The 65684-nt window shown below is 57.0% G+C and overlaps 5 protein-coding genes and 1 pseudogene across 5 annotated transcripts in view; all 6 read left to right on the top strand.

Moving 5' to 3' along the window:
* Positions 1 to 5155: 5155 nt before the first annotated feature.
* LOC141929203 (protocadherin alpha-2-like) lies at positions 5156 to 8776 on the top strand. Its single transcript, XM_074838384.1, has 2 exons — positions 5156 to 5198; positions 5469 to 8776. Exons 1-2 carry the CDS (start codon positions 5156 to 5158, stop codon positions 8774 to 8776), a joined length of 3351 nt encoding a protein of 1116 aa, XP_074694485.1.
* Positions 8777 to 17216: 8440 nt separating this feature from the next.
* Positions 17217 to 20786, top strand: LOC141929202 (protocadherin alpha-5 pseudogene; annotated as a pseudogene).
* Positions 20787 to 30284: 9498 nt separating this feature from the next.
* On the top strand, positions 30285 to 33306 carry LOC141929201 (protocadherin alpha-2-like). The gene is made up of 2 exons (XM_074838383.1): positions 30285 to 32936; positions 33119 to 33306. Exons 1-2 carry the CDS (start codon positions 30302 to 30304, stop codon positions 33304 to 33306), a joined length of 2823 nt encoding a protein of 940 aa, XP_074694484.1. The 5' UTR covers positions 30285 to 30301.
* Positions 33307 to 42351: 9045 nt separating this feature from the next.
* Positions 42352 to 45743, top strand: LOC141929200 (protocadherin alpha-3-like). Its single transcript, XM_074838382.1, has 4 exons — positions 42352 to 45005; positions 45179 to 45260; positions 45390 to 45518; positions 45631 to 45743. Exons 1-4 carry the CDS (start codon positions 42369 to 42371, stop codon positions 45741 to 45743), a joined length of 2961 nt encoding a protein of 986 aa, XP_074694483.1. The 5' UTR covers positions 42352 to 42368.
* A 7595-nt stretch (positions 45744 to 53338) lies between these two features.
* LOC141929199 (protocadherin alpha-2-like) lies at positions 53339 to 58352 on the top strand. Its single transcript, XM_074838381.1, has 5 exons — positions 53339 to 56183; positions 56362 to 56633; positions 56963 to 57126; positions 57742 to 57914; positions 58018 to 58352. The coding sequence occupies exons 1-5, from the start codon at positions 53339 to 53341 to the stop codon at positions 58350 to 58352; spliced, it is 3789 nt and encodes a 1262-aa protein (XP_074694482.1).
* A 6441-nt stretch (positions 58353 to 64793) lies between these two features.
* Positions 64794 to 65684, top strand: part of LOC141929198 (protocadherin alpha-3-like) — a 3288-nt gene continuing 2397 nt past the window's right edge. The window contains exons 1-2 of the mRNA XM_074838379.1: positions 64794 to 64836; positions 65107 to 65684. The exon at positions 65107 to 65684 is cut by the window's right edge and continues 2397 nt beyond it. Of these exons, the coding sequence (XP_074694480.1) occupies positions 64794 to 64836; positions 65107 to 65684 (621 nt within the window). The remainder of the gene's footprint in view (positions 64837 to 65106) is intronic.

The following is a 65684-nucleotide window of genomic DNA, read 5'->3' as shown; positions in this document are numbered from 1 at the left end:
TTCACCCATATCCCCAGGTCCTTCTTGCCCAGGCTGCTCTCAATCCCTTCATCCCCCAGCCTGTGTTGATACAGGGGGCTGCCCAGACCCAGGTACAGGACCTTGCACTTGGCCTTGTTGAACCTCTTGAATTTTGCATGGGCCCACTTCTTGAGCTTGTCCAGGTCGCTCTGAATGGCATCCCATCCTTCAGGCACGTCAACCGCACCACTCAGCTTTGTGTCGTTGGGAAACTTGCTGGGGGTGAACTCGATCCCACTGTCTATGTCTCTGATGAAGATGTTAAACAGTGCTGGTCCCCATACGGACCCCTGAGGGACACCACTTGTCACTGATCTTCACCTGGACGTTATTGACCACTACCCTCTGGCTGTGACCATCCAGCCAATTCCTCATCCACTGAACAGTCCATCCATGAAATCCATATCTCTCCAAATTGGAGTGAAGGATGTTGTGGGGATTGTGTCAAAGGCCTTACAGAAGCCCAGATAGGTGACACCCAAAGCTCTTCCCTTGTCCCCTGATGCAGTCACTCCATCACAGAAGGCCACCACATTGCTGAGGCAAGACTTGCCCTTGGGGAAGCTGTGCTGGCTGTCTCCAATCACCTCCCTGTCCTCCAGGTGCCTGAGCGTAGCTTCTAGGAGGATCCGTTCCATGAGCTTCAAGGCACAGAGGTGATGCTGACAGGCTGGTAGTTCCCAGGGTCCTCCAGGATACCTTTTTTGAAAATGGCCACAATGCTTCCCTTCTTCCAGACATGGGGGACTTCCCTGGACTGCTGTGTCTTTTCCAGAATCCTGGAGGGTGACTTGGTACTACATCAGCCAATGCCCTCAGGACCCTGAGAATGTTCTTAGTGAAAATGCCGTAGTGTTACTTTCATGGCTTTTGTTTGTATGGGTGCTGGGTGGCTCATGCTAATGAAGGAGAGGTGCTCTGTGGGGATTAATGCCCCTGGGTACGTGGGTTCTTGCCATGTTGCTCTGGCAGTACATGTCTTGCTGAAAGGAAAAGCAAGGGCTTGCCATTCATCATGCAGGTGGAAAGTGAGGCAGGAGGAATAGATCTTCATCGCGGTGTATGAAAACTCAGAAATCTTCTGTTGGATTAAAAGACCCTAACAAACCAAACAAACCAACCAAACCAAACCACAAACCAACTTGTCCTACACAGTAGATATCATCCATTACAGTGCTGTGCTCATCAAAATTTGGGTTGTTATTTCACAGAAGGAAACCAGTGCCATTGCCATTTAGAGCTGTCCCGACATCACCTTTAGAAGGATTATTGCTCCCCAGTGCATGACATTTCCACCTGAGACAGCTGAAGCATTGCCAAACGTGAAGGGTTTACTGCGGAGAGTCTGGAGGACACTGTGATATCATCTCAATGTCTTTCTGTGGTGCTCTGATCTATGGGAAGGGTCTACAAGAGCTGGAGTGAGCCCTGAGGTGCGAGAGGAAACTGTGACATGTCACGGAGGTGAATGTGGCAGTGGCACTGAGTAGGGCTGAGCCATGTGCTGATGTGAAGGGTGACAATGAGCTGTGGGAAGACTTGTCTGTGGGAACTGGAAATCCTTGGGAAGACCATGGGCCATGTCATAAGAAGAGAAGAATGGGAGATGCTGTGCTTGTCTTAAGAAAGCATGTCACAGAGTGGGAAACAAAGGATGCCTGGAGGAAAGCATGAGGCAAGATGGACACAGAGTCTTCTTGCCCAGGATTGACTCCCAGGCTCTCAGGGTCTGGAGCTGGAGGCCGCCTAAATCTTGAGATATTGAAATGCCCACAGAGTTTTTGAGGTCATGAAGAGCTCCCACCAGAGGCAGTCCCTTGTGCTGGTGCCTGCCTGACGTAGGCAATGTGTTGGTAACAAGGGGTGAGGTGCCCACTGCTCGATGTCATCTGATGAACCGCTTGTTTTGGGAAAGGGGTTGTGGGAGGGCAGCGCTTCAGCCCGCTGTCCTTGTGCAGTGGTGGGCATCCATAGCAGCTTCCACATGCGTTGATGTTGCCAGGGTGATTCCTTGCTCCTCCTCAGGCAGGATTTGTGAGGACACGCGGTGAGGTGGGTGTAATCTTTGTACTCTCGACTTCCCCTACTTGTGCACTTGCACAGGTGGCCTTGGTAGAGATGGTGTGTCCTGTTGTCACACATGGCTCCTTCTGACATGTGCACGTACACGCCAAACCCTGCACAGCAGCCCAGCTCTGTTGTCCTCTGGTACAAATTCTCCCACCCAGTTGACATTGTGAGTGCGCTTGTGCTTCAGCATTTGGTGTGGTTCTCTCGAAGAACAAAATCCGTGTGGTCTGGGATCAGAGCTGTCACAACCCTCATCACAGAATCCTTAAGAACTCTAACGTGCAGCTCTGTGGTGTTTCCATGTGAGATTGCTGAAAAGGCAAAAAGCATTTGCTGGAGAATTTTATGCAGCTGGGAAGAGCCTGCCGAATGCTGTGTGGCTTTGCATCCCTCCTTATGTTCTCTGTGCCGACTGGGGGGAAGGTGAGGATGTGCAAAGGCCTGGCTCAGACGCAGAGCGGGGTTTAGAGCTGGGCATGTTGTTGGGGCTGAGCAGTGTCTGAGTATTTTGGCAGTGATCGTGCGAGTGGCTCCAGGTAGGGCCTGGGCATGTGTCACGGGGAGGGTGACTTGGAGTGCGGCAGAGTCTTGCCTGAGGGCAACGGAGCTGCTGGGTAGAACACAGTCTGTGTCGCTGGGGGAGGGCTGGGGAATGTCTGCTTAGCTGTGGAGATGCCATTTCCCATGGCGCAGTATAGAGGATGCCAGGAGAAAACCTTGAGAAAAGCCCCAGCGCACGGGGTTCCCCGTATCCTCGCACCCTGTTGTTCTCTGAGGTATTACTGCTTTTGAAGATGACTGCCGTACGCATTTTTAATGCCTTGGTTTTGACAGGGAATGCTGTTGGTCAAAGAGAAGCTCTTTGAAATTTGAATCCCTCTGGCAGCCTTCTCTGAACGTCTCCTCAGCCATCTCTCTGGTCGTAGTCTTGCTAGGGAGGGGAAGAAGTGGTCTCTGTGTTCCAGATGTTGGCAGACCTGGCGTTTCAGTGCAGTGGAAGGGGTTCCTTTGGTTTTCTTCTCTGGTGTTAGTGAGAGCCCCCACCGGTTTGTTTTTTCTTCTCCCACACTGGCGATGTGCTGGATGAGATGCAGAGGGTGGAATTCTGGCAGCTGTCAGGTTGCAGATGTTTGGGCAGTTTTCCAACTGTGTGTGGGAAGATCTTTCCCCTCTGCTGAGCTGAGGTTGATGTTGAGAGAACGTGCTGAGCTTTGAGGAGTCCCTCCTGCTTCCCCTGTGACAGAAGTGCATGAGGGAGCAGTGCACACTGTCCAGGGTTTTCAAAGCTTTTGAAGAACATGAGTAATATTTTTCTGTCCAGCGTCCCCCGAAATTGCTGATAAACTTAAGGGAGCATGTCCCTTGAAACCAATTCCCCTCCCCTGAAAGTGTTTCATTTCTGAAGAAGCACCCAGTGATGCTCCAGGTAAGTCGCTCACACCTACAGTGGATGTGTTTGAGAGACAGATGTGCTTTTGTTCCTGCTCAGCTGCGGCATTTTCCTGTTGGATCGAGCGAAGGTTGCCTGGGTTGTAATGCCTGTAGGGTTGGAGCAGCAAAGCACCACTGCCTGCTCTCGTTCCTCTGCTGCTGCTTCCAGGCACGGTGGGAGCAGGCGGCAGCCGGGACAGGTGGAGGAGGGACCTTAATGCGTTTCTGGGAGTGGATGTGTTGGGCATCCAGAAGATGTTCTCAGTGAAAATGCCGCGGTGTTTCCTGGGTGGTTTTTGTTTGGCTGTGTGATGAGTGGATCATGCTAATGCTGAGAGATATTCCGTGGGGACCAATGCCCCTGGGTACGGAGGTTCTTGCTGTGTTGTTCTGGCAGAGCCTGCCTGCCTGAAAGGGGAAGCGAGAGCTGGACAGTCATTGCACAGGTGGGAAATGAGTGAGGAAGAAGAGTTCTTCCCCAAGGTACATGAAGAGTGCTGGGGAGCTGTGGTTGCCCCGTGCTTTGTGAGCCTTCCTGGAGGGTTGTCGTGGTGGGCTGTGATGGGTTTGAGTTCCCGACTGAGAGACTCCCCTGGGCTGTTTGGCTCCTGTTTTATTAGATGTTGAAGTACCTGGGGCTTGGGCTTGTGTTTCAGAGGGTGGTGGATTGTGTTCGGATGTCACGGAGCTGTTCTTTGCCATGTGATTGCCTTGCTGTGTTATCTGCCGGGTCCCGGAGAGGACTGGAGGCTGAGGAGTGTGGCCTTCCTCCCGAGGGGAGGGGAAGTTGCAGGTGCATGGACCGTAGGAAGGTGCTAGGGAAGAGGAACGAGAGCTCTTGCCAAAGGGCGTGTCCCTCCTTCATGGCGAGCCTGGTGCAGCTATTTTTAAAAACATTTTGGTAAAGGAAGAAATGAAGAGACAAGGATGGAAGCAGAAGACAAGGAGAGACAAAGAAATGTCAGAGCGGGGCAAAAAGAAAAAGGCAGAGAGAAAGGAAGAGAGGAAAGAAGAGAGAAGAGAAAGGAGGAAAGAAGGAGTAAAAAACAAAGAAAGGAAGGAATCCTTGCAAGCAATCAAGCAAGAAGAGATGATTGAGGAAGATTCCCAGCATGCACTGATGTTATCTCGAGATGCTGAATGGAGTTGAGGAACTCGGCATCCTCGGTACTGCGGGGCACTCTGCAAGGCTTGGTGAAGGGTGGTGAGGAAGAGGAAGGAGAGCTCTTTCCACGGGACATGTCCATGCTTCATTGCGAGCATGGTGTAGACATTTGGGAAAGATTTTGATAAATAAGAAGAACAGAGGAGACAAGGATGGAAACAGAAGAGGAGGGTAGGCAAAACTGAAACAGGGGAAAGAAGGAAAGAGAGAACAAGGGCGAGAAAAATAAAATGTCAGAAGGAAATGCACATGGAAAGGAAAAAGAACGGAAGGACCGACACTATGCAAGTAAAAAGCAAGCCAGGAAGGAAGGAAGGACGATGACACGGAGGAGTGAGAATGGAACCGTAAAGGCGATGAGCGGCACGCACCGACCTGAGCTCTCGGCGCTGAACAGAGCTGGTCCCTGAGAGCCTCGGCCTTGGCTCGATCCCGCGCTCCGGCGCTGCTGCCCCGTCATTAGCGCCGATGGGTGCGACTCTGCTGGTCTCGGCCGCGGAGGCGGCGGCTGGTGAGCTGCGATCGGGGGGAAAGAAGAGAGAAGGGTGGAAAGAGAAGGGCAAGGGGCGGAGAGAGCGGGGGGCGGCAGGGCAAGCCCGAGCAGGAGAAGGAAGAGAAGAGGAAGACGGGAGAGAAGAAAGAGCGAAGAGAAGGAGGAGAGGGACGGTCGTGGAAAGAGACGAACCGAGTCGGAAGAGAAAGGAAGAAACGGTCAGGAAAAGGGAGCGGGAGGCGGCAAGAGGAAAGCGGGCGAGGGCGAGCGAGGGCTGTGTGCAAGCAGAGAGCGCTGCAGGAGGAGAAAGCAAGAGCGAAGGAGCGGGCAGAAGGGCGGTCAGGGCCGGGAGAGGGGCTGAGCAGGTCGGGGCCGGCGGCGCGGGCGCTCGTGGGCAGCGCGTGAGGCGGCGGAGCAGCACACGGTGTCGCTGCAGGCTCAGAAACGGCGGCTCGGCTCGGGCGGCTCCGCCCCGGTGCGGCGGAGAGCCCGGCTGTGAGCGCGGGGGGGCGGCGCGGGGCGGGCAGGAGAGCCGGGGCGTGCGGGCGGCGGCGGGGAGCCGTGCGGGGCCCGGGCGGGTTCCGGTGCCGGCGGCGGCCATGGGCGTGTGCGGGGGCCCCGCGGTGCGGGTGCTGGTGCTGGCGGCGGCCTGGGCGCTGGGCGGCGGGCAGGTGCGCTACTCGGTGCCGGAGGAAGCCAAGGCCGGGACGGTGGTGGGCCGGCTGGCGCAGGACCTGGGCCTGGAGGCGGGCGAGGCGGAGGCGCGGCGGCTGCGGCTGGTGGCGCAGGGCCGGCGGGCGAGCGTGGAGGTGAGCGGGGCGAGCGGGGCGCTGGTGGTGAGCTCGCGGCTGGACCGGGAGGAGCTGTGCGGGAAGAGCGCGCCGTGCGCCCTGCGCCTGGAGGTGCTGGTGGAGCGGCCGCTGCGCGTCTTCCACGTGGAGCTGGAGGTCACCGACATCAACGACAACGCCCCGCTCTTCCCCGCCGCCCGCAAAAACCTCAGCATCGCGGAATTCACCACGCTGCCGGGCTCTCGGTTCCCGCTGGAGGGCGCGTCGGATGCGGATATCGGGGCCAACGCGCAGCTCTCCTACACCCTCAGCCCCAGCGAGCACTTTACGCTCGATGTTAAAACCGCTGATGAAAATCGGAAAACCCTGTTTCTGGTGCTCGCGAAAGCGCTGGACCGCGAGACGGTGCCCGTGCACCGGCTGGTGTTGACGGCGAGTGACGGGGGCCGGCCGTCGCTGACGGGGACGATGGAGCTGGTGGTGTCGGTGCTGGACGTGAACGACAACGCGCCCCTGTTCAACCAGTCGGTGTATAAAGTGCAGCTGCCGGAGAGCGCTGCAGAGGGGACGCTGGTGGCGCGGGTGAACGCGACGGACACGGATTTGGGAATATATGGAGAAGTGATTTACGAAATTGATACCTTTGTTCCTCCCTCGGCCTCAGACGTATTTAGCATCGATGCGAAAAGCGGGGAGATCCGTCTGACGGGCGCGCTGGATTTTGAGACGGTGAATTTCTACGAACTGCACGTTAAGGCGAAAGACAGAGGCTCCCCTCCCTTATCGGGGCACTGCAGCGTGGAGCTGGAGGTGCTGGACGTGAACGACAACGCGCCCGAGGTGTGGGTGACGTCGCTGTCGGTGCCGGTGGCGGAGGACGCGCCGGTGGGGACGGTGGTGGCGCTGCTGAGCGTGTCGGACCGGGACTCGGGGGCGAACGGGCGGGTGCGCTGCGCGGTGTGGCCGGCGGCGCCGTTCGGGCTGGTGGCGACGTTCGCGGGCTCGTACTCGCTGGTGCTGCGGGAGGCGCTGGACCGGGAGCGGGTGTCGGAGTACGAGGTGGAGGTGCGGGCGGAGGACGGCGGGGCGCCGCCGCTGCGCGCCAGGCGCGGGGTGCGGGTGCCGGTGTCGGACGTGAACGACAACGCGCCGGCGTTCGCGCAGGCCGTGTACACGGTGCTGGCGCGGGAGAACAACGCGGCGGGCGCGGAGCTGGCGCGGCTGTGGGCGCGGGACCCGGACGAGGCGGGCAACGGGCGCGTGAGCTACTCGGTGTGGGAGGGCGGCGGCGGGGGCGCGGCGGCGGGCGGCGGGTGGCGGGCGGCGTCGAGCTACGTGTCGGTGGACGCGGAGAGCGGGCGGCTGTGGGCGCTGCAGCCGCTGGACTACGAGGAGGTGCAGGTGCTGCAGTTCGAGGTGCGGGCGGTGGACGCGGGGGAGCCGCCGCTGTGCGGCAACGCCACGGTGCAGCTCTTCGTGGTGGACGAGAACGACAACGCGCCGGCGCTGCTGCCGGCAGCCGGCGGCGGGCCGGGGCCCGGGGCCGCGGGCTCGGCGGCGTCGGGGCCGGGCTCGGGGGCGTGGTGGGCGTGGGCGGCGTGGGGGGCGCCGGCGGGGCAGGTGGTGGCGAAGATCCGCGCGGTGGACGCGGACTCGGGCTACAACGCGTGGCTGCGCTACGAGCTGTGGGAGCCGCGGGGGAAGGGCCCGTTCCGCGTGGGGCTGTACAGCGGCGAGGTGAGCACGGCGCGGGCGCTGGAGGAGGCGGACGGCCCGCGGCAGAGGCTGGTGATCGTGGTGCGGGACCACGGGGAGCCGGCGCGCTCGGCCACGGCCACGCTGAGCGTGTCGCTGGTGGAGGGCGCCGAGGCGGCGCTGGCGGCCGCGGGCTCGTCCTCGTCGTCCTCGTCGGGGTCGGGGCTGCGGGCGGCGGAGGGCGGCCCGGCGGCGGCGGCGGCGGCGGCGGCGGCGACGAACGTGTGGCTGGTGGTGGCCATCTGCGCGGTGTCGAGCCTGTTCCTGCTGGCCGTGGTGCTGTACGGGGCGTCGCGGTGGGCGCCGCGGGCGGCCGTGCTGTCGGGGCCCGGGCCGGCGACGCTGGTGTGCGCCAGCGAAGTGGGGAGCTGGTCGTACTCGCAGCGGCAGAGCCGGAGCCTGTGCGTGGCGGACGGCGCGGGCAAGAGCGACCTGATGGTTTTCAGCCCCAACTTCCCGCCGCCGCCCGGCCCCGCGGCGAAGGAGACGCAGCCGGAGCCGCCCGCTCTGCTGGACACGGTCAGTGGCCCTCCCTCCTTCCCTCCCTCCCTCTCTCCCTCCCTCTCTCCGTCCCTCTGTCGCCTGCCGGCCCTTCCCCCGACGCCCCTTGCCCGCTGCCGCCCTTCTGGCGCGTCCCGTGGGCAGGCGCTGGTGGGAGCCGGGCTCATCCCGCGGGGCCTGCGGGCGGTGGGTGCGTGGCGGGGGCTGAAGGGTGGTTGTGGCACCTTTGCCTCTGCCCTCACGTCCTCCCCGCAGCCCCGGGGCTCTTGCTGGGGCTGCGGTGGTGGGGGGGAAGTGAAGGTGTTGCTGCCGCCAGCAGCAGCAGTTCCCGTCCTCCGCTGGGCTTTGCTGTTGTGGGTGGCAGTTGTCGTCCCGTTCAGTCAAGTCACTGCCGCTTGCGGGGAGAGGTGCCACGACGTGGGCTTTGGGGCCGCTCTTGCTTGCTGGTGTGTGGCATTTGCACCCGAGCTTGCTGAAGGAGTGCAGGACACGCCGGCTGTGGTGGTGATGGTCCCCAGGCACTCTGTACTGTCTTCTTACCGGTGCTGAGTGGGCTGGTATCAGTTTTGGTTTCCTGTTGTTCCCTCTCCTCATCTCTCATCTCATTCTTTGATTCCCTCTGCATATCAGAAGAAGACAAGAATGGGAGATGATGTGTTTGTTTTGAGAACGTATGTCCCTGAGTGGTGAATGGAGGATACCCAGAGGAGAGCATGAGGCAGGAAGGGCACAGAATGTTCCTGCCCAGGATCCTTTCCCAGGCTCCAAGGTTCTGCAGTTGGAGGCCTTCTTGATCTTGGTATAGTGTGTGGTACTGAAATGCCCACACAGTCTCTTGAGGTTATGAAGATCTTGCAGCAGAGGCAGTGCCTTGTGCTGCTGCCTGCCTGACGTAGGAATGTGTTGGTAAGGGGGGTGATGTTCAGACTTCTGAATCCTGTCTGATTGACCTTTTCCTTCTTGTCTTGAGAAAGGGGTTGTGGGAGGGTAGCGCTTCAGCCTGCTGTCCTTGTGTAGTGGTGGGCATCCATAGCAGCTTCTACAGCCATTGATGGTTCGTTGCTTCTCCTCAGGTGGGATTTGTAAGTGGATGGGTTGAGGGGGCCGGTGTAATCTGTGTGTGTTTGATCACGCACTTCATACCTTGTCCTCGTGTCCAGTGTTTCACCACTGTGGCCATGAAGTGTGAGCCGTTGTCACTTTGACTTCATTCAAGGATGATTGTCCTTTGAAGAGACGTGGTGCAAGATGACAATTGGGACTTCGGGGATTTTTCTCCTGTTGGTGCATTTCCTCCATTTCACTTGTCTCACCAGAGTCTTTAAGAAAGTAGGGAGGCGATATGGACTTTTTTTTCCCCAAGCATGTGTCAGCTGCACTTAGTCATATCAGTTATTCAGGCAGAGGAGTCTCCTCCAAGGTAGGTGTTGGAAATGGAATTTTTCTGTTCTTGCTCCCCTCGTCTCCCAGGCTGTGGACTTGCGTTCCTGGCCAGAGAAGTGGAGTGATGTACGCTGCCCTGTTATGTTGTTCTTTCAAAATTTGCATCAGCAGCCACACCTTTACAATAGAAGTCCTGGAAATCTTTTTGGAAAAACAAGCAAAAGTCAACCAAACCAACCCACCAAAACAAAACCTACACAGAATTCTCTACACAAGTCAATAGCATCCATTACAGAGGGGTGATCATCAACACTTGGGTTGTTCTCTCACAGATGATTTCAATGCCATTGCCGTTCAGAACTGTCTCCACATCTGCTTTAGAAAGAGTATTGCTGTCAGGTCTGCAACATTTCCATCTGAGATAGTTGAAGCGTGGCCAGACATGACAGTTCAGGAGCAGAGAGTCTGCTGGCACCGTGTATGTGATAGCTCTGTGTGGTTTTTTATCGTGCTCTCACGGATGGGAGGTCGACTTGAGCCTTGAGGTGTGAAAGGAGACTGTGACACGTCACAGAGGTGAATGTGGCACTGAGCAGGGCCTGGCCGTTGCCTGATGTGAAGGGTGACCTTGAGGAGTGGGAGGACTTGTCTGCAGGGAGGACTTGTCTGCAGGAACTGGAAATCCTTGGGAAGACCATGGGCCATGTCATAAGAAGGCGGTTATGGGAGCTGATGTGCTTGTCTTGAGAACACGTGTCCCAGAGTGGGGAGTGGAGGATGCCCAGAGGAAAGCTTGAGGCAGGTTGGGCACAGAGTGTTCCTGCCCGGGATCGACTCCCAGGCTCCAAGGGTCTGGACTATGAGGCCTGTTAGATCTGGAGTTAGTGTGTGGGACTGAAATGCCCACAGTGTCTTTTGAGGTTATGAGTATCTCGCGCCGCTGACAGTCCCTTGTGCTGGTGCTGCCTGCTGTAGGCAATGTGAGGGTAAGGGGGGGTGACATGCAGCCTGCTGAATACTGTCTGATGAACATCTTCACTGCGGTTTTGGGAAAGGCGTTGTGGGAGGGTAGTGCTTCCATCTGCTGTCCTTGTGTTGTGGTGGGCATCTAGAGGAGCTTGCACAGCCGTTGGTGTTGCCATGATGGCAACCTCATCAGGCAGGATTTGTAAGGACACATGAGGAGGTGGGTGAAATCCAGGTGGCTGCAGTGGAGCTGTTGTGTTGTCTTGCCATTATTAACTCATTCAGAGATGTGCACGTACACACCAAGCCCAGCACAGCATCAAGCTCTAGTTTTCTATCATAGAAATTCTCTCACCCCGTTGACATCATGAGACCACTTGGATTTGGCATTATATGTGTTCTTCTGCAAGAACAAAATCCATGTGGCCTGGGATCAGACTGTCACAGCTCTAAGCACAGACCCTTTAAGAACTGTGATGTGCAGCTCTGTGGTGTTTCCATCTGAGATTGCTGAAAAGGCACAAAGCATTAGTGAACGGTGAAGTTGAAGCATCTGGGAAGAGCCTGCCAGATGCTGTGTGGCTTTGCATCCCTCCATCTGTTCTTTGTGCCGGTCATGGTGGTAAGTGAGGATGTGCAAAGCCTGGGTCATGCTCTGAGCAGGCTTGAGAGCTGGGCATGCTGTTGGTGTTGAGCAAGGTCTGAGTATTGTGGCAGTTGCTCTGGAGTTGGAGGCCTTCTGGATCTTGAGATAGTGTGTGGTATTGAAATGCTCATGATGTTGTGTGCAGATCTGCCACCAGAGACAGTCCCTTGCATTGCTGCCTGCCTGATGTAGGCCTTGTGTTGGTGTGAGGGGTGAGACGAAGACTGCTGAAAACTGAGTGACCTTTTTGCTCCCATTTTGGGAGGGTGTTGTGGGAGCATTGTGCTTCAGTCTGCTGTTCTTGTGTAGTGATGGGCATCTATAGCAGCTTTCCCAGCTGTTGAAGCTGCCATGATCACAGAATCATGGAATGGATTGAGTTGGAGGGGTCTTAAAAATGATCTAGTTCCAGCCCCCTCTGCAGTGAGTGGGCACATCTTCCAGTAGACCAGGCTGCTCAAAGCTTCCTCCAGTCTGGCCTTGAACACTTCCACGGACGGTCCATGCATATCTTCTCTGGGCAACATGTTGCAGATCCTCAGCACCCTCACAGCAGAGAATTTCTTCCTTGCATCTAATCTGAAACTTCTCTCTTTCAGTTTAGAACCGTTAGCCCTCGTCCTATCCCTACATTCCATGATAAAGAGTCTCTCCCCATCTTTCCTGTAGGTCCCATTTAAGTACTGACCGGCCACTCTGAGGTCTCCTCTGAGCCTTTCCTTCTCCCGGCTGAGCAACCCCAACTCTCTCAGCCTGTCCTCATAGGGGAGGTGCTCCAGCCCCCTGATCATCTTTGTGTCCCTCCTCTGACCCGTCCATGCCTTTGTTGTGCTGTGTGCCCCAGAGCAAAACCCATCAATCCAGGTGGGGTGTCATGAGAGCCATGTAAAGGGCAAAAATTCCCTCCCTCAACCTGCTAGCCACAATTCTTTTGATGCAGCCCAGGCCATGATTTGCTTTCTGGGCTGGGAGTGCACATTACCAGCTCATATTCAGTTTTTCATCTGCCAGTAGCACAGAGTCCATCTCTGCAGGGCTGCTCTCAATGCACTCATTGCCAGGCCTGTGTCCATGTTTGGGATTGCCCCAACCCATGTGCAGGCCCTTGCACTTGGCCTTGTTGAACTCTGTGAGGCCTGCACGGGCCCACCTCTCAGTCCTGTCCAGGTTCCTCTGGATGGCACATCCCTTCCCGCTAGAGTATCGACCACACCACTCAGCTTGGTGTCGTGGGCAAACTTGCTGAGGGGGCACTCAATCCTGCTGTCCACATCCCCAACAAAGGTGTTAAATAATAGTGGTCCCGATAGGGCCCCTTGAGGGACACGACTCGTCACTGATCTGCACCCAGACATGGAGCTGTTGATCACAACACTTTGAGTGTGACCATCCAGCCAATTCCTTATCCACCAAAGAGTCCACCCGTCAAATCCATGTCTCTCCATTTTAGAGACAAGGATGTTGTGCAAGACAGTATCAAATGCATTGCACAAGTCCAGGTAGCTGATGTCAGTCATCTTCCCTTCTCCACCAATGCTGTAACCTTGTCATAGAAGCCACCAAATCTGTGAAGTGTGATTGCCGTTAGTGAAGCCACATTGGCTGTCACCAATCACCTCTGTTTTCCGTGTGCCTTGGCATAGTTTCCAGGAGGATCTGCTCCGTGATATTGCTGGGCACAGAGGTGAGATTGTAGTTCCCCAGGTCTTCCTTTTTTCCCTTTTTAAAAATGGGGTTATGTTTCCCCTTTTGCAGTCACTGGGAACTTCATCAGTCTGCCAGGACTTTTTAAATATGAGGGGTAGGGACTTAGCAGCTTCATCTGCCAGTTCTTTCAGGACCCTCTGATGCCTTCTGGATCTTGAGATAGTGTGTGGTATTGAAATGCTCATGATGTTTTGTGCAGATCTGCCACCAGAGACAGTCCCTCGTGCTGCTACGTGGTTGCCGTAGGGAATGTGCTGGTAAGAGGAGATGAGATGCAGAGTGATGGACATTGTCTGATGAACCATTTCCCGCTGGTTTTGAGAAGAGTGTTGTGGGCGGGCAGCGCTTCAGCCCGCTGTCCTTGTGTAGTGGTGGGCATCCATAGCAGCTTCCACATGTGTTGATGTTGCCGTGATGGTTCCTTGCTCCTCCTTGGGCAGGATTTGTAAGCGGGTGTGAGGAGGAGGTGGGTGTAATCTGTGTGTGCTTGATTTCCCCTCCTTCTGCACTTGCACAGTCGGCCTCGGCAGAGATGGTGTGTCCCCTTGTCATGCTTAACTCCGATATGTGCACGTTGGTGCCAAATCCTTCACAGCAGCCCAGCTCTGGTTTTCTGTGGTACAAATTCCCCCACCCAGTTGACATCGTGGGTGCGCTGGTGCTTCAGCGTTTGGTGTGGTTGTCCTGAAGTATGAAATCCGTGGGGACTGGGATCAGAGCTGTGTCATGATTTGAGCCCAGAGGAAAACTGAGAACCAGGCAGCTGTTCACTCAGCCCTTCCCCCTCAGGAATGGGAAGGAGGAAATAAAGTGAAAGGCTCAGGAATTGGGATAAAGACAGAGAGGGCTGACTCACCCATTATGGTTACAGGCAAAAGGCAGAGTCGTTAGGGGAAGAAAAACCATCACTTGAATTCAAACACTAACAATGACAACACTTAACAAGAGAGAGTGGGACAGTGAAAAGCATTAACACATCTTAAAAAACACCTTCTGCACCCCTCCCTTCTTCTTGGGCTCAGTTTTGTTCCTCACCTCTCTACCTTCTCCCCGCCAGTGGCACAGGGGGCAGGGAATGGGGGGGTTACAGCCAGTCCGCCGCTCCTCCCTCCTCAGAGGGCAGAAACCTCACATTCCCCTGCTCGTGCGTGGTGTTTCTCTCACAGGAGACAGTGTTCTGTGAGGTTTCTCTGACATGAGTCCTTCCCAGGCCACAGGCAGATCTCTTTTCCACCATGGACCTCCATGGGTGGCGGGGGGGGGGCTCCGGAATCTCACCTCAGGATACAGGGAGGGTGTCTCTGCATTGGCACACCTCCCCCCTTCCCCCTGCTTTCTTCCTCTGACCTCGGTGTTCACACAGGTGTCCTTCTCACAACTCTTCCTCACACATTCCCTTCCTTACATATGTTATCAGAGAGGCACAGCCACCATCGCTAATTGGCTCAGCCAGAGTTGGTCAACATGGAGCCAGGGGAGCTTCGAGAAGCTTCACACAGGGGCCACCACTGTTGCAGCCTCTGCCGCTACCAAAAACCCGGCACACACACAAACCCAGCACAAGCTGTCCCAACTCCCATCACAGAATCGTTAAGACCTCTGCTGTGCAGCTCTGTGGTGTTTCGATCTGAGATTGCTGAAGAGGCACAAGGCATTCGTGGTGGAGTTCCAGCAGCTGGGAAGAGCCTGCCAGTCACTGTGTGGCTTTGCATCCCTCCATATGTTCTTTGTGCCAGTCGTGAGGGAAGGTGAGGACGTGCGAAGGCCTGGGTCATGCTCAGTGTGGGCTTTAGTGCTGGGGCTTGGTGTTGTGGTGGAGAAATGTGTGGGTACTGTGGCCGCGATCCTCCGAGTGGCACGGAGTAGGGCTTGGGGCAATCAGGGGGAGGGTGACTTTGAGTGGGGAAGAGTCTTTCCTGAGGAAATGGAGATGCTGTGTAGAACATGGAGTGTGTCACTGGGGAAGAACTGGAGGATGTGTGCTCAGCTGTGGAGATGCCGTTTCCCAGGGCTTGGGATAGAGGATTGCAGTAGAAAGCCTTGGGAAGACGCCCGGCGCACCGTGCTGCTTGCCTGGGATCCTCTCAGGACCTCCAGAAGCGCTGCATGTCCTCGTGCCTTGGTGTTCTCTGTACGGTTCCTGTCAGATGAGCAGACATCTGCCATACTCAGCTTGGAGCCCTCCCCTTGGATGGGGAATGGTGTTGGTCAAACTGGAGCTTTTCCAAATTTCAATCACATTTGGCCAGCCTTCTCTGAGCCTCTCCTTGGTTACCTGTCTGCTCTTAGTCCTGCTACGGAGAGGAACAAGTGTTGTCTGTATCGAACATATTATCAAAACTTGTGTTTCAATAGAGCAAGAATGGGATCCTTTGCTTTTCTTCTCTCCTCTCACAAAAAACTTCCATCCATTTTTTTTTTCCTTCTCTCACATTGGTAACGTGGATGAAATGCAGACTGCTGAATTTTGGCAGCTGTTGGGTGGCAGAGTTTCAGGCAGTTGTCCATCAGTGTGGGGAATGGCTTTTTGAGTCTCCTGAGCTGAGGTTGACGTTGAGAGAACGTCCTTAGCTTTGAGGTGTCCCTCCTGCTTCCCCTGTGACAGAAGTGCATGAGGGGCACTGGGCATTGTCCACTTTTTGCAGAACATGAGCCATTTTCTCCTGTCCAGCTTCCCCAGAAACGCTGATAATGTTAAGGGAAAATATCCTTAAAAAACAATTTTCCATCCCCTGAAAATGTTTATTTGCTGAAGAAGGTAAGTCACTCACACCTCACTCCATGGGGACCAATGCCCCTGGGTACGGAGGTTCTTGCCGTGTTGTTCTGGCAGTACCTGAGTTCCTGAAAGGGGAAGCAAGAGCTGGACAGTCATTGCACAGGTGGGAAATGAGTGAGGAAGAAGAGTTCTTCCCCAAGGTACATGAAGAGTGCTGGGGAGCTGTGGTTGCCCCGTGCTTTGTGAGCCTTCCTGGAGGGTTGTCGTGGTGGGCTGTGATGGGTTTGAGTTCCCAACTGAGAGACTCCCCTGCGCTGTTTTACTCTGGTTTTATTGGATGTTGATGTACCTGGGGCTTGGGCTTGTGTTTCAGAGGGTGGTGGATTGTGTTCGGATGTCACGGAGCTGTTCTTTGCCATGTGATTGCCTTGCTGTGTTATCTGCCGGGTCCCGGAGAGGACTGGAGGCTGAGGAGTGTGGCCTTCATGCCGAGGGGAGGGGAAGTTGCAGGTGCATGGACCGTAGGAAGGTGCTAGGGAAGAGGAACGAGAGCTCTTGCCAAAGGGCGTGTCCCTCCTTCATGGCGAGCGTGGTGCAGCTATTTTTAAAAACGTTTTGTTAAAGAAGAAATGAAGAGACAAGGATGGAAGCAGAAGAGAAGGAGAGACAAAGATATGTCAGAGCGGAGCAAAACGAAAAAGGCAGAGAGAAAGGAAGAGAGGAAAGAAGAGAGAAGAGAAAGGAGGAAAGAAACATAAAGGAGCAAATAAAAAGGAAGGAAAGGAAGGACTCCTTGCAATCAATCAAGCAAGAAGAGATGATTGAGGAAGATTCCCAGCATGCACTGATGTTATCTCGAGATGCTGAATGGAGTTGAGGAACTCGGCATCCTCGGTACTGCGGGGCACTCTGCAAGGCTTGGTGAAGGGTGGTGAGGAAGAGGAAGGAGAGCTCTTTCCACGGGACATGTCCATGCTTCATTGCGAGCATGGTGTAGACATTTGGGAAAGATTTTAGTAAAGAGAAGAACAGAAGGGACAAGGATGGAAACAGAAGAGGAGGGTAGGCAAAACTGAAACAGGGGAAAGAAGGAAAGAGAAGGGGAAGAGAGAACAAGGGCAAGAAAAATAAAATGTCAGAAGGAAATGCACATGGAAAGGAAAAAGAACGGAAGGACCGACACTATGCAAGTAAAAAGCAAGCCAGGAAGGAAGGAAGGACGATGACACGGAGGAGTGAGAATGGAACCGTAAAGGCGATGAGCGGCACGCACCGACCTGAGCTCTCGGCGCTGAACAGAGCTGGTCCCTGAGAGCCTCGGCCTTGGCTCGATCCCGCGCTCCGGCGCTGCTGCCCCGTCATTAGCGCCGATGGGTGCGACTCTGCTGGTCTCGGCCGCGGAGGCGGCGGCTGGTGAGCTGCGATCGGGGGGAAAGAAGAGAGAAGGGTGGAAAGAGAAGGGCAAGGGGCGGAGAGAGCGGGGGGCGGCAGGGCAAGCCCGAGCAGGAGAAGGAAGAGAAGAGGAAGACGGGAGAGAAGAAAGAGCGAAGAGAAGGAGGAGAGGGACGATGGTGGAAAGAGACGAACCGAGTCGGAAGAGAAAGGAAGAAACGGTCAGGAAAAGGGAGCGGGAGGCGGCAAGAGGAAAGCGGGCGAGGGCGAGCGAGGGCTGTGTGCAAGCAGAGAGCGCTGCAGGAGGAGAAAGCAAGAGCGAAGGAGCGGGCAGAAGGGCGGTCAGGGCCGGGAGAGGGGCTGAGCAGGTCGGGGCCGGCGGCGCGGGCGCTCGTGGGCAGCGCGTGAGGCGGCGGAGCAGCACACGGTGTCGCTGCAGGCTCAGAAACGGCGGCTCGGCTCGGGCGGCTCCGCCCCGGTGCGGCGGAGAGCCCGGCTGTGAGCGCGGGGGGGCGGCGCGGGGCGGGCAGGAGAGCCGGGGCGTGCGGGCGGCGGCGGGGAGCCGTGCGGGGCCCGGGCGGGTTCCGGTGCCGGCGGCGGCGGCGGCGATGGGCGTGTGCGGGGCGCCCGCGGTGCGGGTGCTGGTGCTGGCGGCGGCCTGGGCGCTGGGCGGCGGGCAGGTGCGCTACTCGGTGCCGGAGGAAGCCAAGGCCGGGACGGTGGTGGGCCGGCTGGCGCAGGACCTGGGCCTGGAGGCGGGCGAGGCGGAGGCGCGGCGGCTGCGGCTGGTGGCGCAGGGCCGGCGGGCGAGCGTGGAGGTGAGCGGGGCGAGCGGGGCGCTGGTGGTGAGCTCGCGGCTGGACCGGGAGGAGCTGTGCGGGAAGAGCGCGCCGTGCGCCCTGCGCCTGGAGGTGCTGGTGGAGCGGCCGCTGCGCGTCTTCCACGTGGAGCTGGAGGTCACCGACATCAACGACAACGCCCCGCTCTTCCCCGCCGCCCGCAGAAACCTCAGCATCGCGGAATCGTCGCTGCCGGGCTCTCGGTTCCCGCTGGAGGGCGCGTCGGATGCGGATATCGGGGCCAACGCGCAGCTCTCCTACACCCTCAGCCCCAGCGAGCACTTCTCCCTGGATTTACAAAAATCGAATGACCGGAATATTATCCCTGATCTTGTTCTAACGAAAGCGCTGGACCGCGAGACGGTGCCCGTGCACCGGCTGGTGGTGACGGCGAGTGACGGGGGCCGGCCGTCGCTGACGGGCACGATGGAGCTGGTGGTGTCGGTGCTGGACGCCAACGACAACGCGCCCCAGTTCAACCAGTCGGTGTATAAAGTGCAGCTGCCGGAGAGCGCTGCAGAGGGGACGCTGGTGGCGCGGGTGAACGCGACGGATCCGGACGAGGGAATTAACAGTGAGGTGACCTACACGGCGACCAACTTCATTCCCCTGAGTGGAAGAGATGTGATTGCTGTCAACGCGAAGACGGGGGAGATCCGTCTGACGGGCGCGCTAGATTATGAAGAAGTCAGCGTATTTGATTTTCGTATTGAAGCGAGAGACAGAGGCTCCCCTCCCTTATCGGGGCACTGCAGCGTGGAGCTGGAGGTGCTGGACGTGAACGACAACGCGCCCGAGGTGTGGGTGACGTCGCTGTCGGTGCCGGTGGCGGAGGACGCGCCGGTGGGGACGGTGGTGGCGCTGCTGAGCGTGTCGGACCGGGACTCGGGGGCGAACGGGCGGGTGCGCTGCGCGGTGTGGCCGGCGGCGCCGTTCGGGCTGGTGGCGACGTTCGCGGGCTCGTACTCGCTGGTGCTGCGGGAGGCGCTGGACCGGGAGCGGGTGTCGGAGTACGAGGTGGAGGTGCGGGCGGAGGACGGCGGGGCGCCGCCGCTGCGCGCCAGGCGCGGGGTGCGGGTGCCGGTGTCGGACGTGAACGACAACGCGCCGGCGTTCGCGCAGGCCGTGTACACGGTGCTGGCGCGGGAGAACAACGCGGCGGGCGCGGAGCTGGCGCGGCTGTGGGCGCGGGACCCGGACGAGGCGGGCAACGGGCGCGTGAGCTACTCGGTGTGGGAGGGCGGCGGCGGGGGCGCGGCGGCGGGCGGCGGGTGGCGGGCGGCGTCGAGCTACGTGTCGGTGGACGCGGAGAGCGGGCGGCTGTGGGCGCTGCAGCCGCTGGACTACGAGGAGGTGCAGGTGCTGCAGTTCGAGGTGCGGGCGGTGGACGCGGGGGAGCCGCCGCTGTGCGGCAACGCCACGGTGCAGCTCTTCGTGGTGGACGAGAACGACAACGCGCCGGCGCTGCTGCCGGCAGCCGGCGGCGGGCCGGGGCCCGGGGCCGCGGGCTCGGCGGCGTCGGGGCCGGGCTCGGGGGCGTGGTGGGCGTGGGCGGCGTGGGGGGCGCCGGCGGGGCAGGTGGTGGCGAAGATCCGCGCGGTGGACGCGGACTCGGGCTACAACGCGTGGCTGCGCTACGAGCTGTGGGAGCCGCGGGGGAAGGGCCCGTTCCGCGTGGGGCTGTACAGCGGCGAGGTGAGCACGGCGCGGGCGCTGGAGGAGGCGGACGGCCCGCGGCAGAGGCTGGTGATCGTGGTGCGGGACCACGGGGAGCCGGCGCGCTCGGCCACGGCCACGCTGAGCGTGTCGCTGGTGGAGGGCGCCGAGGCGGCGCTGGCGGCCGCGGGCTCGTCCTCGTCGTCCTCGTCGGGGTCGGGGCTGCGGGCGGCGGAGGGCGGCCCGGCGGCGGCGGCGGCGGCGGCGGCGGCGGCGACGAACGTGTGGCTGGTGGTGGCCATCTGCGCGGTGTCGAGCCTGTTCCTGCTGGCGGTGGTGCTGTACGGGGCGTCGCGGTGGGCGCCGCGGGCGGCCGTGCTGTCGGGGCCCGGGCCGGCGACGCTGGTGTGCGCCAGCGAAGTGGGGAGCTGGTCGTACTCGCAGCGGCAGAGCCGGAGCCTGTGCGTGGCGGACGGCGCGGGCAAGAGCGACCTGATGGTTTTCAGCCCCAACTTCCCGCCGCCGCCCGGCCCCGCGGCGAAGGAGACGCAGCCGGAGCCGCCCGCTCTGCTGGACACGGTCAGTGGCCCTCCCTCCTTCCCTCCCTCCCTCTCTCCCTCCCTCTCTCCGTCCGTCTGTCGCCTGCCGGCCCTTCCCCCGACGCCCCTTGCCCGCTGCCGCCCTTCTGGCGCGTCCCGTGGGCAGGCGCTGGTGGGAGCCGGGCTCATCCCGCGGGGCCTGCGGGCGGTGGGTGCGTGGCGGGGGCTGAAGGGTGGTGGTGGCACCTTTGCCTCTGCCCTCGCGTCCTCCCCGCAGCCCCGGGGCTCTTGCTGGGGCTGAGGGGGTGGGGGGGAAGTGAAGGTGTTGCCGCCGCCAGCAGCAGCAGCAGTTCCCGTTGTCCGCTGGGCTTTGCTGTTGTGGGTGGCAGTTGTCGTCCCATTCAGTAAAGTCACTGCCGCTTGTGGGGAGAGGTGCCACGACGTGGGCTTTGGGGCCGCTCTTGCTTGCTGGTGTGTGGCATTTGCACCCGAGCTTGCTGAAGGAGTGCAGGACACGCCGGCTGTGGTGGTGATGGTCCCCAGGCACTCTGTACTGTCTTCTTACCGGTGCTGAGTGGGCTGGTATCAGTTTTGGTTTCCTGTTGTTCCCTCTCCTCATCTCTCATCTCATTCTTTGATTCCCTCTGCATATCAGAAGACAAGAATGGGAGATGATGTGTTTGTTTTGAGAACGTATGTCCCTGAGTGGTGAATGGAGGATACCCAGAGGAGAGCATGAGGCAGGAAGGGCACAGAATGTTCCTGCCCAGGATCCTTTCCCAGGCTCCAAGGTTCTGCAGTTGGAGGCCTTCTGGATCTTGGGATAGTGTGTGGTACTGAAATGCCCACAGAGTCTCTTGAGGTTATGAAGATCTTGCAGCAGAGGCAGTGCCTTGTGCTGCTGCCTGCCTGACGTAGGAATGTGTTGGTAAGGGGGGTGATGTTCAGACTTCTGAATGCTGTCTGATTGACCTTTTCCTTCTTGTCTTGAGAAAGGGGTTGTGGGAGGGTAGCGCTTCAGCCTGCTGTCCTTGTGTAGTGGTGGGCATCCATAGCAGCTTCTACAGCCATTGATGGTTCGTTGCTTCTCCTCAGGTGGGATTTGTAAGTGGATGGGTTGAGGGGGCCGGTGTAATCTGTGTGTGTTTGATCACGCACTTAATACCTTGCCCTCGTGTCCAGTGTTTCACCACTGTGGCCATGAAGTGTGAGCCGTTGTCACTTTGACTTCATTCAAGGATGATTGTCCTTTGACAAGATGTCATTTAAATGAGATGCTGGGGGATGTGGTGTAGGGGAGAACTTTGTAGAATAGGGCTGGTGGTTGAACTCGATGATCCCAAGGGTCTTTTCCAATCTGGATGATTTTGTGATTCTGTGATTGACCTTTTCCTTTTCCTTCTTGTTTTGAGAAAGGGGTTGTGGGAGGGTAGCGCTTCAGCCTGCTGTCCTTGTGTGGTGATGGGCATCCATAGGAGCTTTTAAATCCATTGATGTTGCCATGACAGTTCGTTGCTCCTCCTCAGGTGGGGTTTGTAAGTGGATGGTTTGAGGGGGCCGGTGTAATCTGTGTGTGTTTGATCACGCACATAGTACCTTCTCTTCGTGTCCAGTGTTTCACCACTGTGGCCATGAAATGTGAGCCGTTGTCACTTTGAGTTCATTGAGGAATGGGCAACATACTAAACCATCCTCGCAGAAGAATGTTTGGTCTCCAGTAGCTGTGCTAACAGCTGTGGCCATAGTTAATCCTGACACCACCTCTACTCCTACCAAGATATATCTCCTTCCATGAGGTGTCTTCAAAGGACCGATATAACCAACTTGCCAGGTGCTCCAGGGCCCCTTGCCTTGTTTGATATGCTGGGCCAGCGCTTGATTTGGGTGATTAGCCTTAAGCCTCATTCGACATTGTGGACAAGCCTTAAGAACTGCTTCACATGTTCTCATGACACAGGCCGTCCCCGGGACCGACACCCATAACAGATCTAATTTCCCTGAGTGGCCTCGCTTAATATGTAGCCCCTCAGCCAGCGGATCTAAATCTTCTTTATCACTGTCAACTACCCTAATTTGGGCCAAGTGATCTACCCGTTGCTTCCATGTTGCAGCGAGGGTCCCATGTCTTGCATGGTCCTTTATCCACCCCACCTTTAGGGGTTGTGACTGACCTGTTTCTAACAACTGCTGCCAGTCCTTGGCCCTCCAAACCTCTGTTCGGCCCACTTCCCCCCGAGCGGATACCCACAGCATATCCACTCTGTAGCACCCTTATAAGTTGCGCAGGCGTTGGTGTAAATCACAGCGGCACCATTCTCTGCCACCAGCAAGAGGGCACGCAACTCTCGCGCCTGCGCGCTCTGTTCTCCCTCCTCTGTGTTCTTTTTACTGTACCAGTTTCCAAGGCTGTTGCTTTATATTGCCATTTTAATCCCACTCGGCAGGTGGAGGCCTCAGTAAAGCACACTCCTTGTGTCCCTGAACCTGCAGTCAGTTCAGGTGCCTCCTTGACTGGGGAAGGTTTACAGGGTTGGCCTAACAAACCCAAATCTGGGTTTATAGGCTGTTGCAGCTTGGAGATATTGACTGGACCCTCTCTTAATGGCAGTAACCGACTATCTCCCTCTAAATAAGCATGCTGTGGCGGCCTGGGCCACCCCTCAAACTTAAAAGAAGAAAATACCCTACAATATCCTGCATGGTACGCAACCTCTCTGCTTCCTTAACTGCTGTTTCCTTAAATGAAGTGGAAGAAAATAGCAAAGATCTAGCTGGTCCCCACGGTCCCTTTGGAAACACACCGCAAAAGGAGGCATGTTCTGCAAATCCCCACTCCACCCTCAACGGATCCTGTGGGTATAAGGGCCGCAACTTCTGGCAGGTCTTAAGTTCCTCCTTTAAAATACTCAGGGCCTCTGTATGTTGTGGAGTCCAGTCCCACTCTCTCTTTTCAAAGCAGAACATATAAAGGACGAGCAATCACCGACAACCCCAGTATATGCTTTCTCCAGTAACCCAAAGTAATGGCCTCAAGGTACGCCAGGGAAGGTTCAGACTGGATATTAGGAAGTATTTCTTTTCAGAACGGGTAGTCAGGTGTTGGAATGGGCTGCCCAGGGAGGTGGAGGAGTCCCCATCCCTGGAGGTATTTAAGAGTCAGTTTCACATAGCACTTAGGGATATGGTGTAGTTGAGAACTGTCAATGTTAGGCTAATGGTTGGACTAGATGATCTTCAAGGTCTTTTCCAAACTAGACGATTCTGTGATTCTGTACCTAGCAGGTGCTGTAATTCTGCCTTATTACCTGGAATTTGCCCCTTTTCAATAGCTGATAGGGTATCATCAGGTACTGCAACTGCTCCAGCCACCCACCAAGCTCCTAAAATGTAATTGCTTGCCCAGGACCTTGACATTTAGAGGGCAGAATATCTAGTCCCTTCTTAGTTAACAGGTCCCAGATGGTTTCAGCCACTTGCCCTACCTGTTCTTTACTATCTCCACCAACCAAAATGTCATCTGTATACAGATATATATGGACACCCAATGGCATCTCCACCGTGTCGAGAAGTTTGGCCAAAGCGTTCTGAGCAGTAGTGGGGGAATGTTTATATCCTGTGGGAGGCAATTAAAGGTGTATTGTGTCCCTTCCCAAGTAAAGGCAAACTGGGGCTTATCCTCGTCCCTTAGGGGAATCATAGAAAACATCTTTAACCTCTACAGCAGCCATCCATGGGCGAGCTGCTGTCTGTATTGCTGTTAGTAGTGATGTTATATTTGGGACAGCAGCTGTTAAAGGTGGGGTGTAACTACTCAATCTCCAGTAGTCAATCATTAGCCATCACCGCCCATCTGGATTACAGACTGACCAAACTGGAGAACTGTAAGGGGAATGGGTGCAACTTATGAACACTCTTTTCTCAAGATCTGTAATTACCTCTAAAATACCACTTTGGCAGCAGTTGGCAATGGATATTGAGAGACACGGGTTACTTTAGATTGTGGCAGTAAAGGAGCAACCTGCAAAGTTCTTACAGGAGTCACCCCTGTTCCTCTTCCTCCAAACCTCCACACTCCACCATGTGGTAAATACCATTTTTTACCTGCCAACACATCAAACCCGAATAAATTTCCCTTATAAGGGCTTAAAGCCAACCCCACAGCTGTCATCCTCTTTTCCCCTGGTAAGATACCCCTGTAAGATTTCCATCTGAGATTACTGAAGCATTGCCAAACACGAAGGGTGAGCTGCGGAGAGTCTGCTGGACACCGTCCATGCGATACCAGCTGTATGTACTTCTGTGGTGCCATCATTGATGAAAGGGCCCACAAAAGCTGGACTGAAAGGAAACAGTGGCATGTTCATGGAGGTGAATTTGTCAGTGGCAGTGAGTAGGGCCTGGGCATCTCCTGATGTGAAGGGTGACCTGGAGCAGTGGGAAGAGTTCCCTGATGGAAGTGGAAATGTTTGGGAAGAGCATGGGCCATGACATAAACCAAGAATGAGAGATGATGTGCTTGTGTTGAGAATGCGTGTCGCAGACTGTGGAATGGAGGATGCCTGGAGGAAAGCATGAGGCAGGATGGGCAGAGAGTGTTCCTTTGCAAGACCCTTTCCCAGGCTCTAAGGTGCAGACTTGGAGACCTCCTGGATTTGGAGAAGGTTACATGGTATTGAAATGTCTACAATGTCCTTTGAGGTTATGAAGATCTCCACCAGAGACAGTCCCTCGTGCTGCTACGTGGTTGCCGTAGGGAATGTGCTGGTAAGAGGAGATGAGATGCAGAGTGATGGCCGTTGTCTGATGAACCATTTCCCACTGGTTTTGAGAAGAGTGTTGTGGGCGGGCAGCGCTTCAGCCCGCTGTCCGTGTGTAGTGGTGGGCATCCATAGCAGCTTCCACATGCGTTGATGTTGCCGAGATGGTTCCTTGCTCCTCCTTGGGCAGGATTTGTAAGCGGGTGTGAGGAGGAGGTGGGTGTAATCTGTGTGTGCTTGATTTCCCCTCCTTCTGCACTTGCACAGTCGGCCTCGGCAGAGATGGTGTGTCCCCTTGTCATGCTTAACTCCGATATGTGCACGTTGGTGCCAAATCCTTCACAGCAGCCCAGCTCTGGTTTTCTGTGGTACAAATTCCCCCACCCAGTTGACATCGTGGGTGCGCTGGTGCTTCAGCGTTTGGTGTGGTTGTCCTGAAGAATGAAATCCGTGTGGACTGGAATCAGAGCTGTGTCATGGTTTGAGCCCAGAGGGAAACTGAGCACCAGGCAGCTGTTCACTCAGCCCTTCCCCCTCAGGAATGGGAAGGAGGAAATAAAGTGAAAGGCTCAGGAATTGGGATAAAGACAGAGAGGGGTGACTCACCCATTATGGTTACAGGCAAAAGGCAGACTCGTTAGGGGAAGAAAAACCATCACTTGAATTCAAACACTAACAATGACAACACTTAACAGAGAGAGTGGGACAGTGAAAGGTATTAACACATCTTAAAAAACACCTTTTGCCCCCCTCCCTTCTTCTTGGGCTCAGCTTTGATCCCGAGCTCTCTACCTTCTCCCCGCCAGTGGCACAGGGGGCAGGGAATGGGGGGGTTACAGCCAGTCCGCCGCTCCTCCCTCCTCAGAGGGCAGAAACCTCACATTCCCCTTCTCGTGCGTGGTGTTTCTCTCACAGGAGACAGTGTTCTGCAAAGTTTCTCCAACATGAGTTGATACAAGGAAACGCTCACCTTCTTTGCAACGTATTTACTTATAGTAACTTATAATGATTTCTGAATATTGCTTAATAATCCTGCTTGCCCTGAGTGCTCTGTGGAAGCTCACCAAGGACTACTGTGTTCATCAAAACAAAGCAGTTTTCTGTGGAAACTTACCAAGAATTACCATGTTCGGCAAAAATATGCTTCTTGTGCTTGGAAAGCAGATGTGCTCTAACTAGTTTAGTCTTGGTAATGAATAAGATAGCCATATATGGACGGAGAAATGGATACACTGGTACTTTTAGATAAGATCGAATGAGTAAACCGGCTGAAAACACTCTTGTTATTCAAGAAATTGGCTGAGAGGATCTGCACATGCTCCGAGCAAAAGTACAAGGTGAGGAGGACTGTGAGCCTTCCTCCAACAGACCCTGGAGACGCCCCCCAGGAGGCAACATGCAGGTGCAAAGAGAATATAAACTGCTGACACCAGCCTCTAGAGCTAACCCAGCCTCACTCATGCATGTGGATATTTGTGTTATGTAATCAATGAATATGTATATGCACACTCGATAAGTTTTTGGTAAAATGTGCTGGGGGGTGCAAGCTTTGTGGAGAAATCCCCTTGCACCCCGGTGCCGGAGTAAACATACCTGCTGTGTAACTCTCTGAGTGTAGAGTCTGTCTCCGCAAATCGGTGTCCTTCCCAGGCTGAAGGCAGATCTCTGCTCCACCATGGACCTCCATGGGTGGCAGGGGGGGGCCCTGCATCTCACCCCGGGATACAGGGGGGGTGTCTCTGCATTGGCACACCTCCCCCCTTCCTCCTCCTTTATTCCACTGACCTCGGTGTTCACACAGGTGTCCTTCTCACAACTCTTCCTCACACATTCCCTTCCTTAAATATGTTATCAGAGAGGCACAGCCACCATCGCTAATTGGCTCAGGCAGAGTTGGTCAACATGGAGCCAGGGGAGCTTCGAGAAGCTTCTGAAAGGGGCCACCACTGTTGCAGCCTCTGCCGCTACCAAAAACCCGGCACACACACAAACCCAGCACAAGCTGTCCCAACTCCCATCACAGAATCGTTAAGACCTCTGCTGTGCAGCTCTGTGGTGTTTCGATCTGAGATTGCTGAAGAGGCACAAGGCATTCGTGGTGGAGTTCCAGCAGCTGGGAAGAGCCTGCCAGTCACTGTGTGGCTTTGCATCCCTCCAGATGTTCTTTGTGCCAGTCGTGAGGGAAGGTGAGGGCGTGCGAAGGCCTGGGTCATGCTCAGTGTGGGCTTTAGTGCTGGGGCTTGGTGTTGTGGTGGAGAAATGTGTGGGTACTGTGGCCGCGATCCTCCGAGTGGCACGGAGTAGGGCTTGGGGCAATCAGGGGGAGGGTGACTTTGAGTGGGGAAGAGTCTTTCCTGAGGAAATGGAGATGCTGTGTAGAACATGGAGTGTGTCACTGGGGAAGAACTGGAGGATGTGTGCTCAGCTGTGGAGATGCCGTTTCCCAGGGCTTGGGATAGAGGATTGCAGTAGAAAGCCTTGGGAAGACACCCGGCGCACCGTGCTGCTTGCCTGGGATCCTCTCAGGACCTCCAGAAGCGCTGCATGTCCTCGTGCCTTGGTGTTCTCTGTACGGTTCCTGTCAGATGAGCAGACATCTGCCATACTCAGCTTGGAGCCCTCCCCTTGGATGGGGAATGGTGTTGGTCAAACCGGAGCTTTTCCAAATTTCAATCACATTTGGCCAGCCTTCTCTGAGCCTCTCCTTGGTTACCTGTCTGCTCTTAGTCCTGCTACGGAGAGGAACAAGTGTTGTCTGTATCCAAGAAGTTTGCAAACCTTGTGTTTCAACACAGCAGAATGGGATCCTTTGCTTTTCTTCTCTCCTCTTACCAAAAACTTCGATCCTTTTTTTTTTTTTTTTTCCCATTCTCTCACATTGGTAACGTGGATGAAATGCAGACTGCTGAATTTTGGCAGCTGTTGGGTGTCAGAGTTTCAGGCAGTTGTCCATCAGTGTGGGGAATGGCTTTTTGAGTCTCCTGAGCTGAGGCTGACGTTGAGGGAATGTCCTTAGCTTTGAGGTGTCCCTCCTGCTTCCCCTGTGATAGAAGTGCATGAGGGGCACTGGGCATTGTCCACTTTTTGCAGAACATGAGCCATTTTCTCCTGTCCAGCTTCCCCAGAAACACTGATAAAGTTAAGGGAAAATATCCTTGAAATCCAATTCCCCTCCCCTGAAAATGTTTCATTTCTGAAGAAGCACCCAGTGATGCTCCAGGTAAGTCGCTCACACCTACAGTGGATGTGTTTGAGAGACAGATGTGCTTTTGTTCCTGCTCAGCTGCGGCATTTTCCTGTTGGATCGAGCGAAGGTTGCCTGGGTTGTAATGCCTGTAGGGCTGGAGCAGCAAAGCACCACTGCCTGCTCTCGTTCCTCTGCTGCTGCTTCCAGGCACGGTGGGAGCAGGCGGCAGCCGGGACAGGTGGAGGAGGGACCTTAATGCGTTTCTGGGAGTGGATGTGTTGGGCATCCAGAAGATGTTCTCAGTGAAAATGCCGCGGTGTTTCCTGGGTGGCTTTTGTTTGGATGTGTGATGCGTGGATCATGCTAATGCTGAGAGATATTCCGTGGGGACCAATGCCCCTGGGTACGGAGGTTCTTGCTGTGTTGTTCTGGCAGAACCTGACTGCGTGAAAGGGGAAGCAAGAGCTGGACAGTCATTGCGCAGGTGGGAAATGAGTCAGGAAGAAGAGTTCTTCCCAAGGTACATGAAGAGTGCTGGGGAGCTGTGGTTGCCCCGTGCTTTGTGAGCCTTCCTGGAGGGTTGTCGTGGTGGGCTGTGATGGGTTCGAGTTCACAACTGAGTCAGGTCCTGTTTTATTGGATGTTGAAGTACCTGGGTCTTGGGCTTGTGTTTCAGAGGGTGGTGGATTGTGTTCGGATGTCACGGAGCTGTTCTTTGCCATGTGATTGCCTTGCTGTGTTATCTGCCGGGTCCCGGAGAGGACTGGAGGCTGAGGATTGTGGCCTTCATGCCGAGGGGAGGGGAAGTTGCAGGTGCATGGACCGTAGGAAGGTGCTAGGGAAGAGGAACGAGAGCTCCTGCCAAAGGGCGTGTCCCTCCTTCATGGTGAGTCTGCTGCAGGTATTTTTAAAAACGTTTTGGTAAAGGAAGAAATGAAGAGGAGAGACAAGGATGGAAGCAGAAGAGAAGGAGAGACAAAGAAAGGTCAGAGCGAGGCAAAAGGGAAAAGGCTGAGAGAAAGGAAGAGAGGAAAGAAGAGAGAAGAGAAAGGAGGAAAGAAGGAGTAAAAAGAAAGGAAAGGAAGGACTCCTTGCAATCAAGCAAGCAAGAAGAGACGATTGAGGAAGATTCCCAGCATGCACTGATGTTATCTCGAGATGCTGAATGGAGTTGAGGAACTCGGCATCCTCGGTACTGCGGGGCACTCTGCAAGGCTTGGTGAGGGGGGGTGAGGAAGAGGAAGGAGAGCTCTTTCCACGGGACATGTCCATGCTTCATTGCGAGCATGGTGTAGACATTTGGGAAAGATTTTGATAAATAAGAAGAACAGAGGAGGCAAGGATGGAAACAGAAGAGGAGGGTAGGCAAAACTGAAAGAAGGAAAGAGAAGGGGAAGAGAAAAAAAGGGTGAGAAAAATAAAATGTCAGAAGGAAATGCACATGGAAAGGAAAAAGAGCGGAAGGACCGACACTATGCAAGTAAAAAGCAAGCCAGGAAGGAAGGAAGGACGATGACACAGAGAGAGAGAAAGAAACCGTAAAGGCGATGAGCGGCACGCACCGACCTGAGCTCTCGGCGCTGAACAGAGCTGGTCCCTGAGAGCCTCGGCCTTGGCTCGATCCCGCGCTCCGGCGCTGCTGCCCCGTCATTAGCGCCGATGGGTGCGACTCTGCCGGTCTCGGCCGCGGAGGCGGCGGCTGGTGAGCTGCGATCGGGGGGAAAGAAGAGAGAAGGGTGGAAAGAGAAGGGCAAGGGGCGGAGAGAGCGGGGGGCGGCAGGGCAAGCCCGAGCAGGAGAAGGAAGAGAAGAGGAAGACGGGAGAGAAGAAAGAGCGAAGAGAAGGAGGAGAGGGACGGTCGTGGAAAGAGACGAGCCGAGTCGGAAGAGAAAGGAAGAAACGGTCAGGAAAAGGGAGCGGGAGGCGGCAAGAGGAAAGCGGGCGAGGGCGAGCGAGGGCTGTGTGCAAGCAGAGAGCGCTGCAGGAGGAGAAAGCAAGAGCGAAGGAGCGGGCAGAAGGGCGGTCAGGGCCGGGAGAGGGGCTGAGCAGGTCGGGGCCGGCGGCGCGGGCGCTCGTGGGCAGCGCGTGAGGCGGCGGAGCAGCACACGGTGTCGCTGCAGGCTCAGAAACGGCGGCTCGGCTCGGGCGGCTCCGCCCCGGTGCGGCGGAGAGCCCGGCTGTGAGCGCGGGGGGGCGGCGCGGGGCGGGCAGGAGAGCCGGGGCGTGCGGGCGGCGGCGGGGAGCCGTGCGGGGCCCGGGCCGGTGCCGGCGGCGGCGGCGGCGATGGGCGTGTGCGGGGCGCCCGCGGTGCGGGTGCTGGTGCTGGCGGCGGCCTGGGCGCTGGGCGGCGGGCAGGTGCGCTACTCGGTGCCGGAGGAAGCCAAGGCCGGGACGGTGGTGGGCCGGCTGGCGCAGGACCTGGGCCTGGAGGCGGGCGAGGCGGAGGCGCGGCGGCTGCGGCTGGTGGCGCAGGGCCGGCGGGCGAGCGTGGAGGTGAGCGGGGCGAGCGGGGCGCTGGTGGTGAGCTCGCGGCTGGACCGGGAGGAGCTGTGCGGGAAGAGCGCGCCGTGCGCCCTGCGCCTGGAGGTGCTGGTGGAGCGGCCGCTGCGCGTCTTCCACGTGGAGCTGGAGGTCACCGACATCAACGACAACGCCCCGCTCTTCTCCGCCGCCCGCAAAAACCTCACTTTACCAGAGAACTCCCCTCCCGGGTCTCGGTTCCCGCTGGAGGGCGCGTCGGATGCGGATATCGGGGCCAACGCGCAGCTCTCCTACACCCTCAGCCCCAGCGAGCACTTCTCCCTGGATTTACAGCGGAGTGAAGAATACCGAGAATCCCTGTTCCTGGTGCTCGCGAAAGCGCTGGACCGCGAGACGGTTCCCGTGCACCGGCTGGTGGTGACGGCGAGTGACGGGGGCCGGCCGTCGCTGACGGGCACGATGGAGCTGGTGGTGTCGGTGCTGGACGCCAACGACAACGCGCCCCAGTTCAACCAGTCGGTGTATAAAGTGCAGCTGCCGGAGAGCGCTGCAGAGGGGACGCTGGTGGCGCGGGTGAACGCGATGGATCCGGACGAGGGGACAAACGGCGAAATGACGTTCAGTGCGATCAATACCTTTCCTGCAAAGGGTTTAAATCTTTTCCTCTTAAATCCGATGACGGGGGAGATCCGTCTGACGGGCGCTCTGGACTTTGAAGACGCTCGGTCATACGAGATACAAATCGAAGCGAGAGACAAGGGGACGCCGGCGCTGTCGGGTCACTGCAAGGTGGTGGTGGAGGTGCTGGACGTGAACGACAACGCGCCCGAGGTGTGGGTGACGTCGCTGTCGGTGCCGGTGGCGGAGGACGCGCCGGTGGGGACGGTGGTGGCGCTGCTGAGCGTGTCGGACCGGGACTCGGGGGCGAACGGGCGGGTGCGCTGCGCAGTGTGGCCGGCGGCGCCGTTCGGGCTGGTGGCGACGTTCGCGGGCTCGTACTCGCTGGTGCTGCGGGAGGCGCTGGACCGGGAGCGGGTGTCGGAGTACGAGGTGGAGGTGCGGGCGGAGGACGGCGGGGCGCCGCCGCTGCGCGCCAGGCGCGGGGTGCGGGTGCCGGTGTCGGACGTGAACGACAACGCGCCGGCGTTCGCGCAGGCCGTGTACACGGTGCTGGCGCGGGAGAACAACGCGGCGGGCGCGGAGCTGGCGCGGCTGTGGGCGCGGGACCCGGACGAGGCGGGCAACGGGCGCGTGAGCTACTCGGTGTGGGAGGGCGGCGGCGGGGGCGCGGCGGCGGGCGGCGGGTGGCGGGCGGCGTCGAGCTACGTGTCGGTGGACGCGGAGAGCGGGCGGCTGTGGGCGCTGCAGCCGCTGGACTACGAGGAGGTGCAGGTGCTGCAGTTCGAGGTGCGGGCGGTGGACGCGGGGGAGCCGCCGCTGTGCGGCAACGCCACGGTGCAGCTCTTCGTGGTGGACGAGAACGACAACGCGCCGGCGCTGCTGCCGGCAGCCGGCGGCGGGCCGGGGCCCGGGGCCGCGGGCTCGGCGGCGTCGGGGCCGGGCTCGGGGGCGTGGTGGGCGTGGGCGGCGTGGGGGGCGCCGGCGGGGCAGGTGGTGGCGAAGATCCGCGCGGTGGACGCGGACTCGGGCTACAACGCGTGGCTGCGCTACGAGCTGTGGGAGCCGCGGGGGAAGGGCCCGTTCCGCGTGGGGCTGTACAGCGGCGAGGTGAGCACGGCGCGGGCGCTGGAGGAGGCGGACGGCCCGCGGCAGAGGCTGGTGATCGTGGTGCGGGACCACGGGGAGCCGGCGCGCTCGGCCACGGCCACGCTGAGCGTGTCGCTAGTGGAGGGCGCCGAGGCGGCGCTGGCGGCCGCGGGCTCGTCCTCGTCGTCCTCGTCGGGGTCGGGGCTGCGGGCGGCGGAGGGCGGCCCGGCGGCGGCGGCGGCGGCGGCGGCGGCGACGAACGTGTGGCTGGTGGTGGCCATCTGCGCGGTGTCGAGCCTGTTCCTGCTGGCGGTGGTGCTGTACGGGGCGTCGCGGTGGGCGCCGCGGGCGGCCGTGCTGTCGGGGCCCGGGCCGGCGACGCTGGTGTGCGCCAGCGAAGTGGGGAGCTGGTCGTACTCGCAGCGGCAGAGCCGGAGCCTGTGCGTGGCGGACGGCGCGGGCAAGAGCGACCTGATGGTTTTCAGCCCCAACTTCCCGCCGCCGCCCGGCCCCGCGGCGAAGGAGACGCAGCCGGAGCCGCCCGCTCTGCTGGACACGGTCAGTGGCCCTCCCTCCTTCCCTCCCTCCCTCTCTCCCTCCCTCTCTCCGTCCGTCTGTCGCCTGCCGGCCCTTCCCCCGACGCCCCTTGCCCGCTGCCGCCCTTCTGGCGCGTCCCGTGGGCAGGCGCTGGTGGGAGCCGGGCTCATCCCGCGGGGCCTGCGGGCGGTGGGTGCGTGGCGGGGGCTGAAGGGTGGTGGTGGCACCTTTGCCTCTGCCCTCGCGTCCTCCCCGCAGCCCCGGGGCTCTTGCTGGGGCTGAGGGGGTGGGGTGGGGGGGAAGTGAAGGTGTTGCCGCCGCCAGCAGCAGCAGCAGTTCCCGTTGTCCGCTGGGCTTTGCTGTTGTGGGTGGCAGTTGTCGTCCCGTTCAGTCAAGTCACTGCCGCTTGTGGGGAGAGGTGCCACGACGTGGGCTTTGGGGCCGCTCTTGCTTGCTGGTGTGTGGCATTTGCACCCGAGCTTGCTGAAGGAGTGCAGGACATGCCAGCTGTGGACGTGGTGATGGTCCCTCAGGCCCTATCTACTGCTTTTTACCTTTTCTGACCGGTGACTGTGTGGTTATGAGTTGTCATTTCTTCTCTGTCCTCTTCTTCTTTCATTCTTCACTGTAAGAGAATTTTTGGACAAGTATCTTCTTTTCTCCCACTCCCCTGCCCATGTTGTGAAGTTGCATTCCTTGCTGCAGACGTGGCTTGATGTGCCCTGAAGTGTTTTGATAATCTGTCAATATTTGCATTAGAAAATTCCCTGAAAATCCTTTTTTCAACAACAAAAACTCCCTCAACCAAATCCTGCTACACAACAGATAGCATTCGCTGTACTGGTGTGATCGTCAACATGTGGGTTGGTTTCTCTCAGCATGAAATCAGTGCCCTTTGTCATTGGCGTGTTCCCGACAGCACTTCTACTGAGTGTTGATCTCAGACTTGTAGTATTTTCCCTTTGAAATTTCTGAAGGATTGCCACACCTGAAGGGTCAGCTGCAGAGACTTTGCTGGACTCCGTCCATGAGATGCCATCTCTATGGTTTTTCGTGGTGCTCTCATGGACAGGAAGGGTCAAGCAAAATTTGGGTTGAGCCTTGAGGTGGGAAAGGAAACTGTGGCATGTTGTGGAGGTGAATGTGGCAGTGGCACTGAGCAGGGCCTGGCTGTGTCCTTATGTGAAGGGTGACCTTGTGCAGGGGGATGACCTGTCTGTGGGAACTGGAAATCCTTGGGGAGACCATGGGACATGTCATAAGAAGACAAGAATGGGAGATGCTGTGCTTGTCTTGAGAACACATGTCCCAGAGTGGGGAGTGGTAGTTGCCGAGAGGAAAGCACGAGGCAGGAATGGCACAGAGTCTTACTGCCAAGGATCCTTTCCCAGGTTCCAAGGTTCTGCAGTTGGAGGCCTTCTGGAACTTGGGATAGTGTGTGGTATTGAAATGAGCACAGAGTCTTTTGAGGTTATGAAGATTTCCCACCAGAAACAGTCCCCTGTGCTGGCACCTACCTGACATAGGAAATGTGCTGGATAAGAGTTGGTGAGATGGTGACTGCTGAATACTGTCTGATGGACCTTTTCCCTCTTGTTCTGGGCAGGGGGTGGTGGGAGGGTAGCGCTTCAGCCTGCTGTCCTTGTGTGGTGGTGGGCATCCATAGCAGCTTCCACAGCCATCAATGTTGCCATGATGGTTCGTTGGTCCTCCTCAGGCGGGATTTTAAGGGCACACGAGGAGGTCGGTGCAGTCTTTGTGCACTCATCTTCGCTTAGGTGTGTGCTTACAGAGTTGGCCTCGGTAGAGGTGGGTCCTGTTATGATGCATGGCTCCTTCTGATGTCTGAATGGACACACCAAACCATCCAGAGCAGCCCAGCTCTGGTTTTCTGTGGTACAAATTCTCCCACCGAGCTGACACCGTGAGTGCAATTGCACTTCAGCATTTGGTGTGGTCTTCTTGAAGAATAAGAACTGTGTGGACTGAGATGGGAGCAGTCACAGCTCTGATCACAGAATCTTTAAGAACTCCATTTCTCTTTGAAGTTGCTGAGAAGGCACAAGACATCCAGGCAGCTGGGAAGAGTCTAAGAGTCAGAGAGAGCCTTTGCATTGCTCCGTATATTCCTTGTGCCAATGGTGAGGGAAGGTGAGGACGTGCAAAGGCCTGGGTCATGCTCAGAGAGGGGTTTAGAGCTGGGGCATGTTCTTGTGTTGGAGCAATGTGTGGGTATTGTGGCAGTGATGGCTCCGAGTGGCAGTGACTCGGGCCTGGGTATGGGTCATGGGGAGTGTGACCTTGAGCGGGGAAGAGTGTTGCCTGAGGGAAAGGGAGATGCTGGAGAGAACCTTATCCATGTCATTGGGGAAGAATCGGAGAACAGCTGCTTAGCTGTTCTATTCCCCATGGCACGAAATAGAGGATGCCAGCAGAAAACCTTGAGAAATGTCCCCGAGCACAGTGGTACTTGCCCGCGATCCTCTCGGGCCCTCCAGAAGTTCTGCATATCTTGGGGCACTCTTGTTCTTTGCGATATTCCTGCCCGATGTGATGATGGCTGCCATACTTGCCTTTGAGAGATTGGTTTTGATCTGGAATGTTGTTGGTCAAACAGAAGCTTTTCCAAATTTGCACCACGCTGCCAGCCTTCTCTGAAGCGCTCCTTGGTCATCTCTCTGCTCCCTCTCTTGCTAGGGAGGGGAAGAAGCGCTCTGCATATCCGAGATGTTGGCAGAGCTGGAGTTTCAATACACTGAATGGGACCCCTTGGTTTTCTTCTTTGCTCTTACCCAAAACTCCCACTCTTTTCTTTTTCCTTCTCTCACATTGGCAAGGTGTTGGTACGAGTGGATGAGATGCAGATGGCAGAATTCTGTCAGCTCTCGGGTTGCAGAGGATTGGGTGGTTGGCCATCGGTGTGGGGGATGGTTTTCTCCACTATACCGAGCTGAGGGTGACATTGTGAGACTATCATTAGCTCTTGGGTGCCCCACCTGCTTCCCCTGTGATAGAAGTGCATGAGGGAGCACGACACCATGTACAGAAATTTCAAAGCTTTTGGGGAACTTGAGTATTTTTTTTCTGCCCATCTTCCCAGGAAGTTCCTTAGAAGCAACTGTCCTGTCCTCAAAACATCTCTTTTCTCAAGAAGACACCAGTGACGGTTGTCACTCAGGAAAGTCACTCGTACCTGAAGGGGCTGTGTTTGAGAGACAGGTGTACTCTTGTTCCTGGTTAGTCGAGATAACTTAATGCTGGATTGACCGAATGTTGACTGTATTGGAGCAGCAAAGCACCACTGCCTGCTCTCATTCTTTCCTGCTGCTTCCAGCACAGCTGGGACAGGTGGCAGCAAGCACGAGTAGAGGAAGGCCCCTGATGTTTTCCTTGGAGTAGATGTGTTGGGTGTCCAGGGAATTGTAGAACAGTTTGGGTTGGAAGGGGCCTTTAAAGATCATCTTGTCCAACCCCTCTGCAATGAGCAGGGTCATCGTTAGCTCAATCAGATTGCTCAGAGCCCCGTCCCATCTGCCATTGAATGTTTCCCTGGAGGGAGCATCCACCACTTTTCTGGGGCACGTGTTCCAGTGTTTCACCATCCTCACTGTAAAAAATGTCATCTTATAACTGGTCTAAATCTGCCCTCTTTTAGTTTAAAACTCTTCCCACTTGTCCTATCTCAACAGACTCTACTAAAAGGTCTTTCCAAATCTTTCTGATAAGCCCCTTTCAGTATTGCAAGGCCACAATAAGATCTGCCAGGAGCCTTCTCTTCTCTAGGGTGAACACCCCCAACTCTTTCAGCATGTCCTCATAGGAGAGGTGTTCCATCCCTCTGATCATTTTTGATCCTCCTCTGGAGCCACTCCAGCAGGTCCGTGTCTATCCTGTGCTGAGGACCCAAGAGCTGGACACTGCACTGCAGGTGGGGTCTCACCAGAGCAGAGTAGAGGGGCAGAATCCCCTCCCTTGACCTGCTGTTCATGTTTCTCGTGATGCAGCCGAGGACATGGTTGGTTTCTGGGCTGCAAGTGCACACTGGTGGCTCATGTCCAGCTTTTCATCCACCAGTATCCCCAGGTCCTTCTTGTCCAGGCTGCTCTCAATCCCTTCATCCCCCAGCCTGTGTTGATACTGGGGGCTGCCCAGACCCAGGTACAGGACCTTGCACTTGGCCTTGTTGAACCTCTTGAATTTTGCATGGGCCCACTTCTTGAGCTTGTCCAGGTCGCTCTGAATGGCATCCCATCCTTCAGGCACGTCAACCGCAGCACTCAGCTTGGTGTCATTGGGAATCTTGCTGGGGGTGAACTCGATCCCACTGTCTATGTCTCTGATGAAGATGTTAAACCGTGCTGGTCCCCATACGGCCCCCTGAGAGACACCACTTGTCACTGATCTTCACCTGGACGTTATTGACCACTACCCTCTGGCTGTGACCATCCAGCCAATTCCTCATCCACTGAACAGTCCATCCATAAATCCATATCTCTCCAAATTAGAGAGAAGGATGTTGTGGGGGACTATGTCAAAGTCCTTACAGAAGCCCAGATAGGTGACACCCGAAGCTCTTCCCTTGTCCCCTGACGCAGTCACTCCATCACAGAAGGCCACCACGTGGCTGAGGCAAGACTTGCCCTTGGTGAAGCCGTGTTGGCTGTCTCCAGTCACCTCCCTGTCCTCCAGGTGCCTGAGCGTAGCTTCTAGGAGGATCCATTCCATGAGCTTCCCAGGCAGAGAGGTGATGCTGACAGGCTGGTAGTTCTCAGGGTCCTCGTCGGTACCGCTTTTAAAAATGGCCACAATGCTTCCCTTCTTCCAGTCACCGGGGACTTCCCTGGACTGCTGTGTCTTTTCCAGAATCCTGGAGGGTGACTTGGTACTACATCAGCCAATGCCCTCAGGACCCTGAGAATGTTCTTAGTGAAAATGCCGTAGTGTTACTTTCATGGCTTTTGTTTGTATGGGTGCTGGGTGGCTCATGCTAATGAAGGAGAGGTGCTCTGTGGGGATTAATGCCCCTTGGTACGTGGGTTCTTGCCATGTTGCTCTGGCAGTACATGTCTTGCTGAAAGGAAAAGCAAGGGCTTGCCATTCATCATGCAGGTGGAAAGTGAGGCAGGAAGAATAGCTCTTCATCGTGGTGTATGAAAACTCAGAAATCTTCTGTTGGATTAAAAAACCCTAACAAACCAAACAAACCAAACCACAAACCACCTTGTCGTACACAGTAGATATCATCCATTACAGTGCTGTGCTCATCAAAATTTGGGTTGTTATTTCACAGAAGGAAACCAGTGCCATTGCCATTTAGAGCTGTCCCGACATCACCTTTAGATGGATTAGTGCTCCCCAGTGCATTACATTTCCACCTGAGATAGCTGAAGCATTGCCAAACGTGAAGGGTTTACTGCGGAGAGTCTGGAGGACACTGTGATATCATCTCTATGTCTTTCTGTGGTCCTCTGATCTATGGGAAGGGTCTACAAGAGCTGGAGTGAGCCCTGAGGTGCGAGAGGAAACTGTGACATGTCACGGAGGTGAATGTGGCAGTGGCACTGAGTAGGGCTGAGCCATGTGCTGATGTGAAGGGTGACAATGAGCTGTGGGAAGACTTGTCTGCGGGAACTGGAAATCCTTGGGAAGACCATGGGCCATGTCATAAGAAGAGAAGAATGGGAGATGCTGTGCTTGTCTTAAGAAAGCATGTCACAGAGTGGGAAACAAAGGATGCCTGGAGGAAAGCATGAGGCAAGATGGACACAGAGTCTTCTTGCCCAGGATTGACTCCCAGGCTCTCAGGGTCTGGAGCTGGAGGCCGCCTAAATCTTGAGATACTGAAATGCCCACAGAGTTTTTGAGGTCATGAAGAGCTTCCCCCAGAGGCAGTCCCTTGTGCTGGGGGCCTGCCTGACGTAGGCAATGTGTTGGTAACAAGGGGTGAGGTGCCCACTGCTCGATGTCATCTGATGAACCGCTTGTTTTGGGAAAGGGGTTGTGGGAGGGCAGCGCTTCAGCCCGCTGCCCTTGTGCAGTGGTGGGCATCCATAGCAGCTTCCACATGCGTTGATGTTGCCAGGGTGATTCCTTGCTCCTCCTCAGGCAGGGTTTGTGAGGACATGTGGTGAGGTGGGTGTGATCTTTGTACTCTCGACTTCCCCTACTTGTGCACTTGCACAGGTGGCCTTGGTAGAGATGGTGTGTCCTGTTGTCACACATGGCTCCTTCTGACATGTGCACGTACACGCCAAACCCTGCACAGCAGCCCAGCTCTGTTGTCCTCTGGTACAAATTCTCCCACCCAGTTGACATTGTGAGTGCGCTTGTGCTTCAGCATTTGGTGTGGTTCTCTCGAAGAACAAAATCCGTGTGGTCTGGGATCAGAGCTGTCACAACCCTCATCACAGAATCCTTAAGAACTCTAATGTGCAGCTCTGTGGTGTTTCCATGTGAGATTGCTGAAAAGGCAAAAGGAATTGGTGGGGAATTTTATGCAGCTGGGAAGAGCCTGCCGAATGCTGTGTGGCTTTGCATCCCTCCTTATGTTCTCTGTGCCGACTGGGGGGAAGGTGAGGATGTGCAAAGGCCTGGCTCAGACGCAGAGCGGGGTTTAAAGCTGGGCATGTTGTTGGGGCTGAGCTGTGTCTGAGCATTTTGGCAGTGATCGTGCGAGTGGCTCCAGGTAGGGCCTGGGCATGTGTCACGGGGAGGGTGACTTGGAGTGCGGCAGAGTCTTGCCTGAGGGAAACGGAGCTGCTGGGTAGAACACAGTCTGTGTCGCTGGGGGAGGGCTGGGGAATGTCTGCTTAGCTGTGGAGATGCCATTTCCCATGGCGCAGGATAGAGGATGCCAGGAGAAAACCTTGAGAAAAGCCCCAGCGCACGGGGTTCCCCGTATCCTCGCACCCTGTTGTTCTCTGAGGTATTACTGCTTTTGAAGATGACTGCCGTACGCATTTTTAATGCCTTGTTTTTGACAGGGAATGCTGTTGGTCAAAGAGAAGCTCTTTGAAATTTGAATCACTCTGGCAGCCTTCTCTGAACGTCTCCTCAGCCATCTCTCTGGTCGTAGTCTTGCTAGGGAGGGGAAGAAGTGGTCTCTGTGTTCCAGATGTTGGCAGACCTGGCGTTTCAGTGCAGTGGAAGGGGTTCCTTTGGTTTTCTTCTCTGGTGTTAGTGAGAGCCCCCACCGGTTTGTTTTTTCTTCTCCCACACTGGCGATGTGCTGGATGAGATGCAGAGGGTGGAATTCTGGCAGCTGTCAGGTTGCAGATGTTTGGGCAGTTTTCCAACTGTGTGTGGGAAGATCTTTCCCCTCTGCTGAGCTGACGTTGAAGTTGAGACAACGTCCTCAGCTTTGAGGTGTCCCTCCTGCTTCCCCTGTGACAGAAGTGCATGAGGGAGCGGTGCACATTGTCCAGGGTTTTCAAAGCTTTTGAAGAACATGAGTAATATTTTTCTGTCCAGCATCCCCCAAAATTGCTGATAAAGTTAAGGGAGCATGTCCCTTAAAACCAATTCCGCTCCCCTGAAAATGTTTCATTTCTGAAGAAGCACCCAGTGATGCTCCAGGTAAGTCGCTCCCACCTACAGTGGATGTGTTTGAGAGACAGATGTGCTTTTGTTCCTGCTCAGCTGCGGCATTTTCCTGTTGGATCGAGCGAAGGTTGCCTGGGTTGTAATGCCTGTAGGGTTGGAGCAGCAAAGCACCACTGCCTGCTCTCGTTCCTCTGCTGCTGCTTCCAGGCACGGTGGGAGCAGGCGGCAGCCGGGACAGGTGGAGGAGGGACCTTAATGTGTTTCTGGGAGTGGATGTGTTGGGCATCCAGAAGATGTTCTCAGTGGGGAGCTGTGGTTGCCCCGTGCTTTGTGAGCCTTCCTAGAGGGTTGTCGTGGTGGGCTGTAATGGGTTTGAGTTCCCAACTGAGAGACTCCCCTGGGCTGTTGGGACAGTTTGGCTTCTGTTTTATTGGATGTTGAAGTACCTGGGTCTTGGGCTTGTGTTTCAGAGGGTGGTGGATTGTGTTCGGATGTCACGGAGCTGTTCTTTGCCATGTGATTGCCTTGCTGTGTTATCTGCCGGGTCCCGGAGAGGACTGGAGGCTGAGGAGTGTGGCCTTCATGCCGAGGGGAGGGGAAGTTGCAGGTGCATGGACCGTAGGAAGGTGCTAGGGAAGAGGAACGAGAGCTCTTGCCAAAGGGCGTGTCCCTCCTTCATGGCGAGCGTGGTGCAGCTATTTTAAAAACATTTTGGTAAAGGAAGAAATGAAGAGACAAGGATGGAAGCAGAAGAGAAGGAGAGACAAAGAAAGGTCAGAGCGGGGCAAAAAGAAAAAGGCAGAGAGAAAGGAAGAGAGGAAAGAAGAGAGAAGAGAAAGGAGGAAAGAAGGAGTAAAAAAAAAGGAAGGAAAGGAAGGACTCCTTGCAAGCAAGCAAGCAAGAAGAGATGATTGAGAAAGATTCCCAGCATGCACTGATGTTATCTCGAGATGCTGAATGGAGTTGAGGAACTCGGCATCCTCGGTACTGCGGGGCACTCTGCAAGGCTTGGTGAGGGGGGGTGAGGAAGAGGAAGGAGAGCTCTTTCCACGGGACATGTCCATGCTTCATTGCGAGCATGGTGTAGACATTTGGGAAAGATTTTAGTAAAGAGAAGAACAGAAGAGACAAGGATGGAAACAGAAGAGGAGGGTAGGCAAAACTGAAACAGGGGAAAGAAGGAAAGAGAAGGGGAAGAGAGAACAAGGGCGAGAAAAATAAAATGTCAGAAGGAAATGCACATGCAAAGGAAAAAGAGCGGAAGGACCGACACTATGCAAGTAAAAAGCAAGCCAGGAAGGAAGGAAGGACGATGACACAGAGAGAGAGAAAGAAACCGTAAAGGCGATGAGCGGCACGCACCGACCTGAGCTCTCGGCGCTGAACAGAGCTGGTCCCTGAGAGCCTCGGCCTTGGCTCGATCCCGCGCTCCGGCGCTGCTGCCCCGTCATTAGCGCCGATGGGTGCGACTCTGCCGGTCTCGGCCGCGGAGGCGGCGGCTGGTGAGCTGCGATCGGGGGGAAAGAAGAGAGAAGGGTGGAAAGAGAAGGGCAAGGGGCGGAGAGAGCGGGGGGCGGCAGGGCAAGCCCGAGCAGGAGAAGGAAGAGAAGAGGAAGACGGGAGAGAAGAAAGAGCGAAGAGAAGGAGGAGAGGGACGGTCGTGGAAAGAGACGAGCCGAGTCGGAAGAGAAAGGAAGAAACGGTCAGGAAAAGGGAGCGGGAGGCGGCAAGAGGAAAGCGTGCGAGGGCGAGCGAGGGCTGTGTGCAAGCAGAGAGCGCTGCAGGAGGAGAAAGCAAGAGCGAAGGAGCGGGCAGAAGGGCGGTCACGGCCGGGAGAGGGGCTGAGCAGGTCGGGGCCGGCGGCGCGGGCGCTCGTGGGCAGCGCGTGAGGCGGCGGAGCAGCACACGGTGTCGCTGCAGGCTCAGAAACGGCGGCTCGGCTCGGGCGGCTCCGCCCCGGTGCGGCGGAGAGCCCGGCTGTGAGCGCGGGGGGGCGGCGCGGGGCGGGCAGGAGAGCCGGAGCGTGCGGGCGGCGGCGGGGAGCCGTGCGGGGCCCGGGCCGGTGCCGGCGGCGGCGGCGGCGATGGGCGTGTGCGGGGCGCCCGCGGTGCGGGTGCTGGTGCTGGCGGCGGCCTGGGCGCTGGGCGGCGGGCAGGTGCGCTACTCGGTGCCGGAGGAAGCCAAGGCCGGGACGGTGGTGGGCCGGCTGGCGCAGGACCTGGGCCTGGAGGCGGGCGAGGCGGAGGCGCGGCGGCTGCGGCTGGTGGCGCAGGGCCGGCGGGCGAGCGTGGAGGTGAGCGGGGCGAGCGGGGCGCTGGTGGTGAGCTCGCGGCTGGACCGGGAGGAGCTGTGCGGGAAGAGCGCGCCGTGCGCCCTGCGCCTGGAGGTGCTGGTGGAGCGGCCGCTGCGCGTCTTCCACGTGGAGCTGGAGGTCACCGACATCAACGACAACGCCCCGCTCTTCCCCGCCGCCCGCAGAAACCTCAGTTTGTCGGAGAACTCCCCTCCCGGTTCTCGGTTCCCGCTGGAGGGCGCGTCGGATGCGGATATCGGGGCCAACGCGCAGCTCTCCTACACCCTCAGCCCCAGCGAGCACTTCTCCCTGGATTTACAAAAGACCGAGGAGGACGTTGAGTCCTTATTTCTTGTGCTTAGGAATCCGCTGGACCGCGAGACGGTGCCCGTGCACCGGCTGGTGTTGACGGCGAGTGACGGGGGCCGGCCGTCGCTGACGGGCACGATGGAGCTGGTGGTGTCGGTGCTGGACGCCAACGACAACGCGCCCCAGTTCAACCAGTCGGTGTATAAAGTGAAGCTTCTGGAAAATACGCAACGCGGAACTTTAGTGATCAGAGTAAACGCCACGGATTTGGATGAGGGAACGAACAGGAATATCTCGTATTCTCTCGGGCAGTTTTTTCCTCAGGAGGGAAGAGACGTTTTCGGGATCGACAGAAAGAGCGGAGAGATTCGTCTTAGGGGTGACTTGGACTTTGAGAATGTTGGTCTTTATCGTCTGCAAGTGGATGCAGCGGATCAGGGCAACCCCCCGCTGTCGGGTCACTGCAAGGTGGTTGTGGAGGTGCTGGACGTGAACGACAACGCGCCCGAGGTGTGGGTGACGTCGCTGTCGGTGCCGGTGGCGGAGGACGCGCCGGTGGGGACGGTGGTGGCGCTGCTGAGCGTGTCGGACCGGGACTCGGGGGCGAACGGGCGGGTGCGCTGCGCAGTGTGGCCGGCGGCGCCGTTCGGGCTGGTGGCGACGTTCGCGGGCTCGTACTCGCTGGTGCTGCGGGAGGCGCTGGACCGGGAGCGGGTGTCGGAGTACGAGGTGGAGGTGCGGGCGGAGGACGGCGGGGCGCCGCCGCTGCGCGCCAGGCGCGGGGTGCGGGTGCCGGTGTCGGACGTGAACGACAACGCGCCGGCGTTCGCGCAGGCCGTGTACACGGTGCTGGCGCGGGAGAACAACGCGGCGGGCGCGGAGCTGGCGCGGCTGTGGGCGCGGGACCCGGACGAGGCGGGCAACGGGCGCGTGAGCTACTCGGTGTGGGAGGGCGGCGGCGGGGGCGCGGCGGCGGGCGGCGGGTGGCGGGCGGCGTCGAGCTACGTGTCGGTGGACGCGGAGAGCGGGCGGCTGTGGGCGCTGCAGCCGCTGGACTACGAGGAGGTGCAGGTGCTGCAGTTCGAGGTGCGGGCGGTGGACGCGGGGGAGCCGCCGCTGTGCGGCAACGCCACGGTGCAGCTCTTCGTGGTGGACGAGAACGACAACGCGCCGGCGCTGCTGCCGGCAGCCGGCGGCGGGCCGGGGCCCGGGGCCGCGGGCTCGGCGGCGTCGGGGCCGGGCTCGGGGGCGTGGTGGGCGTGGGCGGCGTGGGGGGCGCCGGCGGGGCAGGTGGTGGCGAAGATCCGCGCGGTGGACGCGGACTCGGGCTACAACGCGTGGCTGCGCTACGAGCTGTGGGAGCCGCGGGGGAAGGGCCCGTTCCGCGTGGGGCTGTACAGCGGCGAGGTGAGCACGGCGCGGGCGCTGGAGGAGGCGGACGGCCCGCGGCAGAGGCTGGTGATCGTGGTGCGGGACCACGGGGAGCCGGCGCGCTCGGCCACGGCCACGCTGAGCGTGTCGCTGGTGGAGGGCGCCGAGGCGGCGCTGGCGGCCGCGGGCTCGTCCTCGTCGTCCTCGTCGGGGTCGGGGCTGCGGGCGGCGGAGGGCGGCCCGGCGGCGGCGGCGGCGGCGGCGGCGGCGACGAACGTGTGGCTGGTGGTGGCCATCTGCGCGGTGTCGAGCCTGTTCCTGCTGGCGGTGGTGCTGTACGGGGCGTCGCGGTGGGCGCCGCGGGCGGCCGTGCTGTCGGGGCCCGGGCCGGCGACGCTGGTGTGCGCCAGCGAAGTGGGGAGCTGGTCGTACTCGCAGCGGCAGAGCCGGAGCCTGTGCGTGGCGGACGGCGCGGGCAAGAGCGACCTGATGGTTTTCAGCCCCAACTTCCCGCCGCCGCCCGGCCCCGCGGCGAAGGAGACGCAGCCGGAGCCGCCCGCTCTGCTGGACACGGTCAGTGGCCCTCCCTCCTTCCCTCCCTCCCTCTCCCTGCCTCCCTCTCTCCGTCCCTCTGTCGCCTGCCGGCCCTTCCCCCGACGCCCCTTGCCCGCTGCCGCCCTTCTGGCGCGTCCCGTGGGCAGGCGCTGGTGGGAGCCGGGCTCATCCCGCGGGGCCTGCGGGCGGTGGGTGCGTGGCGGGTCTGAAGGGTGGTGGTGACACCTTTGCCTCTGCCCTCGCGTCCTCCCCGCAGCCCCGGGGCTCTTGCTGGGGCTGCAGTGGTGGGGGGTAAGTGAAGGCGTTGCCGCCGCCAGCAGCAGCAGTTCCCGTTGTCCGCTGGGCTTTGCTGTTGTGGGTGGCAGTTGTCGTCCCGTTCAGTCAAGTCACTGCTGCTTGCGGGGGGAGGTGCCATGACGTGGGCTTTGGGGCCGCTCTTGCTTGCTGGTGTGTGGCATTTGCACCCGAGCTTGCTGAAGGAGTGCAGGACACGCCGGCTGTGGAAGTGGTGATGGTCCCTCAGGCCCTATCTACTGCTTTTTTATCTTTTCTGACCGGTGACTGTGTGGTTATGAGTTGTCATTTCTTCTCTGTCCTCTTCTTCTTTCATTCTTCTCTATAAGAGACTTTTTGGACAAGCATCTTCTTTTCTCCCACTCCCCTGCCCATGTTGTGAAGTTGCATTCCTTGCTGCAGATGTGGCTTGTTGTGCACTGAAGTGTTTTGATAATCTGTCAATATTTGCATTAGATAATTCCCTGAAAATCCTTTTTTCAACAACAAAAAACTCCCTCAACCATATCCTGCTACACAACAGATACCATTCGCTGTACTGGTGTGATCGTCAACATGTGGGTTGGTTTCTCTCAGCATGAAATCAGTGCCCTTTGTCATTGGCGTGTTCCCGACAGCACTTCTACTGAGTGTTGATCTCAGACTTGTAGTATTTTCCCTTTGAAATTTCTGAAGGATTGCCACACCTGAAGGGTCAGCTGCAGAGACTTTGCTGGACTCCATCCATGAGATGCCATCTCTATGGTTTTCCGTGGTGCTCTCATGGATGAGAAGGGTCAAGCAAAATTTGGGTTGAGCCTTGAGGTGGGAAAGGAAACTGTGGCATGTCGTGGAGGTGAATGTGGCAGTGGCACTGAGCAGGGCCTGGCCATGTGCCGATGTGAAGGGTGACCTTGTGCAGGGGGATGACCTGTCTGCGGGAACTGGAATTCCTTGGGGAGACCATGGGACATGTCGTAAGAAGACAAGAATGGGAGATGATGTGCTTGTCTTGAGAATGCGTGTCCCAGAGTGGGGTGTGGAGGATGCCTGGAGGAAAGCACGAGGCAGGAATGGCACAGAGTGTTCCTGCCCAGGATCCTTTCCCAGGGCCCAAGGGTCTGTAGTTGGAGGCCTTCTGGATCTTGGGATAGTGTGTGGTATTGAAATGCCCACAGAGTCTTTTGAGGTCATGAAGATCTTGTACCAGAGACAGTCCTTGTGCTGCTGCCTGCCTGATGTAGGAAATGTGTTGGTAAGGGTGGTGACATTCAGACTTCTGAATACTGTCTGATTTAAACTGCAACAGGGGAGGTTCAGACTGGACATTAGGAAAAAAAATTTCACAGAAAGAGTGGTCAGACAGTGGAATAGGCTGCCTGGGGAGGTGGTGGAGTCACCATCCCTGGAGGTGTTTAAGGGTCATTTAGATGAGATGCTGGGGGATGTGGGGTAGGGGAGAACTTTGTAGAGTAAGGCTGATGGTTGAACTGTATGATCCCGAGGGTCTTTTCCTACCTGGATGATTTTGTGATTCTGTGATTGACCTTTTTCTTCTTGTTGTGAGAAAGGGGTTGTGGGAGGGTAGCGCTTCAGCCTGCTGTCCTTGTGTGGTGATGGGCATCCATAGCAGCTTCCACATCCATTGATGTGTCCATGACAGTTTGTTGCTCCTCCTCAGGTGGGATTTGTAAGTGGATGGGTTGAGGGGGCCGGTGTAATCTGTGTGTGTTTGATCACGCCCTTAATACCTTGTCCTCGTGTCCAGTGTTTCACCACTGTGGCCATGAAGTGTGAGCCGTTGTCACTTTGACTTCATTCAAGGATGATTGTCCTTTGAAGAAACGTGATGCAAGATGACAATTGGGACTTCGGGGATTTTTCTCCTGTTGGTGCATTTCCTCCATTTCACTTGTCTCACCAGAGTCTTTAAGAAAGTAGGGAGGCGATATGGACTTCTTTTTCCCCAAGCATGTGTCAGCTGCACTTAGTCATATCAGTTATTCAGGCAGAGGAGTCTCCTCCAAGGTAGGTGTTGGAAATGGAACTTTTCTGTTCTTGCTCCCCTCGTCTCCCAGGCTGTGGACTTGCGTTCCTGGCTAGAGAAGTGGGGTGATGTACGCTGCCCTGTTATGTTGTTCTTTCAAAATTTGCATCAGCAGCCACACTTTTACAATAGAAGTCCTGGAAATCTTTTTGGAAAAACAAGCAAAAGTCAACCAAACCAACCCACCAAAAAAAACCCTACACAGAATTCTCTACACAAGTGAACAACATGCATTACAGAGGGGTGATCATCAACACTTGGGTTGTTCTCTCACAGATGATTTCAATGCCATTGCCGTTCAGAGCTGTCTCCACATCTGCTTTAGAAAGACTATTGCTGTCAGGTCTGCAACATTTCCATCTGAGATAGTTGAAGCGTGGCCAGACATGACAGTTCAGGAGCAGAGAGTCTGCTGGCACCGTGTATGTGATAGCTCTGTGTGGTTTTTTATCGTGCTCTCACGGATGGGAGGTCGACTTGAGCCTTGAGGTGTGAAAGGAGACTGTGACACGTCACAGAGGTGAATGTGGCACTGAGCAGGGTCTGGCCGTTGCCTGATGTGAAGGGTGACCTTGAGGAGTGGGAGGACTTGTCTGCAGGAACTGGAAATCCTTGGGAAGACCATGGGCCATGTCATAAGAAGGCGGTTATGGGAGCTGATGTGCTTGTCTTGAGAACACGTGTCCCAGAGTGGGGAGTGGAGGATGCCCAGAGGAAAGCTTGAGGCAGGTTGGGCACAGAGTGTTCCTGCCCGGGATCGACTCCCAGGCTCCAAGGGTCTGGACTATGAGACCTGTTAGATCTGGAGTTAGTGTGTGGGACTGAAATGCCCACAGTGTCTTTTGAGGTTATGAGTATCTCGCGCTGCCGACAGTCCCTTGTGCTGGTGCTGCCTGCTGTAGGCAATGTGTGGGTAAGAGGGGGTGACATGCAGCCTGCTGAATACTGTCTGATGAACATCTTCGCTGCGGTTTTGGGAAAGGCGTTGTGGGAGGGTAGTGCTTCCATCTGCTGTCCTTGTGTTGTGGTGGGCATCTAGAGGAGCTTGCACAGCCGTTGCTGTTGCCATGATGGCAACCTCATCAGGCAGGATTTGTAAGGACACATGAGGAGGTGGGTGAAATCCAGGTGGCTGCAGTGGAGCTGTTGTGTTGTCTTGTCATTATTAACTCATTCAGAGATGTGCACGTACACACCAAACCCAGCACAGCATCGAGCTCTGGTTTTCTATCATAGAAATTCTCTCACTCCGTTGACATCATGAGACCGCTTGCATTTGGCATTATATGTGTTCTTCTGCAAGAACAAAATCCATGTGGCCTGGGATCAGACTGTCACAGCTCTAAGCACAGACCCTTTAAGAACTGTGATGTGCAGCTCTGTGGTGTTTCCATCTGAGATTGCTGAAAAGGCACAAAGCATTAGTGAACGGTGAAGTTGAAGCATCTGGGAAGAGCCTGCCAGATGCTGTGTGGCTTTGCATCCCTCCATATGTTCTTTGTGCTGGTCATGGGGGTAAGTGAGGATGTGCAAAGCCTGGGTCATGCTCTGAGCAGGCTTGAGAGCTGGGCATGCTGTTGGTGTTGAGCAAGGTCTGAGTATTGTGGCAGTTGCTCTGGAGTTGGAGGCCTTCTGGATCTTGAGATAGTGTGTGGTATTGAAATGCTCATGATGTTGTGTGCAGATCTGCCACCAGACACAGTCCCTCGTGCTGCTACATGGTTGCCGTAGGCAATGTACTGGTAAGAGGAGATGAGATGCAGAGTGATGGACATTGTCTGATGAACCATTTCCCGCTGGTTTTGAGAAGAGTGTTGTGGGCGGGCAGCGCTTCAGCCCGCTGTCCTTGTGTAGTGGTGGGCATCCATAGCAGCTTCCACATGCGTTGATGTTGCCATGATGGTTTCTTGCTCCTCCTTGGGCAGGATTTGTAAGCGGGTGTGAGGAGGAGGTGGGTGTAATCTGTGTGTGCTTGATTTCCCCTCCTTCTGCACTTGCACAGTCGGCCTCGGCAGAGATGGTGTGTCCCCTTGTCATGCTTAACTCCGATATGTGCACGTTGGTGCCAAATCCTTCACAGCAGCCCAGCTCTGGTTTTCTGTGGTACAAATTCCCCCACCCAGTTGACATCGTGGGTGCGCTGGTGCTTCAGCGTTTGGTGTGGTTGTCCTGAAGAATGAAATCCGTGTGGACTGGAATCAGAGCTGTGTCATGGTTTGAGCCCAGAGGGAAACTGAGCACCAGGCAGCTGTTCACTCAGCCCTTCCCCCCCAGGAATGGGAAGGAGGAAATAAAGTGAAAGGCTCAGGAATTGGGATAAAGACAGAGAGGGCTGACTCACCCATTATGGTTACAGGCAAAAGGCAGACTCGTTAGGGGAAGAAAAACCATCACGTGAATTCAAACACTAACAATGACAACACTTAACAAGAGAGAGTGGGACAGTGAAAAGCATTAACACATCTTAAAAAACACCTTCTGCACCCCTCCCTTCTTCTTGGGCTCAGTTTTGCTCCTGACCTCTCTACCTTCTCCCTGCCAGTGGCACAGGGGGAAGGGAATGGGGGGGTTACAGCCAGTCCACCGCTCCTCCCTCCTCAGAGGGCAGAAACCTCACATTCCCCTGCTCGTGCGTGGTGTTTCTCTCACAGGAGACAGTGTTCTGCGAGGTTTCTCTGACATGAGTCCTTCCCAGGCCACAGGCAGATCTCTTTTCCACCATGGACCTCCATGGGTGGCGGGGGGGGGGGCTCCGGAATCTCACCTCAGGATACAGGGAGGGTGTCTCTGCATTGGCACACCTCCCCCCTTCTTCCTCCTTTCTTCCTCTGACCTCGGTGTTCACACAGGTGTCCTTCTCACAACTCTTCCTCACACATTCCCTTCCTTACATATGTTATCAGAGAGGCACAGCCACCATCGCTAATTGGCTCAGCCAGAGTTGGTCAACATGGAGCCAGGGGAGCTTCGAGAAGCTTCACACAGGGGCCACCACTGTTGCAGCCTCTGCCGCTACCAAAAACCCGGCACACACACAAACCCAGCACAAGCTGTCCCAACTCCCATCACAGAATCGTTAAGACCTCTGCTGTGCAGCTCTGTGGTGTTTCCATCTGAGATTGCTGAAGAGGCACAAGGCATTCGTGGTGGAGTTCCAGCAGCTGGGAAGAGCCTGCCAGTCACTGTGTGGCTTTGCATCCCTCCATATGTTCTTTGTGCCAGTCGTGAGGGAAGGTGAGGACGTGCGAAGGCCTGGGTCATGCTCAGTGTGGGCTTTAGTGCTGGGGCTTGGTGTTGTGGTGGAGAAATGTGTGGGTACTGTGGCCGCGATCCTCCGAGTGGCACGGAGTAGGGCTTGGGGCAATCAGGGGGAGGGTGACTTTGAGTGGGGAAGAGTCTTTCCTGAGGAAATGGAGATGCTGTGTAGAACATGGAGTGTGTCACTGGGGAAGAACTGGAGGATGTGTGCTCAGCTGTGGAGATGCCGTTTCCCAGGGCTTGGGATAGAGGATTGCAGTAGAAAGCCTTGGGAAGACGCCCGGCGCACCGTGCTGCTTGCCTGGGATCCTCTCAGGACCTCCAGAAGCGCTGCATGTCCTCGTGCCTTGGTGTTCTCTGTACGGTTCCTGTCAGATGAGCAGACATCTGCCATACTCAGCTTGGAGCCCTCCCCTTGGATGGGGAATGGTGTTGGTCAAACTGGAGCTTTTCCAAATTTCAATCACATTTGGCCAGCCTTCTCTGAGCCTCTCCTTGGTTACCTGTCTGCTCTTAGTCCTGCTACGGAGAGGAACAAGTGTTGTCTGTATCGAACATATTATCAAAACTTGTGTTTCAATAGAGCAAGAATGGGATCCTTTGCTTTTCTTCTCTCCTCTCACAAAAAACTTCCATCCATTTTTTTTTTCCTTCTCTCACATTGGTAACGTGGATGAAATGCAGACTGCTGAATTTTGGCAGCTGTTGGGTGGCAGAGTTTCAGGCAGTTGTCCATCAGTGTGGGGAATGGCTTTTTGAGTCTCCTGAGCTGAGGTTGACGTTGAGAGAACATCCTTAGCTTTGAGGTGTCCCTCCTGCTTCCCCTGTGACAGAAGTGCATGAGGGGCACTGGGCATTGTCCACTTTTTGCAGAACATGAGCCATTTTCTCCTGTCCAGCTTCCCCAGAAACGCTGATAATGTTAAGGGAAAATATCCTTAAAAAACAATTTTCCATCCCCTGAAAATGTTTATTTGCTGAAGAAGGTAAGTCACTCACACCTCACTCCATGGGGACCAATGCCCCTGGGTACGGAGGTTCTTGCCGTGTTGTTCTGGCAGTACCTGAGTTCCTGAAAGGGGAAGCAAGAGCTGGACAGTCATTGCACAGGTGGGAAATGAGTGAGGAAGAAGAGTTCTTCCCCAAGGTACATGAAGAGTGCTGGGGAGCTGTGGTTGCCCCGTGCTTTGTGAGCCTTCCTGGAGGGTTGTCGTGGTGGGCTGTGATGGGTTTGAGTTCCCAACTGAGAGACTCCCCTGCGCTGTTTTACTCTGGTTTTATTGGATGTTGATGTACCTGGGGCTTGGGCTTGTGTTTCAGAGGGTGGTGGATTGTGTTCTGATGTCACGGAGCTGTTCTTTGCCATGTGATTGCCTTGCTGTGTTATCTGCCGGGTCCCGGAGAGGACTGGAGGCTGAGGAGTGTGGCCTTCATGCCGAGGGGAGGGGAAGTTGCAGGTGCATGGACCGTAGGAAGGTGCTAGGGAAGAGGAACGAGAGCTCTTGCCAAAGGGCGTGTCCCTCCTTCATGGCGAGCGTGGTGCAGCTATTTTTAAAAACGTTTTGTTAAAGAAGAAATGAAGAGACAAGGATGGAAGCAGAAGAGAAGGAGAGACAAAGATATGTCAGAGCGGAGCAAAACGAAAAAGGCAGAGAGAAAGGAAGAGAGGAAAGAAGAGAGAAGAGAAAGGAGGAAAGAAACATAAAGGAGCAAATAAAAAGGAAGGAAAGGAAGGACTCCTTGCAATCAATCAAGCAAGAAGAGATGATTGAGGAAGATTCCCAGCATGCACTGATGTTATCTCGAGATGCTGAATGGAGTTGAGGAACTCGGCATCCTCGGTACTGCGGGGCACTCTGCAAGGCTTGGTGAAGGGTGGTGAGGAAGAGGAAGGAGAGCTCTTTCCACGGGACATGTCCATGCTTCATTGCGAGCATGGTGTAGACATTTGGGAAAGATTTTAGTAAAGAGAAGAACAGAAGGGACAAGGATGGAAACAGAAGAGGAGGGTAGGCAAAACTGAAACAGGGGAAAGAAGGAAAGAGAAGGGGAAGAGAGAACAAGGGCAAGAAAAATAAAATGTCAGAAGGAAATGCACATGGAAAGGAAAAAGAACGGAAGGACCGACACTATGCAAGTAAAAAGCAAGCCAGGAAGGAAGGGAGGAAGATGACACAGAGGAGAGAGAAAGAAACCGTAAAGGCGATGAGCGGCACGCACCGACCTGAGCTCTCGGCGCTGAACAGAGCTGGTCCCTGAGAGCCTCGGCCTTGGCTCGATCCCGCGCTCCGGCGCTGCTGCCCCGTCATTAGCGCCGATGGGTGCGACTCTGCTGGTCTCGGCCGCGGAGGCGGCGGCTGGTGAGCTGCGATCGGGGGGAAAGAAGAGAGAAGGGTGGAAAGAGAAGGGCAAGGGGCGGAGAGAGCGGGGGGCGGCAGGGCAAGCCCGAGCAGGAGAAGGAAGAGAAGAGGAAGACGGGAGAGAAGAAAGAGCGAAGAGAAGGAGGAGAGGGACGGTCGTGGAAAGAGACGAACCGAGTCGGAAGAGAAAGGAAGAAACGGTCAGGAAAAGGGAGCGGGAGGCGGCAAGAGGAAAGCGGGCGAGGGCGAGCGAGGGCTGTGTGCAAGCAGAGAGCGCTGCAGGAGGAGAAAGCAAGAGCGAAGGAGCGGGCAGAAGGGCGGTCAGGGCCGGGAGAGGGGCTGAGCAGGTCGGGGCCGGCGGCGCGGGCGCTCGTGGGCAGCGCGTGAGGCGGCGGAGCAGCACACGGTGTCGCTGCAGGCTCAGAAACGGCGGCTCGGCTCGGGCGGCTCCGCCCCGGTGCGGCGGAGAGCCCGGCTGTGAGCGCGGGGGGGCGGCGCGGGGCGGGCAGGAGAGCCGGGGCGTGCGGGCGGCGGCGGGGAGCCGTGCGGGGCCCGGGCGGGTTCCGGTGCCGGCGGCGGCGGCGGCGATGGGCGTGTGCGGGGGCCCCGCGGTGCGGGTGCTGGTGCTGGCGGCGGCCTGGGCGCTGGGCGGCGGGCAGGTGCGCTACTCGGTGCCGGAGGAAGCCAAGGCCGGGACGGTGGTGGGCCGGCTGGCGCAGGACCTGGGCCTGGAGGCGGGCGAGGCGGAGGCGCGGCGGCTGCGGCTGGTGGCGCAGGGCCGGCGGGCGAGCGTGGAGGTGAGCGGGGCGAGCGGGGCGCTGGTGGTGAGCTCGCGGCTGGACCGGGAGGAGCTGTGCGGGAAGAGCGCGCCGTGCGCCCTGCGCCTGGAGGTGCTGGTGGAGCGGCCGCTGCGCGTCTTCCACGTGGAGCTGGAGGTCACCGACATCAACGACAACGCCCCGCTCTTCCCCGCCGCCCGCAAAAACCTCAGTTTGTCGGAGAACTCCCCTCCCGGGTCTCGGTTCCCGCTGGAGGGCGCGTCGGATGCGGATATCGGGGCCAACGCGCAGCTCTCCTACACCCTCAGCCCCAGCGAGCACTTTACGCTCGATGTTAAAACCGCTGATGAAAATCGGAAAACCCTGTTTCTGGTGCTCGCGAAAGCGCTGGACCGCGAGACGGTGCCCGTGCACCGGCTGGTGTTGACGGCGAGTGACGGGGGCCGGCCGTCGCTGACGGGCACGATGGAGCTGGTGGTGTCGGTGCTGGACGTGAACGACAACGCGCCCCTGTTCAACCAGTCGGTGTATAAAGTGCAGCTGCCGGAGAGCGCTGCAGAGGGGACGCTGGTGGCGCGGGTGAACGCGACGGACACGGATTTGGGAATATATGGAGAAGTGATTTACGAAATTGATACCTTTGTTCCTCCCTCGGCCTCAGACGTATTCAGCATCGATGAGAAAAGTGGGGAGATCCGTCTGACGGGTGCGCTGGATTTTGAGACGGTGAATTTCTACGAACTGCACGTTAAAGCGAAAGACAGAGGCTCCCCTCCCTTATCGGGGCACTGCAGCGTGGAGCTGGAGGTGCTGGACGTGAACGACAACGCGCCCGAGGTGTGGGTGACGTCGCTGTCGGTGCCGGTGGCGGAGGACGCGCCGGTTGGGACGGTGGTGGCGCTGCTGAGCGTGTCGGACCGGGACTCGGGGGCGAACGGGCGGGTGCGCTGCGCGGTGTGGCCGGCGGCGCCGTTCGGGCTGGTGGCGACGTTCGCGGGCTCGTACTCGCTGGTGCTGCGGGAGGCGCTGGACCGGGAGCGGGTGTCGGAGTACGAGGTGGAGGTGCGGGCGGAGGACGGCGGGGCGCCGCCGCTGCGCGCCAGGCGCGGGGTGCGGGTGCCGGTGTCGGACGTGAACGACAACGCGCCGGCGTTCGCGCAGGCCGTGTACACGGTGCTGGCGCGGGAGAACAACGCGGCGGGCGCGGAGCTGGCGCGGCTGTGGGCGCGGGACCCGGACGAGGCGGGCAACGGGCGCGTGAGCTACTCGGTGTGGGAGGGCGGCGGCGGGGGCGCGGCGGCGGGCGGCGGGTGGCGGGCGGCGTCGAGCTACGTGTCGGTGGACGCGGAGAGCGGGCGGCTGTGGGCGCTGCAGCCGCTGGACTACGAGGAGGTGCAGGTGCTGCAGTTCGAGGTGCGGGCGGTGGACGCGGGGGAGCCGCCGCTGTGCGGCAACGCCACGGTGCAGCTCTTCGTGGTGGACGAGAACGACAACGCGCCGGCGCTGCTGCCGGCAGCCGGCGGCGGGCCGGGGCCCGGGGCCGCGGGCTCGGCGGCGTCGGGGCCGGGCTCGGGGGCGTGGTGGGCGTGGGCGGCGTGGGGGGCGCCGGCGGGGCAGGTGGTGGCGAAGATCCGCGCGGTGGACGCGGACTCGGGCTACAACGCGTGGCTGCGCTACGAGCTGTGGGAGCCGCGGGGGAAGGGCCCGTTCCGCGTGGGGCTGTACAGCGGCGAGGTGAGCACGGCGCGGGCGCTGGAGGAGGCGGACGGCCCGCGGCAGAGGCTGGTGATCGTGGTGCGGGACCACGGGGAGCCGGCGCGCTCGGCCACGGCCACGCTGAGCGTGTCGCTGGTGGAGGGCGCCGAGGCGGCGCTGGCGGCCGCGGGCTCGTCCTCGTCGTCCTCGCCGGGGTCGGGGCTGCGGGCGGCGGAGGGCGGCCCGGCGGCGGCGGCGGCGGCGGCGGCGGCGACGAACGTGTGGCTGGTGGTGGCCATCTGCGCGGTGTCGAGCCTGTTCCTGCTGGCGGTGGTGCTGTACGGGGCGTCGCGGTGGGCGCCGCGGGCGGCCGTGCTGTCGGGGCCCGGGCCGGCGACGCTGGTGTGCGCCAGCGAAGTGGGGAGCTGGTCGTACTCGCAGCGGCAGAGCCGGAGCCTGTGCGTGGCGGACGGCGCGGGCAAGAGCGACCTGATGGTTTTCAGCCCCAACTTCCCGCCGCCGCCCGGCCCCGCGGCGAAGGAGACGCAGCCGGAGCCGCCCGCTCTGCTGGACACGGTCAGTGGCCCTCCCTCCTTCCCTCCCTCCCTCTCTCCCTCCCTCTCTCCGTCCCTCTGTCGCCTGCCGGCCCTTCCCCCGACGCCCCTTGCCCGCTGCCGCCCTTCTGGCGCGTCCCGTGGGCAGGCGCTGGTGGGAGCCGGGCTCATCCCGCGGGGCCTGCGGGCGGTGGGTGCGTGGCGGGGGCTGACGGGTGGTGGTGGCACCTTTGCCTCTGCCCTCGCGTCCTCCCCGCAGCCCCGGGGCTCTTGCTGGGGCTGCAGTGGTGGGGGGGAAGTGAAGGCGTTGCCGCCGCCAGCAGCATCAGCAGTTCCCGTCCTCCGCTGGGCTTTGCTGTTGTGGGTGGCAGTTGTCGTCCCGTTCAGTCAAGTCACTGCCGCTTGTGGGGAGAGGTGCCACGACGTGGGCTTTGGGGCCACTCTTGCTTGCTGGTGTGTGGCATTTGCACCCGAGCTTGCTGAAGGAGTGCAGGACACGCCGGCTGTGGAAGTGGTGATGGTCCCCTAGGCCCTATCTACTGCTTTTTTATCTTTTCTGACCGGTGACTGTGTGGTTATGAGTTGTCGTTTCTTCTCTGTCCTCTTCTTCTTTCATTCTTCTCTATAAGAGACTTTTTGGACAAGCATCTTCTTTTCTCCCACTCCCCTGCCCATGTTGTGAAGTTGCATTCCTTGCTGCAGACGTGGCTTGTTGTGCACTGAAGTGTTTTGATAATCTGTCAATATTTGCATTAGATAATTCCCTGAAAATCCTTTTTTCATTCAACAACTCCCTCAACCATATCCTGCTACACAACAGATACCATTCGCTGTACTGGTGTGATCGTCAACATGTGGGTTGGTTTCTCTCAGCATGAAATCAGTGCCCTTTGTCATTGGCGTGTTCCCGACAGCACTTCTACTGAGTGTTGATCTCAGACTTGTAGTATTTTCCCTTTGAAATTTCTGAAGGATGGCCACACCTGAAGGGTCAGCTGCAGAGACTTTGCTGGACTCCGTCCATGAGATGCCATCTCTATGGTTTTTCGTGGTGCTCTCATGGACAGGAAGGGTCAAGCAAAAGTCGGGTTGAGCCTTGAGGTGGGAAAGGAAACTGTGGCATGTTGTGGAGGTGAATGTGGCAGTGGCACTGAGCAGGGCCTGGCTGTGTCCTTATGTGAAGGGTGACCTTGTGCAGGGGGATGACCTGTCTGCGGGAACTGGAAATCCTTGGGGACACCATGGGACATGTCATAAGAAGACAAGAATGGGAGATGATGTGCTTGTCTTGAGAATGCGTGTCCCAGAGTGGGGTGTGGAGGATGCCCAGAGGAAAGCACGAGGCAGGTTGGGCACAGAGTGTTCCTGCCCAGGATCCTTTCCCAGGTTCCAAGGCTCTGCAGTTGGAGGCCTTCTGGATCTTGAGATAGTGTGTGGTATTGAAATGCCCACAGAGTCTTTTGAGGTTATGAAGATATCCCAACAGAGATAGTCCTTATGCTGGCACGTACCTGACATAGGAAATGTGCTGGAAAAGAGTTGGTGAGATGGTGACTGCTGAATACTGTCTGATGGACCTTTTCCCTCTTGTTCTGGGAAGGGGGTGGTGGGAGGGTAGCACTTCAGCCTGCTGTCCTTGTGTGGTGGTGGGCATCCATAGCAGCTTCCACAGCCATCAATGTTGCCATGATGGTTCATTGGTCCTCCTCAGGCGGGATTTTAAGGGCACGCGAGGAGGTGGGTGCAGTCTTTGTGCACACATCTTCGCTTAGGTGTGTGCTTACAGAGTTGGCCTCGGTAGAGGTGGGTCCTGTTATGACGCATGGCTCCTTCTGATGTCTGAATGGACACACCAAACCATCCAGAGCAGCCCAGCTCTGGTTTTCTGCGGTACAAATTCTCCCACCGAGCTGACACCGTGAGTGCAATTGCACTTCAGCATTTGGTGTGGTCTTCTTGAAGAATAAGAACTGTGTGGACTGAGATGGGAGCAGTCACAGCTCTGATCACAGAATCTTTAAGAACTCCATTTCTCTTTGAAGTTGCTGAGAAGGCACAAGACATCCAGGCAGCTGTGAAGAGTCTAAGAGTCAGAGAGAGGCTTTGCATTGCTCCGTATGTTCCTTGTGCCAATGGTGAGGGAAGGTGAGGACGTGCAAAGGCCTGGGTCATGCTCAGAGAGGGGTTTAGAGCTGGGGCATGTTCTTGTGTTGGAGCAATGTGTGGGTATTGTGGCAGTGATGGCTCCGAGTGGCAGTGACTCGGGCCTGGGTATGGGTCATGGGGAGTGTGACCTTGAGCGGGGAAGAGTGTTGCCTGAGGGAAAGGGAGATGCTGGAGAGAACCTGATCTGTGTCATTGGGGAAGAATCAGAGAACAGGTGCTTAGCTGTTCTATTCCCCATGGCACGAAATAGAGGATGCCAGCAGAAAACCTTGAGAAATGTCCCCGAGCACAGTGGTACTTGCCTGCGATCCTCTCGGGCCCTCCAGAAGTTCTGCATATCTTGGGGCACTCTTGTTCTTTGTGATATTCCTGCCCGATGTGATGATGGCTGCCATACTTGCCTTTGAGAGATTGGTTTTGATCTGGAATGTTGTTGGTCAAACAGAAGCTTTTCCAAATTTGCACCACGCTGCCAGCCTTCTCTGAAGCGCTCCTTGGTCATCTCTCTGCTCCCTCTCTTGCTAGGGAGGGGAAGAAGCGCTCTGCATATCCGAGATGTTGGCAGAGCTGGAGTTTCAATACACTGAATGGGACCCCTTGGTTTTCTTCTTTGCTCTTACCCAAAACTCCCACTCTTTTCTTTTTCCTTCTCTCACATTGGCAAGGTGTTGGTACGAGTGGATGAGATGCAGATGGCAGAATTCTGTCAGCTCTCGGGTTGCAGAGGATTGGGTGGTTGGCCATCGGTGTGGGGGATGGTTTTCTCCACTATACCGAGCTGAGGGTGACATTGTGAGACTATCATTAGCTCTTGGGTGCCCCACCTGCTTCCCCTGTGATAGAAGTGCATGAGGGAGCACGACACCATGTACAGAAATTTCAAAGCTTTTGGGGAACTTGAGTATTTTTTTTCTGCCCATCTTCCCAGGAAGTTCCTTAGAAGCAACTGTCCTGTCCTCAAAACATCTCTTTTCTCAAGAAGCCACCAGTGATAGTTGTCACTCAGGAAAGTCACTCGTACCTGAAGGGGCTGTGTTTGAGAGACAGGTGTACTCTTGTTCCTGGTTAGTCGAGGTAACTTAATGCTGGATTGACCAAATGTTGACTGTACTGGAGCAGCAAAGCACCACTGCCTGCTCTCATTCCTTTCCTGCTGCTTCCAGCACAGCTGGGACAGGTGGCAGCAAGCACGGGCAGAGGAAGGCCCCTGATGTTTTCCTTGGAGTAGATGTGTTGGGTGTCCAGGGAATTGTAGAACAGTTTGGGTTGGAAGGGACCCTTAAAGATCATCTTGTCCAACCCCTCTGCAATGAACAGGGCCATCGTTAGCTCAGTCAGATTGCTCAGAGCCCCGTCCAACCTGGCCTTGAATGTTTCCGGGGTGGGGGGTGGGGGCATCTACCACTTTTCTGGGGCAAGCGTTCCAGTGTTTCACCATCCTCACTGTAAAAAATGTCATCTTATATCTGGTCCAAATCTGCCCTATTTTAGTTTAAATCTCTTCCCCCTTGTCCTATCGCAACAGGCCCTACTAAAAGGTCTTTCCAAATCTTTCTGATAAGCCCCTTTAAGTATTGCAAGGCCACAATAAGGTCTGCCGTGAGCCTTCTCTTCTCCAGGGTGAACACCCCCAACTTTTTCAGCGTGTCCTCATAGGAGAGGTGTTCCATCCCTCTGATCATTTTTGATCCTCCTCTGGACGCACTCCAGCAGGTCCGTGTCTATCCTGTGCTGAGGACCCGAGAGCTGGACACAGCACTGCAGGTGGGGTCTCACCAGAGCAGAGTAGAGGGGCAGAATCCCCTCCCTTGACCTGCTGTTCATGATTCTCGTGATGCAGCCCAGGACACGGTTGGCTTCTGGGCTGCACGTGCACATTGGTGGCTCATGTCCAGCTTTTCATCCACCAGTATCCCCAGGTCCTTCTTGTCCAGGCTGCTCTCAATCCCTTCATCCCCCAGCCTGTGTTGATACTGGGGGCTGCCCAGACCCAGGTACAGGACCTTGCACTTGGCCTTGTTGAACCTCTTGAATTTTGCATGGGCCCATTTCTTGAGCTTGTCCAGGTCGCTCTGAATGGCATCCCATCCTTCAGGCACGTCAACCGCACCACTCAGCTTGGTGTCGTTGGGAAACTTGCTGGGGGTGAACTCGATCCCACTGTCTATGTCTCTGATGAAGATGTTAAACAGTGCTGGTCCCCATACGGACCCCTGAGGGACACCACTTGTCACTGATCTTCACCTGGATGTTATTGACCACTACCCTCTGGCTGTGACCATCCAGCCAATTCCTCATCCACTGAACAGTCCATCCATGAAATCCATATCTCTCCAAATTAGAGAGAAGGATGTTGTGGGGATTGTGTCAAAGGCCTTACAGAAACCCAGATAGGTGACACCCAAAGCTCTTCCCTTGTCCCCTGACGCAGTCACTCCATCACAGAAGGCCACCATATTGCTGAGGCAAGACTTGCCCTTGGGGAAGTCGTGCTGGCTGTCTCCAATCACCTCCCTGTCCTCCAGGTGCCTGAGCGTAGCTTCTAGGAGGATCCGTTCCATGAGCTTCAAGGCACAGAGGTGATGCTGACAGGCTGGTAGTTCCCAGGGTCCTCGTCGGTACCGCTTTTAAAAATGGCCACAATGCTTCCCTTCTTCCAGTCACCGGGGACTTCCCTGGACTGCTGTGTCTTTTCCAGAATCCTGGAGGGTGACTTGGTACTACATCAGCCAATGCCCTCAGGACCCTGAGAATGTTCTTAGTGAAAATGCCGTAGTGTTACTTTCATGGCTTTTGTTTGTATGGGTGCTGGGTGGCTCATGCTAATGAAGGAGAGGTGCTCTGTGGGGATTAATGCCCCTGGGTACGTGGGTACTTGCCATGTTGCTCTGGCAGTACATGTCTTGCTGAAAGGAAAAGCAAGGGCTTGCCATTCATCATGCAGGTGGAAAGTGAGGCAGGAAGAATAGCTCTTCATCGCGGTATATGAAAACTCAGAAATCTTCTGTTGGATTAAAAAACCCTAACAAACCAAACAAACCAACCAAACCAAACCACAAACCAACTTGTCCTACACAGTAGATATCATCCATTACAGTGCTGTGCTCATCAAAATTTGGGTTGTTATTTCACAGAAGGAAACCAGTGCCATTGCCATTTAGAGCTGTCCCGACATCACCTTTAGAAGGATTATTGCTCCCCAGTGCATGACATTTCCACCTGAGATAGCTGAAGCATTGCCAAACGTGAAGGGTTTACTGCGGAGAGTCTGGAGGACACTGTGATATCATCTCAATGTCTTTCTGTGGTGCTCTGATCTATGGGAAGGGTCTACAAGAGCTGGAGTGAGCCCTGAGGTGCGAGAGGAAACTGTGACATGTCACGGAGGTGAATGTGGCAGTGGCACTGAGTAGGGCTGAGCCATGTGCTGATGTGAAGGGTGACAATGAGCTGTGGGAAGACTTGTCTGCGGGAACTGGAAATCCTTGGGAAGACCATGGGCCATGTCATAAGAAGAGAAGAATGGGAGATGCTGTGCTTGTCTTAAGAAAGCATGTCACAGAGTGGGAAACAAAGGATGCCTGGAGGAAAGCATGAGGCAAGATGGACACAGAGTCTTCTTGCCCAGGATTGACTCCCAGGCTCTCAGGGTCTGGAGCTGGAGGCCGTCTAAATCTTGAGATATTGAAATGCCCACAGAGTTTTTGAGGACATGAAGAGCTCCCACCAGAGGCAGTCCCTTGTGCTGGTGCCTGCCTGACGTAGGCAATGTGTTGGTAACAAGGGGTGAGGTGCCCACTGCTCGATGTCATCTGATGAACCGCTTGTTTTGGGAAAGGGGTTGTGGGAGGGCAGCGCTTCAGCCCGCTGCCCTTGTGCAGCGGTGGGCATCCATAGCAGCTTCAACATGCGTTGATGTTGCCAGGGTGATTCCTTGCTCCTCCTCAGGCAGGATTTGTGAGGATATGTGGTGAGGTGGGTGTAATCTTTGTACTCTCGACTTCCCCTACTTGTGCACTTGCACAGGTGGCCTTGGTAGAGATGGTGTGTCCTGTTGTCACACATGGCTCCTTCTGACATGTGCACGTACACGCCAAACCCTGCACAGCAGCCCAGCTCTGTTGTCCTCTGGTACAAATTCTCCCACCCAGTTGACATTGTGAGTGCGCTTGTGCTTCAGCATTTGGTGTGGTTCTCTCGAAGAACAAAATCCGTGTGGTCTGGGATCAGAGCTGTCACAACCCTCATCACAGAATCCTTAAGAACTCTAATGTGCAGCTCTGTGGTGTTTCCATGTGAGATTGCTGAAAAGGCAAAAAGCATTTGCTGGAGAATTTTATGCAGCTGGGAAGAGCCTGCCGAATGCTGTGTGGCTTTGCATCCCTCCTTATGTTCTCTGTGCCGACTGGGGGGAAGGTGAGGATGTGCAAAGGCCTGGCTCAGACACAGAGCGGGGTTTAGAGCTGGGCATGTTGTTGGGGCTGAGCAGTGTCTGAGTATTTTGGCAGTGATCGTGCAAGTGGCTCCAGGTAGGGCCTGGGCATGTGTCACGGGGAGGGTGACTTGGAGTGCGGCAGAGTCTTGCCTGAGGGAAACGGAGCTGCTGGGTAGAACACAGTCTGTGTCGCTGGGGAAGGGCTGGGGAATGTCTGCTTAGCTGTGGAGATGCCATTTCCCATGGCGCAGGATAGAGGATGCCAGGAGAAAACCTTGAGAAAAGCCCCAGCGCACGGGGTTCCCCGTATCCTCGCACCCTGTTGTTCTCTGAGGTATTACTGCTTTTGAAGATGACTGCCGTACGCATTTTTAATGCCTTGGTTTTGACAGGGAATGCTGTTGGTCAAAGAGAAGCTCTTTGAAATTTGAATCCCTCTGGCAGCCTTCTCTGAACGTCTCCTCAGCCATCTCTCTGGTCGTAGTCTTGCTAGGGAGGGGAAGAAGTGGTCTCTGTGTTCCAGATGTTGGCAGACCTGGCGTTTCAGTGCAGTGGAAGGGGTTCCTTTGGTTTTCTTCTCTGGTGTTAGTGAGAGCCCCCACCGGTTTGTTTTTTCTTCTCCCACACTGGCGATGTGTTGGATGAGATGCAGAGGGTGGAATTCTGGCAGCTGTCAGGTTGCAGATGTTTGGGCAGTTTTCCAACTGTGTGTGGGAAGATCTTTCCCCTCTGCTGAGCTGAGGTTGATGTTGAGAGAACGTCCTCAGCTTTGAGGTGTCCCTCCTGCTTCCCCTGTGACAGAAGTGCATGAGGGAGCAGTGCACACTGTCCAGGGTTTTCAAAGCTTTTGAAGAACATGAGTAATATTTTTCTGTCCAGCGTCCCCCGAAATTGCTGATAAAGTAAAGGGACCATGTCCCTTAAAATCCAATTCCCCTCCCCTGAAAATGTTTCATTTCTGAAGAAGCACCCAGTGATGCTCCAGGTAAGTCGCTCACACCTACAGTGGATGTGTTTGAGAGACAGATGTGCTTTTGTTCCTGCTCAGCTGCAGCATTTTCCTGTTGGATCGAGCGAAGGTTGCCTGGGTTGTAATGCCTGTAGGGTTGGAGCAGCAAAGCACCACTGCCTGCTCTCGTTCCTCTACTGCTGCTTCCAGGCACGGTGGGAGCAGGCAGCAGCCGGGACAGGTGGAGGAGGGACCTTAATGTGTTTCTGGGAGTGGATGTGTTGGGCATCCAGAAGATGTTCTCAGTGGGGAGCTGTGGTTGCCCCGTGCTTTGTGAGCCTTCCTGGAGGGTTGTCGTGGTGGGCTGTAATGGGTTTGAGTTCCCAACTGAGAGACTCCCCTGGGCTGTTGGGACAGTTTGGCTTCTGTTTTATTGGATGTTGAAGTACCTGGGTCTTGGGCTTGTGTTTCAGAGGGTGGTGGATTGTGTTCGGATGTCACGGAGCTGTTCTTTGCCATGTGATTGCCTTGCTGTGTAATCTGCCGGGTCCCGGAGAGGACTGGAGGCTGAGGAGTGTGGCCTTCATCCTGAGGGGAGGGGAAGTTGCAGGTGCATGGACCGTAGGAAGGTGCTAGGGAAGAGGAACGAGAGCTCTTGCCAAAGGGCGTGTCTCTCCTTCATGGCGAGCGTGGTGCAGCTATTTTTAAAAACATTTTGGTAAAGGAAGAAATGAAGAGACAAGGATGGAAGCAGAAGACAAGGAGAGACAAAGAAAGGTCAGAGCGGGGCAAAAGGGAAAAGGCAGAGAGAAAGGAAGAGAGGAAAGAAGAGAGAAGAGAAAGGAGGAAAGAAGGAGTAAAAAAAAAGGAAGGAAAGGAAGGACTCCTTGCAATCAATCAAGCAAGAAGAGATGATTGAGGAAGATTCCCAGCATGCACTGATGTTATCTCGAGATGCTGAATGGAGTTGAGGAACTCGGCATCCTCGGTACTGCGGGGCACTCTGCAAGGCTTGGTGAAGGGTGGTGAGGAAGAGGAAGGAGAGCTCTTTCCACGGGACATGTCCATGCTTCATTGCGAGCATGGTGTAGACATTTGGGAAAGATTTTAGTAAAGAGAAGAACAGAAGGGACAAGGATGGAAACAGAAGAGGAGGGTAGGCAAAACTGAAACAGGGGAAAGAAGGAAAGAGAAGGGGAAGAGAGAACAAGGGCAAGAAAAATAAAATGTCAGAAGGAAATGCACATGGAAAGGAAAAAGAACGGAAGGACCGACACTATGCAAGTAAAAAGCAAGCCAGGAAGGAAGGGAGGAAGATGACACAGAGGAGAGAGAAAGAAACCGTAAAGGCGATGAGCGGCACGCACCGACCTGAGCTCTCGGCGCTGAACAGAGCTGGTCCCTGAGAGCCTCGGCCTTGGCTCGATCCCGCGCTCCGGCGCTGCTGCCCCGTCATTAGCGCCGATGGGTGCGACTCTGCTGGTCTCGGCCGCGGAGGCGGCGGCTGGTGAGCTGCGATCGGGGGGAAAGAAGAGAGAAGGGTGGAAAGAGAAGGGCAAGGGGCGGAGAGAGCGGGGGGCGGCAGGGCAAGCCCGAGCAGGAGAAGGAAGAGAAGAGGAAGACGGGAGAGAAGAAAGAGCGAAGAGAAGGAGGAGAGGGACGGTCGTGGAAAGAGACGAACCGAGTCGGAAGAGAAAGGAAGAAACGGTCAGGAAAAGGGAGCGGGAGGCGGCAAGAGGAAAGCGTGCGAGGGCGAGCGAGGGCTGTGTGCAAGCAGAGAGCGCTGCAGGAGGAGAAAGCAAGAGCGAAGGAGCGGGCAGAAGGGCGGTCAGGGCCGGGAGAGGGGCTGAGCAGGTCGGGGCCGGCGGCGCGGGCGCTCGTGGGCAGCGCGTGAGGCGGCGGAGCAGCACACGGTGTCGCTGCAGGCTCAGAAACGGCGGCTCGGCTCGGGCGGCTCCGCCCCGGTGCGGCGGAGAGCCCGGCTGTGAGCGCGGGGGGGCGGCGCGGGGCGGGCAGGAGAGCCGGGGCGTGCGGGCGGCGGCGGGGAGCCGTGCGGGGCCCGGGCGGGTTCCGGTGCCGGCGGCGGCCATGGGCGTGTGCGGGGGCCCCGCGGTGCGGGTGCTGGTGCTGGCGGCGGCCTGGGCGCTGGGCGGCGGGCAGGTGCGCTACTCGGTGCCGGAGGAAGCCAAGGCCGGGACGGTGGTGGGCCGGCTGGCGCAGGACCTGGGCCTGGAGGCGGGCGAGGCGGAGGCGCGGCGGCTGCGGCTGGTGGCGCAGGGCCGGCGGGCGAGCGTGGAGGTGAGCGGGGCGAGCGGGGCGCTGGTGGTGAGCTCGCGGCTGGACCGGGAGGAGCTG

Source organism: Strix aluco, chromosome 13 (assembly GCF_031877795.1).
Source record: "Strix aluco isolate bStrAlu1 chromosome 13, bStrAlu1.hap1, whole genome shotgun sequence".
NCBI classification, from domain to species: domain Eukaryota; kingdom Metazoa; phylum Chordata; class Aves; order Strigiformes; family Strigidae; genus Strix; species Strix aluco.
The sequence above is the reverse complement of the archived record's forward strand: the minus strand, read 5'-3'. Positions and strand labels throughout refer to the sequence as shown.

Excerpts from the sequence above, each read along its gene's own strand:
- LOC141929203 (XM_074838384.1), top strand. The coding sequence starts at position 5,156 with ATGGGTGCGACTCTGCTGGTCTCGGCCGCGGAGGCGGCGGCTG. Across the intron at positions 5,199-5,468 it reads GGCCGCGGAGGCGGCGGCTG|AGAGCGCTGCAGGAGGAGAA; the intron begins GTGAGCTGCGAT and ends GTGTGCAAGCAG.
- LOC141929201 (XM_074838383.1), top strand. The coding sequence starts at position 30,302 with ATGGGCGTGTGCGGGGCGCCCGCGGTGCGGGTGCTGGTGCTGGCGGCG. Across the intron at positions 32,937-33,118 it reads GCGGGGCCTGCGGGCGGTGG|TTGTCGTCCCGTTCAGTCAA; the intron begins GTGCGTGGCGGG and ends TGTGGGTGGCAG.
- LOC141929200 (XM_074838382.1), top strand. The coding sequence starts at position 42,369 with ATGGGCGTGTGCGGGGCGCCCGCGGTGCGGGTGCTGGTGCTGGCGGCG. Across the intron at positions 45,261-45,389 it reads GGGGCCGCTCTTGCTTGCTG|TTGTCATTTCTTCTCTGTCC; the intron begins GTGTGTGGCATT and ends TGTGGTTATGAG. Across the intron at positions 45,519-45,630 it reads CCTTGCTGCAGATGTGGCTT|ATACCATTCGCTGTACTGGT; the intron begins GTTGTGCACTGA and ends GCTACACAACAG.
- LOC141929199 (XM_074838381.1), top strand. The coding sequence starts at position 53,339 with ATGGGCGTGTGCGGGGGCCCCGCGGTGCGGGTGCTGGTGCTGGCGGCG. Across the intron at positions 57,127-57,741 it reads CAGAGGAAAGCACGAGGCAG|AATAAGAACTGTGTGGACTG; the intron begins GTTGGGCACAGA and ends GTCTTCTTGAAG. Across the intron at positions 57,915-58,017 it reads GTATGTTCCTTGTGCCAATG|TGATGGCTCCGAGTGGCAGT; the intron begins GTGAGGGAAGGT and ends GTATTGTGGCAG.